This window comes from Capsicum annuum, chromosome 6 (assembly GCF_002878395.1).
Source record: "Capsicum annuum cultivar UCD-10X-F1 chromosome 6, UCD10Xv1.1, whole genome shotgun sequence".
Classification (NCBI taxonomy): domain Eukaryota; kingdom Viridiplantae; phylum Streptophyta; class Magnoliopsida; order Solanales; family Solanaceae; genus Capsicum; species Capsicum annuum.
Window position 1 is genome coordinate 6,933,652 of NC_061116.1, and position 72,089 is coordinate 7,005,740.

Sequence of the window (72,089 nt, forward strand, 5' to 3'; positions counted from 1 at the left end):
CAATAAGTATGGGAGTAGTATTTAGCACTGAGTTAGGTATAATTCCAAGGTCTTATGACCCAGAACTACGACCCACCACAGGTTTAAGTAACTATTAGGGTTCAGTCAGTGAACACTCTAGCTAGGTTCTATTCCGATGGCAAGGGTAGAACAACTTTACCAATGTGGGTAAGAGAAGTTGGACTCCATGATAGCTCACATGGTTTATGTCAGTTAGAGTACCTCCCAAAGTCCCTAATTCCTAAAGCGAATAGAAGTACAACTTTTAGAACTAAGTGTTATGGCTCACAAGATTTATATAGTATGCTTTGTTTCTCCGGATTTATGATTTTCAGCTTTTAGTTATTCAAGCCAACGTGAGTCATTTACACCTAGCATGCATTATTTTACAAGTTTATATGAACATTGATATACGGTTTTATTTATGCATTCACCCCCACATGCTCTGTACATTCCAAATGTACTGATGCACATATACATTTATGTGCTACGTTGTCTCATAATGTAGGTACCAATTGTAGCACACACATCATAATCAGACAGCTTGCGGCTTCCAGTCAGAAGAGAATGGGTTTTTTTTATTCAAGGACTCGAGTAAACTTTACTTTCAATAGTATCTTGTTTTCTTTATTCAGTCGTATTGATTTGGGATAGTTGGGGGTTATGTCCCAACTACTTATAGTCAATACTAGTAAAGGTTTTATAGACAGTTAGTAGAGTTGATGTATTGGATTCCTGTCTTTTTTTATATAATCAAAGTTGTAATTGTTTCAAGATAGTTTTGTATTATGCTCAGAAAAAAATTATCTTTTACATTATTCTTTCAGACTTATTTATTTTATTCTGTTGATCATGAGTTATGCCAGTATAAAGGTTAGCTTGGGATCACTTGTTGTCCTAAGCACCGTTTGACGACTAGGGGGTAGTCTCGGGTCATTACAAAGCCTATCAACCAAATTGATACCAAAAAAAAAAAGACAGAAATACCCCAAAGTAAGGCTTCTAGAGCAAAGTCGAACCATATAAGTAATCATAACAATGCGGAAAGAACTTATCTAAAATACAAATCATGCCCAAAACCAGATGTCAATAGTGTAAAAACTACTAATATAATCTGAGAGTCAATTACATCATAAAAATAACCACAAAGCAATTATATCTATCTTTGAGTACTAATAAAAACATAACAACTGTAGAAAGACAGAGGTTAACTTCGAATGCATGAATGTCCAACCGCTACCTAGGAAACTCCAACTATCGCTCGAGTCAAGCAAATTGAGGTGCACTCGATCTATGACCTGCACCGAAAGGGTGCATTAGGAATGAGTATGGTCCACTTGTACTCAGTAGGTATCATAGATCAACAAAGTAAAGTAGTAAATATCACATATATTGCAACATAACACCAAGATAGAACACAAGTACGTATTATATCACATATAAGAAGCTTAAGGGAGAACATGTATATACAAGATCATCAAATACAAGTGAAAGAAGATACGATAAATACATAAATGAAAAGTCAATATGGCAATACAATACGACATAACATATTAAAGTAAGTGCAACGTATATGATGATGATGATGATGCATGAGGTCGTTGCACAACCTCCGAGATTATCGCACAATCCCTGTATACACCTACGGAGGCAAGCCTTACAATGCAGAAACCATGAGGGTTCACCATCCCGTATACAGTCCACATATATCATATCTTCTTTTCAACACATCCCTCAAAAAAGTGTTATCAAGTGTTGCCAATGTTTCTTAGATATTGCCATGGTGGTACAAATGTTTCATGAATGAGTATGATATGAAGATCTAATGATCACAACCAATTACAATGAGTATTTCCACAACCGACCACATGATATATTTCCACAACCAACCACATGATATATTTCCACAATCACGCAAACGAATATCCACTTATTATCTCTATCTTGTTCATGAATTTCTACATGTCTCATATACTAATAAAGTATGAATATGATCACAATACGCCAATGGTACTATATTATGCATCTTAAATGATACAATTATTCATATTTAGTCTAGGCAATCAATATCAGATAAGACCCCACATGGTCACACATATAACATAATATCTCAATATCAAAAACTACATCACATATAGTCCCCACATGGTCACAACACATAGATAGTTATTTTTCATGATTAGTTCCTACCCTTAACATACATTTTGTATCATCATTTACTACTCAGCCCTGTTTGAAAGAGTTAAACCATAATCTACCACAAAATTCAGAACCAGTCTGCTACACTTTGAACTCACGACCATACTTTTTACGAATAATACCAAACTCTATTAGAAACATCAAATATGGAATCTACGCATCAAAATAAAACCAACGACACCCATATTGACTACTTTTAGTTCGGGATTAAAACGGACTCCTAGAATGAATTTTCGAAAAAGAAGGGAAAAATTAAAATTTTACTTCAAAAACATGTTTTCCATATTTTTAGGAATCTATAACTGAAAACCCAAGTCAAATTGAGTCAAAAATGAGGTTCAAATTAAAAAAAAATATTTTTAAGCATTACCGAATAAAATCTTTAAAATCCGGGTTAAAATCGAGAATGGAAGTTGTTTGAAGGTTAAATTGATCAAAAACTAGTAATTATAAGATAAAAACACTATTCAAGTGAAAAAGAGTAAAATTAAAATTTAAAATCAAGCCCTAAAATTTTTGGGGTTTTGAGAAATTAATCAAGAAATTATCAACAAAAGACTGAATTCTTACCTTAAATTCGTAATAAAACCAAAAAATAGATGTTAATCTAGCTTCTCAAGATCCCAAACTATTTTAGGGTTTAACTCCCAAGAGGCAAGATGAAAAATGAGTAAAATGGACCATAAACTACTATATATACATTGCAGAAAATCTGAACAAAAAAAGTAATTTATTTAAAGTCCAATTCGAACTTTGATGGAGTGTCTAGGATATATTTGGAGCCCGATATATGCAAAAGAACTAAGCAACTAAACTTACTTCGATGTGCCAAACACGTTGGAAAAGTTGGATTTTCAAAAAACATCATTTTCAAAAAGTTGACCCGAAACTTGAAATTGCATTTTTCCAAATCGAGGATCGAAATGAGATTTAAAAGTTGTAAAATCACACCAAACATCTTACCACCATAAAATCGATATTTTGGATCAGCTGGAAAAGTCAAATTTTCCATCCGAGTTTATTTCGATCAAATGTGGGCCCCATACCCATATTTCTAATTTTTCAACTTTCCATTTAATATGTCAAAATGAGCTTCGGTGTACCGGGACCCAAACCAAAGGTCTACGTAGCCTAAAATCGATATTTCAGAGCTGCTACCACAGTCCTTTTAGCCATCCATCGCATGGATCAAAAGATATTCTCATAAGTCTAAAATAAGGCTCTCGAAGCCATCAAAACCACAATATTACATAAACAGTATCAAAATATATCGGTAACTATGTCAATCACCCCCACAACCCCAGAAATACCATAATACAACTACAAAGAGGGGTAAAATAGTCAAATAAGACAAAAACATATATTTCACATATTTTATCAAAATAGTTGATCGTTATATCATCCACCACTAAAATTCTAATTCATCCTTGAACTAAAGGCAAAAGAAATGCTTGAATCAACAAAGAGCTGGGGATAAGAACTACGCATATTAGACTCAACCTCCCAAGTAGCCTCATCTACAAGTTGATGTCGTCACTGAACCTTAACCACAGGGACAACTCTAGAGCACAACCATTTTACATCCCTAGCCAAAAATGAAGACTGGATCCTCAATTAAAGACAACTGCTCATCAAACTGAAATAAATCCCAATGAATGAATTAAGACTCATCTGTAATATAATGGAAAAACATAAAAATATAGAAAAATGAATGAACAACTGATAGATCAAAGGGAAAAGCCAACTCATAAGCCACATCACCAATAGTTTGAAGAATCTCAAATGGACCAATAAACATGGGGCGAAGCTTACCCTACCTCCCAAACCTCATCACACCCTTCATGGGTGAAACTCAAAGGAAAACACGATCTCGAATGCCAAATCTCAAGGCACAAAGTCTACAATCAGCATAGCATTTCTACCTACTCTGAGCTGCTCTAAGTCTATCCTGAATGACCCGAACTCTATCAAATAACTCACAAAGTAAGTCCATACCTCGAGGTATCACCTATAAAACATGAAACTTGTCCATAGAGGAACAAAAATGCCTACCATACAATGCCTCAAAAGGAGCCATATCAATACTGGAATAGTAGATATTATTATATGCAAACTCTGCTGAAGCCAAATGTTGTTCCACTGACCACCAAAATCCATTACGCATGTGCGAAGCATATCCTCCAAAACCTGAATAGTCCTATCAAGATAACCATCAATCTGGAGGTGAAATATTAAGCTAAGATCAACCCGAGTACCCAACATAGAACCTCGATCTAAAATAATAGACACTGGCACATCAAGTAGATAAACAATCTCACAAATATATATATATAAGAGCCAACCTCTCTGCACTAAACTAGACCTGAACTAGAATAAAATAAACTGACTTCGTCAATCGATCTAGGATGACCCAAATACTATCAGAACCATGAGATGCACAAGGCAAACCAATCACAAAATTTAAGTTGATCCGTTCCCAATTCCACTCGGGAATGGGCAACCTCTGAAGCAATCCACCAGGTTTCATATGCTCGTCCTTCACCTATTGACAATGTAGGCAACGAGCCAAAAAATCCACTACATCTCGCCTCATACCACCCCATGAGTAGTGTTGTCTCAAATCACGATACATCTTAGTTACACCAGGATGGATGCAATATTTGGAACAATGGGCCTCTTCCAAGATCAACCTAATCTAATCACCCACTCTCGGCATACAAACTCGGCCCCTAATCCTTAAAACTCCATCTGAATCAATTGAGGCTTCCTTAGCTTCCCCACTCAATACCTTATATTAAATCAACCTCAATCCAACATTGTTAAACTGATGAGCTCGAATCTTCTCCATAAAAGAAGATCTAACCTTCATTAATACCAAAACATACCTAGGTGTCAAAATATCAAGCCTAACTATATGGTTAGCTAAAGACTAAACCTCTAAAGCCAAAAACCTCTCCTGGGTAAAAAGCTTCACCAAGCTACACATGCTAGTCGACATCCTGCTTAAGCCATCTGCAACTTCATTAGCCTTGCCCGACTGATAGAGAATAGGCAAGTCATAATCCTTAAGCAATTAAATCCAACAACGCAGCCTCATATTAAGATCTCATTGTGGTGAAAAAATACTGAAGGCTACGATGATCTAAGTAGATCTCACAACGAACGTCATTCAAGTAGTGCCTCCACAACTTCAAAGGAAACATACCTGCGCACAACTCTAAATCATAGGTAAGATAATTCCTCTCATGAGGCTTCAACTGATGAGATGCATGAGAAATCACGTTGCCCTTGTACATCAACACATCACCTAAACAAACACCTGAAGCATTACAAAAGATGGTAAAACTGTAAGGCCCCACAAAGTTCCCTCATAGTTTGAGCCTTACAGCGTGTTGAATAAAGTATAATTCTAGCCCTAAAATATTAAGAAGAGATTTTCCAAGTGTTTAGTATTTTAATATAGTTTAATTTTCCTAAAATAACTTCCTATAGTGTGGGAAATTGAGTTATCTTTCCAACGATACGCTTTTTGTCAAAATCTGATGTCGGAGTAGAAAGATAGGGCCTTTTCCAGAAAGTAGTGAAGTCGCCTAGGTGTGATGGAGGGTTTCGACGGACCGTCGGATGGGAGAAGGGTCATCGAACCCCACCGTAGCAAAGAGGAAGAAAATTGATTCAATATCCTAGTGCGATGGAGAGACCCAATGGGTCGTTGGGCTTCTGACGGCCGTCACACTCCACCGTCATAAGGAGACAGTGGATGAGTTATCTAGAAATATGTGACAATGAGGTCCGATGGACCATAAGGGCTCTGACGGACCGTCGCACCCACCATCACAGTCAAACAGAAACTCACTTTCTAGATGATGTCTGACAGTCAGGTCTGACGAACCATCGCACACCGTCATCGCATGTCCTGCGCAAAATTTTTAACTTATTTTAAAAAGGGAATTTTAGTCTTTTTCACTCTTTTAAACCCTCGTATATACATTCTAGATGAAGCATCTGGCTTTATTACTCATCTCTAATATAAGAAGGCTAGGTTTTCTCTCTCAAGATCAAATCTAAAATCCTTCTTGAAGAAATTCAAGAGCTCACCATAGATTCTACAAATTTAGTTGAGAATCAAGTTCTCCAATTCAAGTTTTACTAGAACCCTCTCTCTCAAGGATAAGAAGAAGAGTTTAGATAAAGCTTAACCATCCAATTTCATAATCTATGGTATGTGGGGTTTTGAACAAGGGTAACCCTTTCATCCTTGTGCTCAAAGGCTTATTTAAACCATGATTTTCTGCAATCTATGAGATTTTACATGAATTTGAATTGGGGGTTTTCACCCATTATTATTAATTACAATATTTTGATGCTTTCCATGAATTAAGAGTCTAATGGCATGATTTTCACATATTTTCTTGAGAAATTGCAGCTGGGTCTATACCCCTTGATTTTAATCCTTGAGAAGTTAATAGTTGAAATATTTGAAACATTGAAGTAAATGATCTTGTTGAGATTTTGAGATAAATTACTGAAATTTTCAGATTTCTACATGAGTTATGAATTTATATGTTATCTATTATACTTTTGATGAGCTTTAACCTGAGATTGAATTATGGGTTATTAAGTCCTACTTGAGACTTGAGATTTTATGAAATATTATGCTATAAGCACCCATGATTTAATCATTCCGAGATTATTGAGAAATGTTTTGACCTAATGGTCATTGAGTTTTGAAATCCACTCTACTACATGTAATTACAGATTTGATTATTGGGCTCTTATTGAACCATAAGATTATTCTAAAGTGGATTTTCATGAGATGAGCGAGATAATCTAAAGGGAGCAGTATTTAGCACTGAGTTGGGTAAGTTACTATGATTTCTTACCCTATAACTACGTGCCACCATAGGTTGGGCCTGAGGCTGAGATGATTATTGGACCTAAGAAAAAGATATTAGGCCCGAGGCTGAGATAAGTGATCACTTAATTGAGGTTATACTCCCTGGAAAAAATTAGGACGCTCCTCCCCAACGTGGGGTCTCTTTCTTAGGATAAAACGTTGGACTCCATGTAGATCACATAAGATAAGTTGTTTCCTTAAATACTAAAGTATTTTCCCTTGACATAAGTATTTTTCCTAAAGCTTGAGATGAGATATTTTCCTAAAGTGAATGAAAGGACTTCAAGTATGTTTCAAAGTTATGTGACTCCGAATTCCAAGTACTTGAGTTAAAAAGAGTTATGAGTTCTTGAGCATTAAAGAAGTTTTACTCTCCATGAGACATATGCATGAGTTGAAAGTATTGCTTAAAGTTTCATTTAGCCTTGAGTAATGAGAATAAGAGAAGAGTACCGATTTCAAAGCTAAAGTATAATGACTCATGAGATTTTTATTACATGTTCCATTCTACATGATTCATGAGCTTTACATTTTATACTTCTTCAAGCCATGTGAGTCAATAATTGTTGCATGCATGATTTGATTAAATATTAATGATGTTGTTTTATATAAATGGATGCACCCCCACATACTAAGTACATTCTCAAGTGTTGATCCGTATATATGTCTATGTGCTGCATTGTCTTATAATGTAGGTTCAGGTGCTCAGTCCCAGCCTCGTCAATGATTTTTGAGTACCTCTATCTATATTCCTACAGTAGTGAGTCCTCATGGTTCGAGGGCCTGTATTTAGACATTTTAGTATTTGAGAGACTATGTTATTATTTTTAGTTTATTTCAAGTCAGTTGGGGACCTGTACTAATGGCTCTCTAGTTTATGGATTAGTAGAAGATTTGTCAGACTAGTTATCAAATTGTGGTTGTGCTGAGGTTTTCGGTCATTTAGACCGAGTATTTTCTCTTTATTTTCTTTCATATGATTGACTATGCTAGTGCTTAAATTATTTCATATTGAAATGAGTATTATTAGTAGAAACTGGCTCAAAGGGGTTGGCTTGGGGCTACTTGTATCCTTAAGCACCGTGTGACATCCCGGGAGGCAATTTCGGGTCGTTACAAACTTGGTATCAGAGCCTAAGGTTTCTAAGGAGTCCTAGGGAGTCTGACAAGACACGTTGAGTAGAGTCTTGATCATCGGTGTGTAGCGTGCCACATCTATGAGCAAAAGTCTATAAGATATTCTAGGAAAAGTTGTTTCTTTCTTTCAGATTCTATCGTACCTACAGTTGCCCCTCCCCCATCTAATAATTTGTGCTCTTCTATTTTTAAAAAATGCCTCTCCATAGAGCGAATGCCCATAGAAATAATAATGAGCAACCTCCATATATTGATCCTTTGAATGAGATGGTGTCTTATGCTGAGTTTTGAGTGACCTTTCAGGCGTTAGCCTAAGCAGTCACTGCTAATGTTTAGGCCAACTAGGCCGCAGTTTCTAATCAGTAGGGAGGTGATGTATCCGCAGCTAGGATTTATGATTTTATGCGGATGAATCTGCCTAAGTTCTATGGGTCTAAGGCAGATGAGGACCCACAGTTGTACTTCGAGAAAGTGAGAAAGATCACAAAAGTGATACATATTTCTGAGGAAGAAAGTGTTGAGTTAGAATCCTACAGGCTGAAGGACATTACTTCTGATTGGGTTGTATTGTGGAAAAAGGGTAGAGGTGTCAATGCCACTGACTTGGCAGGTATTCCAAGATACATTCTTCGACAAGTTCTTTTCGTTAGAGATGAGGGAGGTAAAGATTAAGGAGCTTATAAACTTAAGGCAGGTCTCCATGACTGTTAAGGAGTACTGCTTGAAGTTCAACCAGTCGGCCAAGTATGCTCCTGATTTGATTTTTGACACCCGAGCTAGTATGAGCAAGTTTGTGGCCGGTGTTTCTAGTTTGGTTCTAAAGGAGTGTAGGACTACGATACTACATAGGGATATGGATTTGGCTAAGCTTATGATGCATGCCCAATAGATAGAGGCACATAAGATTAGAGAGAGAGAGGGTTAATAAGAGGGCTAGATCTAAGCAGTAAGAGTATAGCCAACCTAGGTTCCATAGAAGGAACCACCCTCAATTTCAATAATGTTGATCTATGCCAATGTCTTCATTAGATAGTTCTCCTACACATAGAGTCAGGCAGTAGCAAGGGGGCAGGTCTTTTATGTCTAAGTTGTAGAACAATATTGGTAACAGGCCTCGTTATCCTCCTTGTACTAAGTATGGTAGGGATCATCCCGGAGAGTGTTTCGTAGATTTGATGGGTTGTTTTGGTTATGGAAAGCAGGGCCACAGACTTAGAGATTTTTCTCATGCTAGATAGGGAAACAAAGATACCCGACCTCAGGCATAGGCTGCTAGTGCACCAGCTCCTATACCCCTTCCCACCCCTGCTCAGGGCACTTTTTCTAGCACTGTTGGTGGTCAGCACCAGAATAGGTTCTATCCCTTACCATCCCATCAGGAGCAGGAGGAGTCTCTTGATATTGTTACTGGTATACTTCATGTTTTTTTCTTTAATGTCTATATGTTCTTGGACCCCGGGTCAAGTCTCTCTTATGTGACCGCACTTGTAGCTGTGAATTTCAAGATGAGTCCCAAAAATATTTCTGAGTCCTTCCTAGTTTCTACATAAGTAGGGGAGTCTGTTGCTGCTAAACAAGTGTATAGAGATTGTCCTATTACTACTCTTCATAGGGTCATACTTGCAGATTTGATAGAGCTAGACATAGTAGATTTTGACCTTATTCTAGGTATGGATTAGCTTCATTCTTGTTATGCATCTATGGATTGTCGTACCCATGTGGTTAAGTTTCAGTTCCCTAATGAACCAATGTTTCAATGGTCCGGGAGTTCGGTATCTCCCAAGAGTCATTTTATCTCCTATCTCAAAGCCAAAAAGCTAATATCCAAAGGTTGCATCTATCATCTAGTAAGAGTCAAAGACACTAAGTCCGAGACTCCAACTATTTAGTCAGTCAATATTGTTAATGAGTTTTCTAATGTTTTTTTAGAAGATCTCCCAGGGGTACCTCCCGATGGACAGATAGAATTCAGGATTGACCTTCTTCTCGACACTTGGCCTATTTTTTTTCCACTATACCGTATGGTACCTACAGAGCTTAAGGAGTTGAAAGAGAAACTCAAAGATCTTTTAGACAAAGGTTTCATAAGGCCCAGTATTTCTCCTTGGGGAGCACCTGTTCTATTCGTGCAAAAGAAAGATGGTTCTTTGCGTATGTCCATTGACTATCGTCAGCTCAACAAGGTCACCATTAAAAATAAGTATTCGCTTTCGAGAATTGATGACTTATTTGATCAGTTGCATTGTGTAAATTATTTCTCCAAGATAGACCTTAGATCTGGCAATCATCAGCTTAATGTGAGAGAATGTAATATTCTAAAGACAGCCTTTCAAACCCGCTATGGTCACTTTGAGTTTCTAGTCATGTCTTTTGGGCTAACCAATGCCCCAGTAGCCTTCATGGACCTCATGAATCAAGTGTTCAGGCAATATCTTAATATGTTAGTTAGTATTTTCATAGATGATATCCTTGCGTACTCTCGAAATGAGAATGACCATGTGAATTACCTTAGAATTATCTTGCAAACTCTTAGAAACCACCAGTTGTTCACCAAATTCAGTAAGTGTGAATTTTAGCTAAGGTCTGTAGACTTTTTGGGTCACATCGTTTTAGCCGAGGGTATTAGAGTTGATCCCCAAAAGACAGAAGCTGTAAGAAATTTACCTAGACCTATCTCCCCATATAACATTAGAAGTTTTTAGGTCTAGCTGGCTACTACCACCTTTTTATTAAGGGTTTCTCTTCTATTGCATCTCTCATGACTCGGTTAACCTAAAAGAAAGTTAAGTTCCAGTGGTCAGATTTCTGTGTGAAAAGTTTTCAAGAGTTGAAGACTTAACTAACTTTAGCCACTATGTTAACTTTGCCAGATGGTACTGATGATTTTGTGGTGTATTGTGATGACTCTAGAGTTGGTTTGGGTTTTGTGTTTGTGCAAAGAGGTAAGGTTATAGCCTATGCCTCTAGATAGTTGAAGCCGCATAAAAAGAACTGCCCAACCCATGATCTTGAATTAGCTGTTGTGGTCTTTGCTTTGAAAATTTGGAGATATTATCTTTATGGTGTCCATGTTGATGGGTTTACTGATTATAAGATCCTGCAGTATGTGTTTACTTAGAGGGAGTTGAATCATAGGCAGAGAAAATGGTTGGAGTTGTTAAAAGACTATGATATGAGTGTGTTGTATCACCCGGGCAAGGCAAATGTAGTGGCAGATGCCCTTAGTAGATTGTCTATGGGTAGTATTGCTCATATAGTGGAAGGTAAGAAAGAGTTATCTTGCGATGTGCATTGTCTAGCTAAACTGGGTGTTAGGTTGCTTGATTCAGCTGAGAGGAGTACGTTGGTGCTGAGTAGTTCCAAATCCTCTTTAGTTTCGAAAGTGAAGAAGAAGCAAGATAGGGATCCTAGTTTGGTCAGACTGAAGGAGTCAGTTAAGGACCAAAAAGTAGAGGTTTTCACCCAAGGGGGAGATGGTGTGTTAAGATTGCAAGGTAGATTGTGTGTTTCGTGTGTTGATGATCTTAGATAGAGGATTATGGCTAAAGCTAATGGCGTGCGGTATTCTATTCATCCCGGCACTACCAAGATGTACCACGACTTACGAGAAATCTATTGGTGGAATATTATGAAGAAGGATATAGCCAAGTTTGTAAGAAAGTATGCAACGTGCCAACAGGTGAAGGTAGAGCACCAACGACCTGGTGGTTTAATTCAAGACTTTGGTATACCCACTAGGAAGTGGGAGGTGGTAAATATGGACTTTGTGACCGGGCTGCCTCTTTTGTGTTGTCATCATGATTCGATTTGGGTTATTGTAGACAAGCTGACTAAGTCCATGCATTTCCTGCCCGTGCGTATATCTTATACAGCTGAGTATTATGCTAGATTGTATATCTGAGAGTTATTCAGGCTGCACGGTGTTCCCTCATCTATCATTTTGGATAAGGGCACTCAATTTACTTTTCTATTTTGGAGGGCATTTCAGTAGGGTCTTAGTACCCAAGTTCTTTTGAGTTCCGTTTTTCATCCACAGATAGATGGTCAGGCTAAGCAGACTATTCAGGCCTTGGAAGATATGTTGACCGCATATGCTGCTGATTTCGAAGGTAATTGGGATGAGCATTTTCCATTGATAGAGTTTGCCTATAACAATAGTTACCATGCTAGCATCGGGATGGCACCATTTAAGGCCTTGTATGGTAGGAGGTGTAGATCACACATAGGTTGGTTTAAAGTGTGTGAAGCTATCGTGGTTGAACCTGATGCAGTGTTTGAAGCTATGGAGAAAGTTTAGTTGATTAAAGAGAGGTTAAAGACTTCTCAGAGTCATCAAAAGTCTTATGCCAATGTAAGGAGAAGAGATCTTGAGTTTGAGGTGGATGATTTGGTGTAGTTGAAGATTTCACCCATGAAAGAAGTGAAAAGATTTGGTAAGAAAGGAAAGCTGAGTCCCCGTTATGTTGGCCCGTATAGAGCCTTGAGCCATGTTGGTAAGGTCGCCTATGAGATTGAGTTGCCCGCAGAGTTGTCAGTTATTCTTCCTATTTTTTATGTCTCTATGCTTAAAAAACATATGGGTGATTCCGTTGTAGTACATCCTTCAGAGAATGCCGATGTTCAGAACAATCTTTCCTTCGATGAGATTCCTGTTGAGATCCTAGCTCTGTAGATTCGTAGACTAAGGAACCAAGAAGTTTCCTTGGTCAAAGTTTTATGGAGAAACCAGTCTGTTGAGGGTGCTACTTGGGAGGCAGAATCAGACATGCGATCCAAGTATCCGCACCTCTTTTCCGTGAGTTTAGATCAATCCGATGGTACTATTCTTCCTTAATTCAGCCCTTCTAATCTAAAGTTCAGCTATGTATCTATCCTTGTATGAGTTCTTGCAATAACTGGAGTATTAAAGAGTTTAGAAAGATCTTGAACCATTTAGCAATTTTTTCAGCTAAGTGTACTCTGTTTTTCTTGTATTCGTATCCTAACTAGCGCCATTCGAGGATGAATGTTCTCAAAGGGGAGATATTGTAAGGCCCCGCAAAGTTCCCCCGTAGTTTGAGCCTTAGAGCGTATCAAATGAAGTGTAATTCCGGTCCTAAAATATTGAGAAGAGACTTCCCAAGTGTTTAGTGTTTTAATCTTGTTGAATTCTCCTAAAAATGACTTCCTATAGTGTGGGAAATTGAGTTATCTTTCCAACGATACCCTTTTTTTGTCAAAATCTAATGTCGGAGTAGAAAGATAGGGCCTCTTCCAGAAAGCAGTGAAGTCGCCCAGGTGTGATGGAGGGTTCCGACGGACCGTCGAATGGGCGACGGGCCGTCGAACCCCACCGTCGCAAAGAGGCATAAATACGATTCACTGGCCTAGTGCGATGGAGAGGGCTGATAGGCCACTGGACCTCCGACGGCCGTCGTACTTCACCATCGTAGGGAGGCAGTGGATGAGTTCACTAGAAAGATGTGACGATGAGGTTCGATGGACCGTCGGGGCTATGACAGACTGTTATTCCCACCATCACAATCGAGATAGAAACTCACTTTCTGGATGATGTCGACATTCAGGACCGACAAATCATCGGGACTCCGACGGACCATTGGGACTCCAACGAACAGTTGGTACTCCAATGGACCATCACACCCTGCCTTCGCATGTCGTGCGCAGAATTTTTAACTCTTTTTAAAAAGTGCATTTCGGTCTTTTCCACTCTTTTAAACCCTCATATATATATTCTAGATAAAGCAGCTGGCTTCTTTACTCATCTCTAACATAAGAAGGCTAGGGTTTCTCTCTCAAGATCAAATCTAAAACCCTTCTCCAAGAAATTCAAGAGCTCACCATAGATTCTAAAAATTTAGTTGAGAATCAAGTTCCACAATTCAAGTGTTGCAATAACACTCTTTCTCAAGGTTAAGAAAAAGAGTTTAGAGCAAGCTTATTCATCCAATTTTGTAATCTATGGTATGTGGGATTTTGAACAAGGGTAACCTTTTAACCCTTGTGCTCAAAGGATTATGTAAACTATGATTTTCTGCAATCTATGAGATTTTACATGAATATGAATTGGGGTTTTTCACCCATTATTATTGATTACAATTTGATGCTTCCCATGAATTGACAGTCTAATGGATGATTTTCACATGTTTTCTTGAGAAATTACAGCTGCGTCAATACCCCATGATTTTAATCCTTGAGAAGTTAATAGTTGAAATGTTTGAAACATTGAAGTATATGAGCATGTTGATATTTTGAGATAAATTGCTGAAATTTCCAGATTTCTACATGAGTTATGAATCTATACGCTATCTATTATGCTTTTGATGAGTTTTAACTTGAGATTGAATTATGGGTTATTAAGCCCTACATAAGACTTGAGATTTTATGAACTATTGTGCTATAAGCACCCATGATTTGATCATTCCGATATTATTAAGAAATGTTTTGACCTAATGGTCATTGAGTTTTGAAATCCACTCTACTACATCCGATTATAGATTTGATTATTGGGTTCTTATTGAACCATGAGATCATTCTAAAGTGTATTTTCAGGAGATGAGCGAGACAATCTAAAGGGAGTAGTATTTAGCACCAAGTTGGATAAGTTACTATAGTTTCTTACCCCAAAACTACGTGCCAGCGTAGGTTGGGCCTGAGGCTGAGATGATTATTGGGCCTAAGGCCAAGATATCTGGCCCGAGGCCGAGATAAGTGATCACTGAATTGAGGTTATACTCCCTGGAAAAGAGTATGACACTCCTCCCCAATGTGGGGTCTCTTTCTTAGGAGGACAAGACATTGGACTCCATGTAGCTCTTATGATTTATGTCAGTTAAGAGAACCTCCCTTGATATGAGCTATTTCCTTAAAACTAAAGCTTTGAGATAAGTTGTTTCCTTAAAAACTAAAGTATTTTCCCTTGACATAAGTATTTTCCCTAAAGCTTGAGATGAGATATTTTCCTAAAATGAATGAAAATCCTTCAAGTATGTATCAAAGTTATGTGATTCTGAATTCCAAGTACTTGAGTTCAAAAGAGTTATGAGTTCTTGATCATTAAAGAAGTTTTACTCTCCATGAGACATATGCATGAGTTGAAAGTATTGCTTAAAGTTTCCTTTAGCCTTTAGTAATGAGAATAAGAGAAGAGTACAGATTTTAAAGCTAAAGTATAATGACTTACAAGATTTGTGTTACATGTTCCATTCTACATGATTCATGAGCTTTACATTTTATAATTTTTCAAGCCATATGAGTCAATAATTGTTGCATGCATGAATTGATTACAGAGTAATGATGTTGTTTTATATAAATGCAAGCACCCCCACATACTAAGTACATTCTCAACTATTGATCCACATATACGTCTATGTGCTACATTGTCTTATAATTTAGGTTCAAGTGCTCAGTCCTAGCCTTGTTAGTGATTTTCGAGTACCTCAATCTACATTCCTACAGTGGTGTGTCTTCATGGTTCGAGGGCTTGTATTCAGACGTTTCAGTATTTGAGAGACTATGTTATTATTTTCAGTTCATTTCTAGCCAGTTGGGGACCTATCCCAACGGCTCTCTAGTTCATGGATTCGTAGAGGCTTTGTCAGACTAGTTATCAGATTATGGTTGTGTTGAGGTTTCCGGTCATTTGGACCAAGTATTTTCTCCGTATTTCCTTTTATATGATATGCATATGCTAGTTTTTGAATTATTTCATCTTGAAATAAGTGTTATTAGTAGAAACAGGCTCAAAGGGGTTAGCTTGGGGCTACTTGTAGCCTTAAGCACCGTGTGATTTCGGTTGGTTACAAAAACCCACGCCCTTCTTGGGCAAAGTAAAGATAGGAGCTAAAGTCAACAAATCCTTGAGATTTTGAAAGCTTACCTCGCAAACATCATCCACTAAAAAGAAATCTTCTTCTAGGTCAACTTGGTCAATGGAGCTGCAATGGTAGAGAAACCCTCAATAAAATGTCGATAATAGCCTGCTTAGCCAATAAAACTTCAAATCTTTGTGTTCGAAGTAGGTCTATCCCAATCATGAACCACTGCAACCTTGGTTGGATCAACCATAATACCCTCCTTAGTCACCACATGACACCAAAAAAATATAGACTCCAACCAAAACTCGCACTCAAAAAACTTGGCATACAACTTCTCATCCCTCAATCTCTGAAGCATAATCTGCAAATGCTCCTCATGCTCAACCTCAGTCTTAGAATAAATCAAGAGAGTAATCTATAAATACAATAATAAAGGAGTCAAGATACGGTCGAAAAACCTAATTCATCAACTCCATGAACGCGGTAGGAGCATTAGTCAACCCAAAGGACATGACCAAGAACTCATAATGACCATATCGAGTCCAAAAAGTTGCCTTCAAAATATCTAAAGCTCTAATCCTCAACTGGTGATAACCGGACCTCAAATCAAACTTTAAAAACATTGTAACACCCGAAGTTGTTCAAACAAATAATCAATGCGAGAAAGAGGACACTTATTCTTAACCGTCACCTTATTCAACTAGCTATAACCAATACATGACCCATTCTTTTTCTTCACAAACAAGATAGTCGCAGCCTAAGGTGAAGTACTAGGTCGGATAAATTCCTTATCTAACAACTCTTACAACTGATCCTTCAGTTCTTTCAACTCTATTGTGGCCATCCTATAAGGAGTAACAAAAATAGGATTGGTACCCGGCTCAATATCACTAGTGAAATTAATATCTTGATCCAAAGACATACCAGGAAAGTCCATAGGGAACATATCCATAAACTCTCGGTCTACATAGACAAACTCCAAAGAAGGAGGCAAAATAAAACTGGTGTCACAGATAGGAGCCAAGTAAGATAAACATCCCCTCTTAACCAAGTTATAAGCCTGAGCATAACATATAATCCTACAGGGTCCGATGAAGTGCACCTTCCCAAACTATCCTTGGCACACCTGGCTAAGTCAAAGTCTTAGAAAAATAATCTAAGACAGTATGATAAGGAGCCAACCAATTTATACCCAAAATAACATCAAAATCGACCATATCTAACACAAATAGGTCTACCAAAGTCTAACGTCTGGAAAAAGTTACAACACAAGATCGGTACAATCGATCCTCCACTAAAGAATCACCTACCATAGTAGATACACAAATAGGCATGGAAAGAGGCTCACTAACTAAATCAAAACCCAAAGTAAAATACACAGACACATAGGAAAAAGTTGATCCGGGATTAAATAATACAGACGTAGGTCTAAAAAAAATAGGGATGGTACCTAGGCTCACAACATCAGAAGCCTCTACCTTAGGTCTGACTGATATAGCATGGCACTTCCTATGACCACCAACTGCCTAAGTGTCCCCATGACTACTAACCACTCGAGTGGTCCCATGACCACCCCCACGAGCTCCACTACCTCTGTCCCTCGCCCCTCTGTTAGATCCCTACCCCTCACAACTAAAATAGAAGTAGCCCAAATCACCCACTAGGGACAGTCCTAGGCCATATGTCTAATCTTCTCACACACATAGCAATCTGTACGACCAATCTCAATAAGAAAAGGTACAACTAGGCCTAAACGGCCACCCTGAACTATTGAACTAGAAGATCCACCACCTGAACTATGTAATATTTGCTTGTACTAGCCTACCATGGTATCCATAAAAAATTCTAAAATCTCTACCTCAATAGGTCTAACTCATGAACTCACCAAAATAACGTGCCTTCTTGGTGCCTCCCTGAGATGCACTAACAATACCCTCTGTCATCTTAGCATAATCCACCATACTTGTTAAAAGATCTCCAAGAACAACCATCAGAGACGTAGCCAACTGAAGGGAGACATCCAAATACTTTACAAGCTTTTGAATCTTTTCAGACTCGATGGAAATGCTACCATAGGAATATCTGGACTGGGCATCGAAGAATGCCTCATACTCAGCAACTGTCATGGGCACTACTTTAAATGATCAAACTCATTCCATATCTAGTCCCTCAAACTGTAAGGCATGAATCTCTCCTAAAAGACATCAACAAACTGATCCTATGACAACTCAGGAGCATCAATAGGCCTACAACCAACAAACAATATCCACCAATCTCTTAATTTATCTCTCAACTAATATGTAGTATAAGCCATACTATCCACACAAAAATAGTGAAACACAACCCAAAACACAAAGTATGAATGAATTTTGCAAGATAAGGAATAAAATATTAAAGGTTTCCTAAAGACATCCTATAGCCTCTTAAAGATAGATACCGATATCTACGTATCAATCCATGAGACTCTATTAGATATTCCATTCTTACACTATTGAGACCAATAAAACCTAGCTACTTTGATACCAATTTGTCACGACCTAAAATAGAGGGTTACGATGACACTTGTCGCAACGTACCTTGATAAGTAAGCCTATCACCCAAACTGATACAAAAAAAAGGAAAAATACAGAAATACCCCAAAGTAAGGCTTCTAGAATGAAGTCAAACTATACAAGTAATCATAACAATGCAGAAAGACTTATCCAAAATAAAAAAAGCATGCCCAAAACTAGGTGTCAATAGTGTAAGAACTACTAACACAATCTAAGAGTTAAATACATCAAAAAAATAACTAAGTAGGAATAATATCTATCTTCGAATACTAATAAAGACATAACTACTATATAAAGACAGGGGTGAACTTCGGATGCATAAATGTACAACCGCTACCATGAAAGCTCTAATAATTGCTCTAGTCAAGCAAGTTGAGGCGCACTCGATCTAGGACCTGCACCTAATGGGCGTAGTAGGCATGAGTATGGTCCACTTGTAATCAGTAGGTATCATAGACCGACCAAGTAAAGTAGTAAAAAAAAGCATGTAAAATATACACTAGGGGCATGTCACCTACAATTAGAAAATGTACCACAATGGTAGCCCACACCGCTTGCACTAATTGTACTAATATATATCACATATATCTCAATTCCACACCAAGATAGAACACAAGTACTTATTATATAACATATAAGAAGTTTAGGGGAGAACACGTATATACATGATCATCAAATACAATTAAAAAAAGATACGATAAATAAATAGATGACAAGTAAATATGGAAATACAACATAACATAACATAATAAAGTAATTGAAATGTATGATGATAATGATGATGATGCACGAGGTCATTGCACAACCTTTAGGATCCTTCCAAAGTTCACGTATACACGTATGGAGGCACACCTATCGATGTAGGACTCATGGAGTGTTTTTCAACCCGTATACAATCCACATATATCATATCTTCTTTTTAGCATATTCGTTGGGAAGGTGTTATCAAGTGTTTCTAGTGTTTCTCAGATGTTGCTATAGTGGTACCAATGTTTCATGAATGTATATGATATGAAGATGTAATGCTCACAACCAATCACAATTATTATTTCCACAACCAACCACATGATATATTTCCACAACCACGTGAGTCAATATCCATTCATTATCTCTGTCTTGTTCATAAATTTCCACATGTCTCATATGCTAATAAAGTATGAATACAATCACAGTACGCCAATGGTACCATGTTAAGAATCTCAAACGATACAATTATTCACATATATTCAAGGCTATCAATATCATATAGCACCCCACACAATCACACATATCACATAATATCTCAATTTTGACAATTGCATCACATATAGGACCCATACGGGTACAACAAATAGATAGACATTTTTTATGATAAGTTTCCACCCTTAACATGTATTTTTTATCATCATTTACTACTCAGCCAATCAGAAAGAGTTAATCCATAACCTACCTCAAAATCCAAATTTAATCCACTATACTTTGAACCCACGACCTTAATTTTTATGAATAATTTTGAACTCCATTAAAAACATCCAATATGGAATCTACGCGTCAAACAAAACCAATAACACCTATATTGACTACTTTTGGTTTGAGGTCAAAACGGACCCCCAGAATGGATATCCAAAAAAGTAGGAAAAAATTAAAACTTTACTTCAAAAACATGTTTCTCATATTTTAAGAAATCTACAAATGAAAATTCAAGTCAAAAATAAGGTTCAAATTCAAGAAAAACCATTTTAAGCTTTACCGGGTAAAATCTTTGAAATCCTGGTTAAAATCAAGAATGAAAGTTGTTTTGAAGGTTAGGTTCCAAGATCCCACACTATTTTAGGGTTAAACTCCCAAGAGGCAAGATGAACAATGAGCAAAATGGGCTATATATATATATATATATATATATTGCTGAAAATTTGCACAAAAGAGTTGTTTTCTTTAAAGTCCAATTCGGACTTCGACGAGGAGCTTGAAATTCGTTTGGAGTCCGATATATACAAATGAGTTATTCAACCATACTAAATTCGACAAACCAAATGCGTTGAAAAATTTGGACTTTTGAAAAAATATTATTTTCAAAAAGTTTACCCTCGATACCCAAAATCGTAATTTTCCAAATCGAAGGTCAAAATGAGAATTAAAAGGTGTAAAACCACACCAAATATCTTACCACCCTAAAATCTGATGCAATAGATGAACCATCTTTTGGATGAAATCCTAGCAACAATTCCAATAGGATATGTCCAAGACTTTGATTTCTTCAAACAGATCATTCACCTATTGCAATAGATGACTTTTCTGTTGGAAAAATCAAAATAATATTGACAGTTGATAACAGTTCCAATAGACCACTCATATGTTGCAATAGATGAATGATCTATTGCACGGATCAATCATCTGTTACAATAAATGAGTGATCTGTTAGAAGAAATCATAATAGTATTGAAAGTGTTTTTATTATTTTCAATAGATTACTCATCCATTGAAATAGGTTAGTGATATGTTGCAATAAATAACTCACTTGTTACAATAAATTCATGATTTTTTGGAACAATTAGTTGTCCTTATTAGATTTACTATTATCCTTATTTTAACGATGCATTAATCAATTATCCTGTGAGAATGCAGTGCGATGGTGCCACAAATTTTAAGTGATGATTTTGTTGTTAATTTATCCATGGGAATATCTTTTGATACCTTCAAAAAAATACTTTGAGACAAAAAAAGGATGTTTATTTCAGGGACAGCTGCTTTGGGCAATATCTTGATTTGCCAAAGGACAAAAATGCTCATTTCAAATGACCATAGTACATGATCTTTTGAAGCATAGGTTTATGTATGAAAATAAATATAAGATGGATGAGGTGTGGATAAATTACAGTGGCATGGCTATTTATTTTGGCTGGAAAGAGCTCACCATAGTTATTGGACTAAAATGTTATCCTCCTTCTCCTTCTCAACCTATACCTATTCTAATCCAAAAAAGCACCCCGAGCGGAAAAAAAAGACAAAGGCAAGTCAAGTGATGGTGATGACCTGTCATCACTTGTTGGTCCAAGCTTCAAAAATAAAAATTTGATAGAAGCATTGAAAGGTAAAAGACTTTCAAAGAATCACAAGAAATCATTGTTCTTGGTTTGGTTTATACATAATATTCTTTGGGCGAGAGACATTAACAACAACATAACACTTGGTTTAATAAAGCTCTTCGAGGATCTTGAGGCATTTAACAGCTATGCTTGAGGTTATGAATGCTTCAAAATGAAAATCAAATATTTGTTGACTCTGTTAATCCTAAAGATAGTCAACTTATATGGCTTTCCATGTGCTTTTATGGTAAATATTTCCTTTATAATGATTCATTTTTTATTGAATAATGTTTTTGATTTATTGGCGTTACTTATAGACTTAGGCATTTAAAGTCATTCCTTATTTGAGGCAACAAGTGAACTACTAGAAACAAGTTTCATGTCTAAGATTTCTGAGATGGTTGTCAGCCAAAACTGATAAAAAGGCAATAATTCTTGATCTCTTCACCCCCACCCCCCGAAGGAAGAATTAAGTCTAATTATAATTAAGTTTTTATTTAAATTAATGATTTTTTAAAAATGATTTAATCCTCATTCTAATATATGTACTGATTTATTTTAGATTGTGAATTCGTGGCTTGTTCCAACCAATCGAGAGTTTAAGATTTTATTTTTTCTTACTTTATGATCTGTGTAAAATATATCAGACTCTAGGGTCATTGATAGAATAAAACAAGAATTGTTTGGAGCAATAACTATCACAAGAAAAATAATTTTTGAGGGTGGGCTTATTGTTGTTGATGGTGTTAGTGGTGATGGAGTTGCTGGTGGTGGTAGTGGTGTTTCTGTTAGGGGTAATGATGCTCCACTTGTAATTTTTGAAAGAACAAACCATTTTGATTATGATCATACTGATTTTATAGATATTTCCTCTTGAAGCAAATGTTCTACATGCAAATGTCAAAACTGCTAAGCAAAACATGATAGAGCGATTAATGTTACTAATGCATTAAATACTTTTGTAAAGGAATTGACATCTAAGAAAGGTGTCATTCCATCAAATAGGATTTCATATCCATCCACTCTATTAGATATTAAGGAAGCTACAAGGAGAAGGAAAGAAGTTTACAAGGCATTATCAAGCATCAAAAAATCAAAATCGCAACTCCTCTGTCTTTGTCTCTCACTTTTAAGTAATGTACAATGGCCACAGGAGAGCAGCATGAGCTGAAGAAGGTGAATACTTATCATCTATTCTAACAAAAAAATAGACAACATATCTAATTCAACAGATGACACATCTGCTGAAAATTATCAAAAAAATATATACATCTGTTGCAACAGATGAATAACTTATTACATCAGATGCATTATATATTGAAATATATGTCTCATCTATTAGAGGAAATCAAACAGGTTTCCAACAGTTTTAATTTATCCCAATATATTACCTATATGTTGCAACAGATGGGACATCTGTTGGGAGAAAATACATCAAGACTTCCAACTATTTTAGTTTGTTCCAACAAATGGGTCATCTATTCTAACAGATGGGTCATCTGTTGGAAACTATCATTCATGTCTTTCTCCTATTTTAATTTGTCCCAACAGATGACCTATATGTTGTAACAAATAGGGCATATTTAAGGACAAATTACATCAAGGGTTCCTACTATTTTAGTTTGTTCTAACAAACGAGTCCTCTATTTCAATAGATGGGTCGTCTATTAGAAATTATCATTCAGATCTTACTCCTATTTTAATTTGTCTCAATAGATTACATATATGTTGCAATAGATAGAATATCTGTTGGGAAAAATTACATAAAGGGTTCCTACTATTTTAGTTTTTTCCAACAGATGGGCCATCGGTTTCAACCGAGGGGTCATCTATTGGAAATTGTCATACAGGTCTTCCTCCTATTTTGATTTGTCCTAACAGATGATCTATCTATTACAATAGATAGGTCATTTGTTGAGACAAATTAAAGTTGTAGGATGACCTGTTTGATTTCCTCCAACTGATGAATTATCTTTTTTCCATTTTTTGTATCTCTATAATTAGCACGGACAATTCTAGTTTCAAGATGGATGTCACAGGAAAAGCTACTACTGAACAACACACCACAGTTGATAATCCATCAATTTCTTCCAAAGAGGAAGAAAAAGTAAAGCTGTTAGTTTGAAAGAATGAAAGAATTATCCATTTGAAGGGTTCAACATCTCGAACAAGGCTCCTAAAAAACTAACAGAGTTGATCAACGACTATTCTAAATAGATTGTCGATGGGATGTTAAAGAAACTTCATGTCAACTATTGATTAATACAATTCTCATTGTAAAAAATGACATTAACACATATAAATCATACAAAAAAGACGAACAATAATAAGTGAACCTATCGGCTTGGTTTTGATATGTTCGACTTTGTTGTTCCACATCCCAAAATGAAGAATTGGTTTTATTTGATGTCACTGCCCCAAACTTGCTGGAATAATGAGGTTTAAATGTGATATATATATGTATATATAATACTATCAAGATTATATTTAATTCTGTTTGTATATTAATTTTATTATTACGTAATTTGAAATATGTAGCACATCGATGTCAACTTTTATTACCTCCAAAAGAAGGCCAAGTTGCAAACACAACAATATAGATACACGAAAGGCAACTATTTGTTCAAAGTTTACATCAATAAGGCTTACGATCTTTATCAAAAATAGTTGGAAGTTCCCCGAAATGAGAAGTGTTTAATCAACATCATCAAAGGTTTTAGCATTCCATCTGGCTTACCTTGGCACTTGGTCGATGAAGTGTGCATCACAATCAATTATGGTGATGAGTTCCATTGGGTGTTGGCTGTCATAGTTCTAAAAGATAGGTGTGTCTGTGTTTATGAATTGATGTCACAAAGAAGACGTTCTGGGCCATAATCAGAGATACAAAAACTGGATAAAATATTGCCTACTTACCTTGATATAAGTGGCTTTTTGGATAAAAAGATCCGCACTGATTTGTCAACGATTGAAGCATAAATGGGTAATTTATTTGATGTAGAATATGTTGAATGAATTTCTCAACAATCTAGCAGTAACCTGCAAGTATCATGATTTAGTTTCATGTCATAAATTTCACAACTCTTACATTAATTGCAAGATATGAATTATCTTATTTTTATAAATGTAGGGATTGTAGTCTTTTTGTTGCCGCTTAACTGAGTCTTTGAGCGATGGATTACAACTTCCAAATGATGGACTTGATATTGGATTATTCTATAAAAGATATGACACTCTTTTATGGAAATATGGATAAGCGAAGGCTCAGAAATCATACACAAGCGATATTAAACATCCACGGCGACCAAAGTCGAATTTCATAGCACTGCACGAAGAACAACTTGTCAATATTGAGTAGATCTTTATAGATTGAGTCTGTCTAATTCATAAAAAAATTACATTTCTTTTATTTTTTGATTTATTTAATTTAATGTAATTTGTTAAGACTTCGATTTATTTCATTTTATCCTTAGATTTGAACTTATTAATTGATATAAAATAGTATATTCAAATATTACAACAGACAATTGATATGTTGCAATAGATGTCACATCTGTTGAAAATTAGCACATAGGTCTTCCTATAAGTTTGAATTATTCCAACAGATAGACTATTTGTTGCAACAAATGGTTTAGCTGTTGGAACTAATTAAAACATTACTATTGCAATAGAAGAATCATTTATTACAACAGATAGTCTATTTGTTGGAATAATTCAAACAAGTAGGATTTTATTTTTATCCTTAGATTTGAACTTATTAATTGAAATAGAATACTAGATTCAAATATTGCAACAGATAATGAATCTGTTGCAACAGACGACATATCTGTTGAAAATTATCAAATAGATTTAGACATATATTGTAACATACAGGTCATCTATTAGAAATTATCAAACAGGTTATCCTACTATTTTTTATTTGTTCCAATATATGACCTATCTGTTGCAATAGACTATCTGTTGTAATAGGTTAGTCATCTATTGCATTATGCAGATGTCTATATCTATATAGTTCTTGTTAATTATTTTTTGTACTAATTCATAAGTTTTCAAATTTAATAAACCAATTCAATTTTCATCAAACATAAAAAATCGTCACAACATGTATACTTAAAATAAAAATACCATGGTTTTTCTACATCTTTTCTTAATACACAGGCTCCAACCATTTATTTAGTATCCCATATGCTCAGACCTCTTCCATCCTTCCTACAATTTTGTCATTCATTAAGGTCCTTGGATTAGAAATTTTTGTGCCTATTAGCACATATTCGATTTATGCAAGCACGTATGACCCGCATGTGGAATCAGTTGAATTTCTTTCAAGGTCCTTGTCCTTGTTTCGACCTTCAAAACTCTATTTTTCATTCAACACTTTCACTAGCAAATGATTAATCAGGACACTTTGCTTCAACAATCTGGGGAACTAGTCCAATAATGCCTACATGTTGGTAAAAACATCAGCCTTCTCGTAGACAGGTAAGTTGCAATCTTAAATTTTCATATTTTCGTCCTCGAGTAGTATCTCAAAAGCCATAAAATATTTCACGTCCAGGTTCATGAATGCAAGGATTCTCTTTACCCTGATCCAGCCCATTCCATGTGGATATGACCTTTTTTCTTTCATATATTCAATCACATCTTGATCCCATTCGAACGTAAAAACTAACAAATCAAATCGTAGGTAATCAAGAGTTCTCTCTAGTTTAGTGAGACCATCGTATCTATTCTTGAAATTATTTTAGAAGTTGAGGTCCATTATCCTATCTCCAACATCATAAGAATTTGAGTACGCTAATTACCTACCCCTCATAAGGAAAAGAATTTCATCAACATACTGTGATATAAGAAGACAATTTTTAAATAGGTTAGTAATTTTAAAAAAGAAAAACAAAGTGGAAAGATGCAACAGATGGTCCATATGTTACATAGGTTTTCTGAATATGATAACAGATTACCTATTTAATATAAATAGATGGATAATCTGTTGCAATAGTTGAACCACTTATTGCACCAGAATACCCAATTGTTACAACAGATGACACATCTATTGTGTAGCTCTCTGAACCTGTGTTAACAAATTACCCAATCTACTATAACTTATGCAGTAGTTATGTAATCTGTTAAAAAAATGACTTATAATGTAAGACATGAATTAGATTAGAAGGTTAGGTTAGGAAAAGTAACTTACCGTGTCCACATACCAATACCTCATATTTGTCATATTATTGAAGTCTTGGGGGAAAAGGTATTCATAATGAAGTCTTTTATGCAATTCCTAGATTTTATGTACTTTCTCAGAGAAGCCTTCGATTTACCATCAAGTTCCACGTATATGTGCACCTTTTTCAATGATCCCTGAACTTTATCAACTTTTGAAGGAGGAATTGCATTTTTTTATTTCCTATTTGAGTGTATATGTCTAATTATTTTTTTCTTCGTCCTAACCACCACTGTAAGAGTGTATGGATCTCTCACCTTCTTGGATGGTATGAAATCCTTCTTGGATTTTAATTCCACGATAGCATTAGTGAGAGCATCTATTTTTTCAAAGATTCAATCCTATCTGTCCATGCATTATTTGCATTTGCAATGAGAACATGAGCGTAAAGAGGGGTGAGAGTGACCACAATAAGAGGTATTTCAAATATATTTATTTTTTATTAAGCATCAACATGCTCATAATCATGACTGGTATTAACATTAACATCAATATGGTTGCCACTAACATCAACAACTCCATCAGTAACACCTCCACAAGCAGCAACCAAATTTGTCGCAGCAGGTTTGTCATGAAGAGCCTCAAAATGAGGTTGACCTTGCATAGATGCTCTTCTTATGGCTGTTACTTCAGCCAATTTCTTCTTTATTAACTCCAACGTTGGGTCTTCTATTGTATGAATGACACCCATAGTAATATAAGAATTCATCCCCAACTCCTGTTGAGTAAGCACAATTCATGGATGCACAACCTATAAATAAAAGTAGATATGTTTAAATCAAATAATATGCTAACATGGATAATTTATGCAATAGATGATATTTCTATTACAATAGATAATTCATCTGTTGTAATACTCTAACCATCTACTGCATCAGATTACTCATCCGTTGCATAAGTTGTATTAGACGGGTAATAGTTAAGTCAAGTTCAGAGAACCAAAGAAACAGATGGGTAATCTTTTGCAAAAGATATCTCATCTGTAGCAACAAATTACCCATCTATTGCATCAGTTGCTGTAAATGAGTAATTCGTCGAAAAAAATTACAATAGATATTTCATCTGTTGCAACAGATAGCCTATCTATTTTAATATCTTCCTTTGAGTCAAATTATTCCACTTGAAAGAAGACTTACTGCATCATCCAGAGGGTTAAAGAGATCAACCTCCTTAATTTTTGTATTGCACTTTGTAGCCAAACACCTAAGGATCCTTGGATGAGAAACCTCGTCTGGGTAATCTTTGACTTACTTTTAGAGGTGCGAAATGGATTAAAATTGCCCAAGCCTAAAACTATACATCAAGAAAACAAAAAAAGTCATAATAATTATTCAATTTAAATTAATGCAAGAGTAAACAAATAGTGATTAAATTTACCAAAAAATCCCATGAAAAGCCATATAAGTTGATTGTCTTTGGGGATAGTTTTATCAATAAATATTTGATAGTCAGCTTATAGTTATCATATCCCCAAGGATACTTGTTAAATTTATGAAAATTCTGAACAAGCACCAGCAAATCATCTTCAATGACTTTGTAGACGTCTCTTACCAATATAATAGAATAGGCAAGATAAACCAAGCACAACTGTTCCTTGTACTTCCTTTGTATGGTTTTATCCTTGAGATCTTCTATCAACATCGTGGCTTTGTAACCACGTCCAGAAATGTCCAACAACCTATCTATTTTTTCTTGCCTTTGTTGGTTTTGATGGGTGGTCTCTTGGACAATGTCTTGCCTTTATTTGGTGGTGGTTTGGCTGTCCTACTTGCCGTGGACTTTTTGAGGGGTGTTTCCTTGAGAAGAGGTTCTTCTGGCTCATGTCATCTCAAGCCAGTCACTATGGGAAACTCTTTCATGCCAAAACAAACCGACATGCCACAGTAGTTAATCCAGATTTCATCTTTTTTTTGCCCCCTCCTTCAAATCTTTACCATCACCCATGTACTTGATCATGCGTTTGAGAAGACCATGTACCGTGCTCATTTGGAAGCGGACATTATTGTCCTCAGGCAGGTTAAGAAAGCTTCCAAAGCAGCTGGACCTTAAAAATCCTCTAGTTTTTCCTTCTTCGTAATATTCCTAAATTCATCAAAATGTTTCCTCATAAGAGATTTAACTACAAAATCACGGGTTAAATATGCAGGGTTATCTATCAGCATCTCAAACTTGAAACCTATCAATACTAATAGTTTTGACAGGTTCATGCGGGGATTTCGATCTTAATTCACCTGCCATTGATGATGCATTACCATCATCTTTCTCATTTTCCTTGGAGATCCATATTATTCCTCATTTTCTACTTCATTCTCTTTTTTTCTATCTTCCTTACTTTTATTTTCCCCACTACCCTCGACAAAACCTTGTCTACCTCCCTCAACATCATTTTTCTCAGCTTCACCATCTTCCTTAATTTTATTTTCATACCTTTCCTCATCTTAACTTTTTCTTGAAATAGATTGTTCAGTAAGTTTATCCAGATCCATTTGTGCTCTAGCCTTTTTTGTTAGCTGATTAGAAGTTGACCCACTTTCACTTTTTTTTCAGAGACAAATTTTACCTACAAACAAGAGAAAGATAAAAAAAATATTACTATTGATGTCTACATAATTTTAAAAAAAAAAAGGTAACACAAAATTCAATAAATATTACACACTACAAAAAATATTCAACAGATGATCCATCTCTTGGAACAGATAGCCCATATGTTGCAACAGATTAACAACCTATTGTAATACATCTATTGTAACAGATGGTTAATCTATTTAAAGAGCTATTTTGTTTTATTCCAACAGCTGATACACCTATAGAATAGATGTGGAATCTGTTTGAAGACCTATTGTAATATCTTCCAATAAATGTTCCACTTTTTGCAATAAGTGGGTCATCTCTTGGAAGTTATCAAACAGGTAAAAGATCTGTTTTGATAACTTCCATCAGATTACCAATCTTTTGCAATAGATAGATCATCTGTTAGATGAAATTGAATCAGGTCTTCCGCATTTCCATCAGATGTGTAATCTGTTTGGCAATAAGGCACCCAAGACCACCAAAACTACCAAAATACCAACAATAATACCAACACCAACAATAATACCAATACCAACACCAACACCAATACCAACACCACCAACAATACCAATACCAATACCAATAATACCAACAATACCAATACCAACACTAATATCAACCCACCACCACCACTACCACCTATACCAACACCAATACCACCAACAACAACAACACCAAAAACACCATACAATATACCACAATAGTCAACAGACCACTGCGACAAAAAAAGGATTTTCTCATATGTTTCCTACATCTTTTAGCATCAAAACTCAAAATTTTTAACCCATTCTCAAAGATAATACAACTAAAATTCTTCTTTTTCATCATTAACTAAAAATCCATAATTTTTAGAAAAAATAACAAATGTAGAACTCTTCTCAAACTATGTTACCTGTGAAGAGAGAGAAAATGATGGATACAAGCAAGGAAAAAGTCAAAAATAACAACTATGGGGTCAGAAATGAGAACAAAATTGATACGTTGTGAAGAATTGACCAATCTATTGAGTAGTTATTGAGTGTATTTGTAACAACCCAGGACTACCACCTAGTCTCTACACAGTGCTTACGATCCCGAAGAACTATAAGTCAACCCATGACTGATATCTGCTATGAGCACTGAATAATAATATGGATATAATACAGAATAAAAGGATGAAATGCCATAAGATTCATAATCTAAAATACTAATGATGATTAATAACATCTGAATCTAAAATACTATCCGAAAACTAGTCTGAAAAGTCTCTAACTGAATTTGTCTGAAAGTGGAGTTGATGGGACAATCCCCCAACTAACTCCATCTACTAAACTACTATGTCTGCTGAAAATATAAAATAGTAGAATATCCTCGAGTGATGAGGACTCACTGTTAAATCTACTGCTACTGGCTGAATCTGAATATACTATGCGTGGTCGGGAACCTGAGCATTCGAACTAATGATATGAAATATCATAGCACAAAAAAGTATGCTTCAGTACGTGGGAATATACGGTATGCTAGATGAGGTAAGGCTGAATGCAAGAATTCATATGCATGAGAATGTAACTGACTGAATGAGAGTAACTGAACATGAGAGTACATGGGGAATCTGAGACTACTATAAGTACTGAGGATGCAATTTGTGCACATACATATATATTAATATAAATTATAACTGAGCATTTTTTAAGCTAAGTATTGAATTCTGATAACTAATTAACTGATACTGATTGACTTTATCGGACAGTCTTGATTCTGTAAAACTGAGCTGAGTTCTGAACTAAAAACTAAAACTAAAACTATGACAGGTAATCATCTAACCAATATATCCTAATCTAAGCTAGTATAGATCCAATCTCTAACCCTAATTGGAATGGTATCAGTACCATGCCACGGGTAAACACAAGCTAAAGGGTTACCCTCTACTGGCAGGTTCCCTAACCAAGAATGGTGGTACCCTATACTGGTAGGTAGAACACCTTATCAACCCTTAACTGACAAGTTTTAGGTCTCAACCTAATCTAGCTACATAGTTCTGGAATACAAGGATTGCTTCTAAGGGTCGCTCCCTCTACTGACAGGTGAACCCCCCTCCTTGGGTTCACTTGGTGCTGAATCCTACTCCCAACTGAAAGACACTAAACTAATTAACTAAACTAAACTGGATTAATACTGAGATCACTAATTTTTCCTAAGTTCTATGACTGATTGAGTTCTACTTAGCTCTGTAACTGATTGAGAGTAGTACTAATCATGACATGATTAGTACTATTTATAACTGACACTGGCTCTAGGTAAACAGCTAAATTGTCGGGTATTAAATACCCCAAGGACTCAATAGCATGAAAAGTAAAGCAAAGCATAATCTTGAATAACATATAAATGTTCACTTGGCCATAATTCATTGATGGAGATATTTCATCAAACACTTGTAATGCATTAACTTGTACATGAATGGGGAATACATGTTAGCATGCTATAATGGCACTATCTCATTCACATAGACAATTTATCAAACATATGGAAAGCATACTTGGTTCATTAAATCTTAAACACATAGGGTTAATATGGTTACCACAATCACCTTGCAATTTGAAGGGTATATTATGAATATCATGTAAATCAACACATACTAAGAACAATTCTTGGGAGCTTGGAATCTAAATCATGGATAACACATAATCATGGCAATTACAATGCCCAAACTTGCAAATTCATGGATTATAACATGGGGATTACTCAATTCAATATACATTCTAATCGTCTTCATGGAATTTTTCATAAATCATGGATTGAAACTCAATAAATGTCACAACATGAATATAATCCAATTTCATACATGTAAATCATAAATCATAATTCTTGAAGTATTAAAAATGGATTCTTTGACTCTATGGGTGAAAGGGACCCATAGATAAACACCTAACATACCTTAAAGCTATAATCTTGAAAGAGAATTAACATTTCCTGAATGTTCTTGGATTGGGAAACACAAATTTTTATATTTTCTTGATGGTTCTTGAACTTAAAGAACTTGAATTTCTTAGTTTCTTAAAGAAGCGTTTCAATCTTGTTCTTGGGAAATAATGTTGAAACAAACCCTAATTTTTATGTTAAGGATGAATGAGGAGTTACGTTCTTTAATTTGATGAGGGTAGGAAAAGACCCAAAATATTATTTCAGCGCTGTTTCGGACAAAATTGATGGTATAGGTGATGGACCGTCACTCAAACCATCAGTTTTGGGCCAAAAAATGGGCTTACTGCCTCAGTTGCAACATCCAGAGAGACGGTCCATCGCTGGCTTGATGGTCCATCAGCCTTCCCATCACACTTTGGCAGTCAGACAACTTTTTGGTAAAATGGGCATAACATTATACTTCGATATTGGACTTTGATGAAATTGGTATCATTGGAAAGATAATTCAATTATCTATATGTTGGTGGGTCATGATCTCAAAAATACTTTATATAATTAAAGATATGCTAGATTGAAGTGGACTACAGCAAGATTCTTCTTAAGAACTCAATCCGTAAGGAATGTTTTAATTCATCCAATAGCTAGGACGTATTTGAGGCCTTAATATACATCAAACTCGATCATAAAACTACCAAATCACTAAAATTTGAATCTCATAAGCTTGAATCATGATTCTAATTGGCTGGGATTCTCGTGGTATTATAATATCTCCCCCTTGGAAACATTCGTCCTCAAATGAGGTTGGATCATGATAGCTTAGGGGTTATAGTGCATCTCCCCCTTGTGACACTATGTCCCTCAAAAAATGTTGACTTGGCTGAGATACTAAGGAAAAGCATGAGATGATGCACGAGGCACCTATGAACTGAATCATGACTGAATATTTGGGATCTGAAATTGGGGCATAATACATGAACTAGGCTAAACTGGCAACTACTAGGATGTTCCATTTTGGGATAGGACGACTAAATAAAAAGATGGGAAACCATCCAAATTTGTCCGCCTGACTGCTAAACTGAATTGTTGGCTTTATAAAATAACTCTTACTGAAAACTTACACTCGACTAGAGCATTCCTTTGATACTCTTTCAATAGATTTCTAATGACTTTAGGGAGCAAGGAACCTGGGTATGATCTGAATAAGACATCTGAATAGGAAACCATAACATGGCTAAAATTCTATAATATGGGCACTGATAACCCTACCTACTGAAGTCTGAGCTGAACAGATTCTCCCACTAAGTTCAAGTCTACACAAATTTCCAAAATATATCTAGCCACTTATAATCAACATGACATTCAAGCCTATATTCATGACCAAAGCCTCATGTAAAACAAGCATGCAACAACCTTTCCTTAACATGAAATATTTACTCTCTACCATCTAAGTAATTGGTCATAACTAAGGAGGGTTCACTGAAAGGTTAAAACATGGGGACCTGAAGCATGAATGGACACTATACTGAACTTGGCACTCTAAAGCCTTAGGAATAGGATATCAACATCATGAGTTTAACAAGGGATCTAAATGGAGAATACATATGACATACTCTGAAATTAGTTGATCATTAGGAGCGTAACATGAGTCATGGGAACTAAGTATAGAGCTGACATGTAAGGTTTGAGTACTGACATTACTGACATCACTACTAGAATCTGAAAGGCTGACTTGGTTACTTGTTCTACCATCCCCCCTTAACTTAAGGCCATTATTCTAAATCTATGGGTCACTAATAAACCCCAATCTAAACCATCACCACCTTACTTCTAAAGTTTGAGGTAGATGCTGAGGAGTGCTGTAATACCCGTACCTTTTTCCTATCTTGAAATCATCTCAAGGATGTTAGAATTTGTTTTGAAATACGAATCTATTTTTGTACACGTGGTATTTTTTATATTTTCACTTTCTATCACGTGGGAGATTCAATAAAATTTCCATCGATACCAATTTCACCAAAATCCAGAGTCAGATGAGGAAGTTATGTCCAAAATACAGGAGGAAGAAAAATCACCTAGGTGCGACGATGCAGGCCGATGGACCGTCGGACAAGAGACGGACCGTCGACCATGACCGTCACGTCAAGGTAGTGAGCCTGCTCTCTAGATTAGTACAACGGTGAGGTACGATGGATCATCAACCCAGTGATGGACCGTCGTACCCCACTGTCACATTAAAGTAGTGAATCAGTTTTCTGGCCAAGTACGGCAGAGAGGTCCGATGGACCACCGACCCAGTGACGAACCGTCATACCTCACCTTCGTATAACTCTCTTAGTTATTTTAAGTCATTTTAACCGGGGGTATTTTGGTCATTTACCACCCACTTATATATACCCAGTTATATCCGACCTCAGCTCATTTATTCACTATTATTTCACAACAACAAAATTAGGTTTTTTCTCTCTAAGATTAATCCCAAGAACAAAATCCAAATCTTCTTCAAGAACTAAGAGATTCAAATCCCTAAAGTTCAAGAACATGAAAAAACTCAACCCATGTATGCATAGTATTCATTCATGGACTCCTTTCATCCATGAAGCCCAAGAATCCTTTTTCTAAGTTCAAGTTTATGGATTTTCCTTTATGAATTTCATGTTGGGTTGCTAGTGTTCATGCTGATAATGACTAATTGAATCTTTATCCAAGTTTATGGATTTTTCTTTATGAATTTCATGTTGGATTGCTAGTGTTCATGCTGATAATGACTAATTGAATCTTTATCCATGTTTGGTGATATATTAAACCCTTAAATGATAAAATTAGAATTGAACCATGACGTGTAATTGTTGAAAAATCTTGTTTACACATACTATGCCTATCATGTGTTTGATTAAATGCCTATGTGAAGGAAAAGTACCCAATTAGTATGATATCATGAAATCCCCATGGATGTACAAGTTTATGCATATCCTATGTTTGATGAAATGCTTCAATAAATGAATTATGGATTATGATGATAGTCATGTGTTCAAGTAAGTCAAGCTTTGTCAATTTCCTTTTATCGAGTCCTGGGGGTACTTGTACCGGAAACATTAGTTGTGTGCCTAAAGCCAATGTCATGTTTTCTTGATACTCTTAGTCAATCTATGATCCTTAGACTTCAGACAGTCTTATGACTCAGAAAATCTCCATGATCTCATGAACCCAGTCAGTTGTCAGATATCAGTAGTATTTCATCAGTCAACGAAATTCAGTAAATCAATCTATATTTAATTCAGTAAATCATGTTCATTGTCCATTCATATGGGAGTAGGAATTAGCACCGAGTGAACCCAAGGATGGGAACTAACCTGTTATATGAGGGTGTGATTCTTAGAAGCAATCTTGGCATTCCAAAACTATGTAGCCAGCATGGGTTAAGACATCATAGCCTATTATATGAGGGTAGATGAGGTGGCTTAACCTGTCATATGAGGGTTTCCACCATTCTCACTAGAGTTACCTGTTATATTAGGGTTACTCATATGTTATCCTTACCAGTGGCGCAGTATTGACTACCTTCTAATCAAGGCATAGATTGGACCCCAGTACAGCTATTATAGCGCATATGGGGCATGTCGGTTAGATGACCACTTCCTACAGTTTTAGTATCAATAAAAAAACTCAGATAGTTCTTCAGATTTTAGTACTGTCAGATACAATAAGAAACTCAGCTAGTTCCATCAGATTTAGGACTGTCAGATACAATCACTTATGTTATCAGTTATATCAGTACTAGTACGTCACGTTATTAGTATTCAAATTCAGTAATCATGTATGACAGTATTAGTGGCAGTTATTATGTCTCATGCATGTATTCTCACGCTCATGATAGTCAGTCTGTTATTATTATTATTCATGCATCTGAACCCCATGCATTTAGCCTATCTCACATGCATACCAGTACATTCAATCGTACTGACGCTTTCACGCTATGGTGTCTTATACCATAGGTTCAGATACATAAGCTCCAGAGCATCAGTAGTATTCCAGATATCAGCAGATAGAGTTAGAAGTGAGTCCTCATATTTCGAGAACATGAATATTTCTCTATTATCTCATTAATTAGTTTATTAGTTAGGGTTAGTTGGGTACATACCCCACCAACTCCTTACTCAGACAGTTTAGTCAGTTAGGGGATTCTCAGACTATTATGTTTAATTAGTTTTATTTCAGTTGTTTTGGGTATTTCATACCCCATTCAGATGTCATACTTTTTATCAGATATTATGTTACAGTTTGAACCTTATGGTCTTTCAGTTCATGTTTCCATATTATAAAGTATTTTATGCAGTATACAGGTACAAATATCAATCATAGGTGAGCTCGTGGTCCTTCAATGTCAAGAGCATCGTGTAGCATTCTGGGTACCAGATTCGGAGCATTACAAACTTGGTATCAGAGCCAGGTTCAATAGAGTCCTAGGAAGTTTGAAAGTCGCATTTAGTAGATTCTTATACATGGGTGTGTTGCGTGCCATATTTATGTATAAGAGGCTATAAGATGTTTTATGAATAGTTTCCCCTTCTTTCAGTAGTCATGTCGTGCCAATGAGCAAAATCTCTAGTTAATCTCTCAGTCTAATCTGTCTCTTCTCTTTATTTCAGAACATGCCTCCCAAGAGAAGAAATCAGTCTACCCCTCAGCCCGAAGAACCTTTGGGCGATCATGTTTCTCATGCAGAGTTCAGGACTACATTCACCACTCTTACTCAGTCAGTTGCTGCTCAGAATGAACAACTAGCTATCATTCCAGCCAACCCAGTGGCCAATTCAGCTGTAGCCAAGATTTGGGACTTCACTTGAATAAATCCTCCATCCTTTCTTGGGTCTAAGATAGATGATTAATATAGAGCATCAGAAGTCTAGTGGTCCTATGCAAGAGTTCATTATTCCTACCTGAAAGTGGGGAGAAGTGAACGTGGACTTCATGATGGGTTTACCTCGAACTCGTCATCAGCATAACTCAGTTTAGGTCATTGTAGATAGAATTACCAAATCAGCTCATTTCCTTCCAGTTCATACCTCTTATTCTGCCGAGGATTACGCCAAACTCTACATCAGGGAGTAGGTCAGATTGCACGGTGTTCCGCTATCTATTATCTCACATAGAGGTACTTAGTTCACCACTCACCTCTGGAAAGCATTTCAAAAGGGTCTTAGTACCCAAATTCATCTTAATAAAGCCTTCCATCCTCAGACAGATATTCAAGCAGAAAGAACCATTCAGACTTTAGAAGATATGCTAAGGACGTGTGCAATTGATTTTAAGGGTAGTTGGGATGACCACTTGCCTTTGATTAAGTTTGCATACAACAACATCTATCATTTTAGTATTCGGATGGCTCCATTTGAAGCTCTTTATGGTAGGAGATGTAGATATCTAATTGGTTGGTTCAACGTTAGTGAGGCCTCAGCCATAGGGCCTGACTTAGTATTCGATGCCTTAGAAAAAGTCCAGTTGATTAGAGAAAGACTTCGAGCTGCCCAGATCCGATAGAAGTCTTATGCAGATGTTTGTAGAAAGGATCTTGAGTTCGAGATTGGTGATCATGTCTATCTAAAGATCTCTCCCATGAAGCGAGTGAAGAGATTCGGCAAGAAGGAAAAGATCAGTCCCTGATATATTGGTCCCTTCAAGATTCTAAGTCGATTCAACAAGGTAGCTTATGGGCTCAAATTGCCTTCAGATCTAACCTCAGTTCATCCAGTCTTCCAGGCCTCTTTGCTCAAGAAGTTTATAGGTGATCCAGCAGTTTTAGTCCCTATTTAGAGCATAGTTGTTCAGAATAGCCTCTCTTACAAAGAGATCCCAGTCAAAATCCTAGACTATCAGACTCGTATATTAAGGAACAAAAAAGTCCCTCTAGTCAAATTTCTTTGGCGAAATCAGTCCATTGAGGGGACTACTTGGGAAGCAAAAGCAGACATGCATACCAAGTATCCTTACCTCTTCTCCGCCAACTCAGATCAAGCTCAAGGTAACAGTTCTCCTTAAGCTTACTCAGTTTCATGTTCAGTGTTCGTCACAAACTTGATATGAAGTACCATTGCATTTCAGTCATGCATTCATGTATAACTTCAGTTATATAATTATTCATCAGACATGCATTCTCACCGTGAGAAAACTTAGTTCCTCAAAACACTCAGTCATGCATTTATGAATCAATTACACATACATCAGATATGCATGTTCAGTATGTTATGTTTAGCTTATTAGTCATGTAAGTCATGAGATCATGTTCTAGTTATTCATGTTCAGTATGTACGTCAGTTTAAGTTCTTCCCCTCACTCTTAGTCTCATTCAAGGATGAATGTTCTCAAGGGAGAGATATTGTAATACCTATACCTTTTTCCTAGCTTAAAATCATCTCAAGGATGTTAGAACTTGCTTTGAAATATAAATCTATTTTTGTACACGAGGTATTTTTGAGATTTTCACTTTTTCACATAGGAAATTGAATAAGATTTCCATTGATACTAATTTTACCAAAATTTGGTGTCAGATAAGATAGTTATGTCCAAAATATAAGAGGTAGAAAACCCACCCAGGTGCGACGGAGCAGGCCGATGGACTGTCGGACAAGCAACGAACCGTCGACCACAACCGTCGTATTAAGGCAGTGAGCCTGATCTCTAGATTAGTACGACGGCGAGGTTCAATGGACCATCGAACCAGTGACAGACCGTCGCACCCCACCATCACATTGAGGCTGTAAATCAATTTTCTAGCCAAGTACGATGGAGAGGTCCAATGGACCGTCGACCAAACAACGGACCATCGCACCCCACCGTCGCATAACTCGCTCAGTTATTTTAAATTCATTTTAATAGGGGGTATTTTGGTCATTTACCACCCACTTATATATACCCAGTTATATGCTACCTCAACTCATTTATTCACTATTATTTCACAACAATAAAACTAGGGTTTTTCTCTCTAAGATTAATCCCCAGAACAAAATTCAAATCTTCTTCAAGAACTAAGAGATTCAAATCCCTCAAGTTTAATAACATCAAGAAACTCAACCCAGGTATGCATAGTATTTATTCATGGACTCTTTTCGTCCATGAAGCCCAAGAATCCATTTTCAAAGTTCAAGTTTATGGATTTTCCTTTATGAATTTCATGTTGGGTTGCTAGTGTTTATGTTGATAATGACTAATTGAATCTTTATCCATGTTTGGTGATGTATTTAATGTGGAATTGATTAGTATATGTGTAGGTCCATGTAAACCTATAATTAAACCCTTGAATGATGAAACTAGAATTGAACCAGGATGTGTAATTGTTGAAAAATGTTGTTTACACATACTATGCCTATCATGTGTTTGATTAAATGCCTATGTGAAGGAAAAGTATCCAAATAGTATGATATCATTAAATCCCCATGTATGTACAATTTTATGCATATCCCACGTTTGATGAAATGCTTCAATAAATGAATTATGGATTATGATGATAGTCATATATTCAAGTAAGTCAAGCTTTGTCAGTTTCCTTCTATCGAGTCCTAGGGGTACTTGTAACCGAAACATTAGTTGTGCGCCAAGATCCAATGTCATGTTTTCATGATACTCTCAGTCAAGCTATGATCCTTAGACTTCAGACAGTCTTATAACTCGGGAAATCTCCATGATCTCATGAACCCAGTCAGTTGTCAAATATTAGTAGTATTCCATCAGTCAACAGAATTTAGTAACTATGTCCATGTTTAGTTCAGTAAATTATGTTCATTGTCCATTCAGATAGGAGTAGGAATTTGCACCGAGTGAACCCAAGGATGGGAACTTACCTGTTATATAAAGGTATGACTCTTAGAAGCAATCCTTGTGTTCTAGAACTATATAGCCAGCATAGGTTGAGACATCATAGCCTACTATATGAGGGTAGATGAGGTCTCTTAACCTGTCATATGAGGGTTTCCACCATTCTCACTAGAGTTACCTGCTATATGAAGGTTACTCACATATTTTCCTTACCAGTGATGCGGTATTGATACCCTTCCAATCAGGGCACAGATTGGACCCCAGTTTAGCTATTTTAGCGTTAATAGGGCATGTCGATTAGATGACTACTTCCCATAATTTTAGTATCATTATCAATAAAAGAACTCAGATAGTTCTTCAGATTTCAGGACTGTCAGATACAGTATGAAACTTAGCTAGTTCCATCACATTTAGGACTGTCAGATACAGTCACTCATGTTATAAGTTATATCAGTATCATTATGTCACGTTATCAGTATTCATATTCAGTACTCATGTATCACAGTATTAGTGTCAGTTATTATGTCTCATGCATGTATTCTCATGCTTATGTTAGTCAGTCTGTTATTATTATTGTTCAAGCATATAAAACCCATGCATTTAGCCGACCTCACATACATACTAGTGCATTAAGTTGTACTGACGCATTCACGCTATGGGGTCTTATACCATAGATTCAGAGACACAAGCTCTAAAGCATCAATAGCATTCCAGATATCCGCAGACAGAGTTAGAAATAAGTCCTTATCTTTTGAGGACAACTATTTCTCTATTATCTCATTAATTAGTTTATTAGTTGGGGTTAGTTGGGGACATGTCCCATAAACTCCTTACTCAGACAGTTCAATCAGTTAGAGACTTCTCAGACTATTATGTTCAGTTAGTTTATTTCAGTTGTTTTGGGTATTTAATACCCCATTCAGATGTCATACTTTTTATCAGCTATTATGTTACAGTTTGAACCTTATGTCCTTTCATTTTATGTTTCTACATTATACAGTATTTTATATAGTATACAGGTAAAGATATCATGAATGTGTTAGCCTGTGGTCCTTCGGGGTCATGAGCACCGTGTAGCATTTTGGGTACCAGATTAGGGGCGTTACAAGGGCTCTACTAATATTTTGGGTTTGACACCGAAGTTGATGGCTATATAGGGGTTACAAAAAAAGTAATGCCTTGATATCTAACTAAGCACAAACATAAAGATGAAAGACTCATAACGTACCCGTAATGATATCAGGAGAACTCCCCTGATCATGGCTAGACTAGAGAGCATAAAATTTGTTTGGATGTTCACCACTAGTGGCACTGGAAGTGGCACCTTATTGATTCGGGCGATCTGACTGAGCTGAAGGATGACTATATTGACTCTGAGAACCTGACTGAGGACAATCTCTAACTTTGTGGCCTGGCTTTCCACACCTGAAACAAACATCACTGCGAACTCTGCACACACCCTTATAATTCTTACCACATTCTCTGTAAAGTGGGTAGTACGACCACTGATCATAGCACCTTAGGTTTTGGAGCCTGGCGTCCCATCATGACTGTCGTTCTTAAACTTTGGTACTGGCGTACTAGTTGAAGATGGAGCTGGAACTAAAAAGTTTGGATAAAACTAGGGATGGTTACCGCCCTCTGACTTAGGTTGATTAAAATTAAAGCTACTTGTTCTAGCTCTCTTACTCTTTCTTTCCTTCTCCTTAAGCTTCTGCTCCTCAATCTGTTAAGCATGAACCATAAGCCTTGATATGTCTATCTCCTTAATCAATATCGCAGTTCTATACTCCTTGACCATACTCTCAGATACCCCAGATACAAACTTGCTCATTCTGGACCTATTGTCTGCTACTACATGGGGAGCATGCCTGGCTAACCGAGTAAACTTGATAAAATACTCTCTTAAGCTTATGCTACCTTGTCTCAGATTGATGAACTCTATCACTTTGGCTTCTTTCAGCTCTAAGGGAAAGAATCTTGTTAGGAATGCAGTAGCAAACTCTTCCCACTCTATGGGCTCTGCATTTGTACCCTTGTCTACCTTTCACTGCTTAAACCACGAATGGATTGCATCTTATAGCTGATAGGTGATTAACTCAGCACTTTTACTGAAAGTCACTCCCATGATATTTGTGACTTTCTAAACCTGATTAAGGAACTCCTATGGATCTTCTTTTGACTTAGAACCCATAAAGGAAGGAGGATTCATTCGGGTAAAGTCCTGAATCCTGGTTGCAGCAGCATTGGCCACTGGGTTGGCTGGAACAACAGTTGTTTGTTTATTATGAGCTGTAACTGAATTGGATAGAGTAGTGAATGTAGCTCTAAACTCTGCGTGAGACACATGTTCATCCAGAGGATCTGCCTGAATGGGCTGAGGGCTGACTGGTTTCTGGTTCTCTTTCATTAGTCCTTTTGGGAGGCATGTTTTGTAAATAAAAGTAAGAAGCAAATTAGACTAAGAGTTTAACTTGAGCACCTGCTTACTCACACGACATGGATATTGAAAGAAGGGAAACTATTCCTAAAACATCTCATAGCCTCATGTCCATAAGTGTGGCGCGCTGCACACCCATGCACAAGACTCTACTGGATATGAATTTCAAACTTCCTAGGACACTGTTGAACCTTATGCTCTAATTCCAAGTTTTTAACAATCCGAGACTACCCCCTAGTCGCTACACGATGCTTACGACCCCGAAGGACCACAAGCTAACCCATGAATGATATATATTGTGAGCACTGAACAATAATATGGAAATAAATGCAAAATAAAAGACTAAAATACCATAAGGTTCAAAATCTAAAATACTGATAATGATTAAAAACATTCGAATCTGAGTCTGAAAAGTGTCTAACTAAATCTGTCTGAAAGTGGAGTTGATGGGACAATCCCCCAACTAACTCCATCTACTGAACTACTACAACGACTAAAAATATGAAATAGTAGAATATCCTCAAATGATGAGGACTCACTGCTAAATCTACTACTGCTGGCCCAATCTAAATCTACTATTTGTGGTCAGGAACCTGAGTGTTCGAACCTTTGATATGAAACATTATAGAACAGAAAATTATACATTAGTACGTGGGAATATATTGATATGCTAGATAAGGTAAGGCTAAATGCAAGGGTTCATATGCATGAAAATGTAACTAACTGAAGGAGAGTAACTGAATATAAATTACACTGGGAATCTGAGACTACTGTAAGTACTGATAATGCAATTTGTGCACATACATATATATATATAAACTGTAACTGAGCTTTTTTTAAGCTAAGTATTGAATTCTGACAACTAATTAATTGATACTAATTAACTGTATCTAATAGTCCTAATTCTGTAAAACTGAGCTGAGTTCTTAACTGAAGACTAAAACTGAAACTGTGGGAGGTAATCATCTAACCGACATGCCCCAATCTAAGATAATAGGGGTCCAATCTTTAACCTTAATTAAAAGGGTATCAGTACCGTACCACATGTAAAGACAAGCTGAAGGGTCACCCTCTACTGGCAGGTTCCTTAAACGTGAATGGTGGTACCTTCTACTGGCAGGTAGAGCACCTTCTCAACCCTCAACTGACAAGTTTGATGTCTCAACCTACACTGACTACGTTGTTCTAGAATGCAAGGATTTCTTCTTCTAAGGTTCACACCCTCTACTGACAGGTGAGCCCCCATCTAAAACAATTTAGATATTTTAAATAATGGCTTGATATAAATTATTTCAACTCAAATTGATCAATTGATGACTCTGGTTAGGACAACACAATAGTTGATCATGTAATTGCAACAAGATCAGTTGAAATTGTAGTTGAACTTACCAAATCATCCATAATTCTAGATAAATCAATTTACATATTTCGAATAATGGCTTGATATAAATCATTTCAACTCAAACTGATCAATTGATGACTCTGGTCAGGACGAACACAATAGTTGATCATGTAATTGCAACGAGATCAATTAAAATTGTAGTTGAACTTACCAAATCATCTTTAATTCTAGCTAAATCAATTTACATATTTCAAATAACAGATTGATATGAATAAATAGAAGACTAACCTATTGCAATAAATGACACATCTTTTGAAAAATTTCAAACAATTATAGACATCTATTAAAATAGATTTTCAACCTGTTGAAACAGATTACTTATCTATTGAAAATTATCAAATAAATATTGACATCTGTTACAATAGATGACTTATCTGTAGGAAATTATCAATTAGATATTGTCATCTATTGTGACAGACGATTGATTTGTTGGAAATTATCAAATAGATATTGACATATGTTACAACAGATGACTCATCTGTTGGGAATTTTCAAACAGATGAATACATCTTTTACAATATATGACTCATCTGTTGGGAATTTTCAAACAGATGAATACATCTTTTACAACAGATGACTCATCTATTGGAAATTTTCAAATAGATGAATACATTTGTTGCAACAGATGACTTATCTATTAGAAGATATTTTTTATTTCAAAAAATTTCTATTCAATAAAAAAAAAAAAGAAAAAATACTAAGGAGGTCAAACATCTTTTTGGATAACTCAAAAAATCTTCGCCTTGTGTTGTCATATCTTATCTTTTTAATGTCACCATCACTGTATCCTCTTTCTCCTTGAAGAGTTCACAATCATAAATTAATAAATATTTAAACTCATATCTAGAATTCTCTCCTTTAACCATAAAATAATTTATCTCTCTTCTTTCTCTTTCTCCCCTCTTTAGGGTAATCCAATCATCTTATCTTTTTTTCTCTTTTCCCTCCTTTTTTGCCAGAGGATACTTTTGGATCTCAGCCAATCTATATCTTTTCTTGCCTCAAATTGGTGTTTTGATCCCTTTTCTTTTGATATGGCAAGGTATGGTTCAATATTAGATCTATATCTTTGCTAGTTTTATCAAATTTTTCATGTTTTTTTTATGAAAACTAAAATTTTGTATATCATATTTTTATATTGGTTATTTAAATTAGTTATTTACATTTGTTGTTTTTATTTATTTATCCCTTACCATATCCTATTTAATAAGAAAATTGAAGGAAAGGAGTCTTTTAAGTCTTGAATGAACAAACCATTATTTTTTATTAAATAATCAAAAAAATTCATGAACCTTGACTTATTCCAACAGACTGTTCATTTGTTGTAACAGATTGGTCATCTATTTGAATAAATCAAAACCTGAATTGATATTTTCAAATAGATGACCATTTTTTACAACATATTGGTTATCTGTTGGGAGAACTTACAAAGCCTTATTGGCAGTATCGGTGTTGTTTGTTTGTTTTTTGTTTATTTCTTTATTTTTAACGTGTTAGTGATGGTGTTGGTGTTGCAGTAGGTGGAACATATGGTGGAATATAATAAAATAGGTCTTCCAACAGATTTTCCATCTGTTGAAACTAATGAATCAGCTGTTGGAATAACTCAAAGTAGCACTTTTAACAAACGACCCATCTGTTGCAATATATGGAGCACATATTGGAAGAAATAAAACCAGTAGCAAGACTGGTTTGATTTCTTCCAATAGATGACCCATCTGTTGCAACATATTGGTCATCTATTGCAATAAGTGGGTAATTTATTGCCACAAATGGGTCATTTGTTGGAATTCTTATTTTAATGTGTTATATTTATTGAATTTTTTGTTACCCTTTTTTTAAAATGATGCAGACATCAATTGTAATGTTCTTTTGTGTTTCTCTTATTTTTAGATAAAAGATGTCTTCCAAAAGAAAACAAAGTAAAAGTGGATCAACTTTTGCCCGACCAACATAAAAGGCTAGAGTAAAGATGGGTTCGGAAGAATAAGCTACTTGCAGATAGAACCACTTCATATATGAAATGTATGTATTACTAATCATGTTATCATGAGAACACACATAGAGTACACTGATTTTGTGAATGTTGTTTTTTACCGATTAGGCCTTGATCATTTAAACAAGATATTGTATTTTACAGTTAAGTTTGATAACTTTAAACTAATAAGGTCGAGGGACCAAGTAGATGTTCACGATACCCTATTACAGTTTAATGATGGTTTTGCTAATGTTTATGTGTCAAGTATGGAGAAGGGATCAAGTTTTGGTGGTAGTGTAAAGATTCAATAGTGATTGGACTGGTTTTAAGGGTTTAATGGACTTTTGAAAAGCCTCTGAAGCCTCACGCTACTACAAACAAGAATGAAAATCAATATAGTTATTGCCCTGGTCCAAAATTATATGGCTTGGTTGCTCGGGATGACGATTATAAAATGAAAGGTGCTTGGGAGAATATTTGCGAGAGAAAGGAGAGGTGCTTAAGACTATATGAACTCATACCTTATTATAAAGGAAACACAAGGTAGCAAGGAATGCGTAGAGAATCTGGCCGATGAAATTGACATGAAAACTGAAAAAATTGAATGAGCTGCAAAAATAAAAATGTATCCAAAATTGAAAATCCATCACTCGTTACTATTTAAAAAATGGTAAAGTGGACTGGAGCTGTGTACTTTGCTAGTTAACTACAACTAGCTAACGTAGCCTGAATGATCATCTCTAAAGAATGGAAAAGAACTCTAAGAAAGCAGCTCTGCGAGAACCGGGGGATAGAAAGATGTAAAGTCAAGAATGAAACTTGCACCAAGAACTTCTAAAGTAAAAATAAGAGAACAAGGCAGGGCAGCAATTTCTGAAGTTAAATTTGCATCCCATGCCTTCTGTTAGCGGTTCTGGTCATGTCAATTATAGTGGAAATAGAAAGGCATGGGATTTCTACCCAACGTCAAACATTTTTGTTTCCACTGCTATTGACCTAATCAGAACCACAAACAGAAGGAATGGGATGAAAGTTAAACTTCAAAAATTTTCGTCTTGGATTGATCCCTTATTTTTGCTTCAGAAGTTCTTGGTGCAAGTTTCATTCTTGACTGTACATCTTTTATCGCAAAACTGCTTCCTTGAAGTTTTGTTTTATTCTTTAGAGGTGATCATTTCGACTTCACTAACTAGTCACAGTTACATAGCAAAGTGTACAGCTCAAGTCCACTTTACCATTTTTTTTAGCAACGACTAATGGATTTTCATTTTTGGATACACTTTAATATTTGTAGCTCATTCTGATTTTACATCTTTCAAGTCAATTTCATTAGCCAAATTCACTAGAAGTTCCTTGCTTGCTACCATGTGTTTCTTATTTAATAAGGATTGAGATGATACAGTCTTCAGCAAATCCTCTTTCCCGCGCAGGTATTCTCCTACAACACATTCTGCTGTCTAATCATCTCTGAGCAACCCATCCATATAAATTTAGACCAGGGGAATTTCTAGTGGTTTTCCATTCTTGTTTTCTGCACTGGGAGACTTCAAAGGCATTCTCAAACTCTATTGCACCATTAAAACCACTCCAATCACTACTGAATCTCTACAATGCCATCAAATATTAATACTTTCTCAAAACTTGATGCATAAATATGAGCAAAACTGTTATTAAATTGTAAGAGGGTATCGACACCACCTTCTTTAACTGTTTTTAAATTGTAAGAGGGTATCGACACCACCTTCTTGGACCCTTCGGCCTTATCAATTTGCATCTATCAAACTTAACTATAAAATGCAGGATCTTGTTTAAAGGATCAATGCCTAATCGGTAAAAAATTGCATTCATAAAATTATTGTACTTTATGTGTGCTATCACGATAACATGATCAGTCTTACATAATTTCCAAGGATGAAAGTAAATCCATCCATCTGCACACACCTAATTATTCTTCTTACCTCATCAATGTCAAATAGTGTTTAATCTTCAGTTCCCATCGTGAAGTAGTGTACAAAACTACGGAGGCTCAAAAGGTAACCATCTTCAAAATATTTTCAGCAGATTATCCATTTGTTGAAATAGATGGACATTTATGGAAGAACATAATACAATTCAAGAATCTGGATTTTGTTCAACCAAAAGATGACCAATTTGTTGCAACAGATGGGTAATCTACTGTTGGAGTGTGTTCTTCCAACAGATGGCACATCTGTTTCAACAGAACTACTGGAAGAACACAATATAGTTCTTGTCACTGGTTTGTGTTCTTCCAACAGATGATCAATCTGTTTTAACAGATGGTCCATCTATTGGAAGAATTGATTAAAAATGGTTATTAATAAAAAAGCAGTTATTGAAAAGGTAAAAAGTCGAGACTTTTAATTATTTAATAAAGAAAATGATTCCTAAATAAATAATAAGAAAATAAATGATAAACACAATTTAAAATCGTAAAAAATAGTTATCTCATTTTAATAACTAATGTTAATATTAAAAATATGAACAGTCATAACTTTTCACTTTTGTTTTTAAATCTTTTTTTAATTTAAATAATCAAAAAGTGTAATACCCCGAATATTTCTAGCTCAATTCAGCCCTTAGTACGTACTTGAAGCACTTAGAACCTAAAAATAAAGCTAAGAGTTGAGGGACTTAGTCATTTTGACTTCCTTTAAACTTCGAAGATTTTTAAGTTGACCTTCCGGGGTCCGAGAAAATGATTTTTGAGTTAAATTATATTTGGGGATGTAAGTAGCATGTATCAAATAAGTTTCAAAATTTTCAGATGAGGTTTGGGCAGTTTTAGATTTTCGTTCCAGCAAGCCACCGCGATTCCACCGCAGCGCGATAGAAATATCGATGGAAGCCTCATTGTGTCGCCGTGGAGGCCAATTCAGTATTTGTCAATTTCTAGAGCATCACCGCGATTGTACCATATCGTGGTGAATCTCAGAACAACAATTGTCATAATCCAGTGAGTGCGGTAGGTATCGTGATGACCCACTCACCACGTTATGGTGAAGCCTTAATCGGCAACCCAATTACGGATTTTAAATCCCACGAATAGATTAGTCTTTTGTGCACATCCTCAAACCGTTACAATAGATGATTAAGTGTATTATTGAGCAAAATATACTCATTATTCATCAAATCCCTCCCAATTAAAACCCTAGGCTTCAACATTCAACTTCAAGAATCCCCAAATTTCTACCACTCTTTTTCCAAAATAGTACAAAATTTGAGGTTCTCAATTCAATAATTCCAAGAATCAACCTTCAAGAGCACAAATAGGATCTCAAACCAACCTTCTTCATCTAGTTCATCAATTAAGGTATGTGGAATTTTGAACAAGGATAAATCTTTCATCCTTGTGCCCAAAACTAATTTTAATAATAAATTTACATGATTTTACATGAATTTCAATTTAGGGTCCATACCCATTTATTGCTATTTGAAGTGTATGATGTTATAAGTGTTTTTGATTTTTAATGACATGTTTACTTTCATAAATTCATGCGTATGATTATATTTTCTAGATTATGAGTTGAATCATGAATATTTACATTATCAAGCATGAACATTATGATGTTTTAACATGAATTTGAAGCATGGGTTATCAAGCCCTAGTTGAATATTGCTATTTCAAGAATGATCATGCTTATTAGCATCCCATGATATTTTTATAGACATCTTTGACTAAAGACTTGATCTTTTGATCCTTAGCTAAGACATGAAATCCACTTTACAGCTTAAATTCAGCTTTGAATGAACAGATGCATAGTTAACTTTCAGTATGAAATATTATGACTTTTAAAAGTGGATTTCCTATAGAATGGTCATATAATTAAGGGAATAGTATTTATCACTGAGTGGGAAGTATGGATTTAGCGCATCCTACTTTCTTAGAACTACGAGCCAACATAAGTACAGATTATGTATTCCCATTTCTATATGGATGACAATTACAAATATGATCACTTAGCTTAGGTTATACTCTCTGGCAAGAGTATGACACCTCTCCCCAACATGAGGTTTTCCCCTTAGGGGAACAAGAAGTTGGACTCCATGATAGCTTACATGATTTATGTTAGTTAGAAAAACCTCCCTAATAGTAAAAGATCTTCATAATAGTTTTGTTTTGAAAAGTATTTTCTTTACCGTAAAGTCCCTAATAGAAAAGTTTTTACTAGAATTTTCTATAGTCTAACAGGAAAGAATGACAAATAATAGTTCAGTTTTTAGACCTAAAATGTGATGGATCACTAGTTTTATACAGTATGTTTATTGTTCATGATCTATGATTTTCAGCTTTCAATTATTCCAGCCATGTGAGTCATTTCATACAGCATGTATATTCTATGAATTTTGATAACATTAAGATATTACCTTTACTTATGCATTCGTATCCGCATGCTCAGTACATCCTCAAAGTACTGATCCACATATACATCTATATGCTACATTATTTAATAATGTAAGTTCAGGTGCTCATTCTCAGCAGCGTGAGTGATTTTGGGCATCTCTATCTACATCCCGACTGCTGGTGAGTCCTCATGGTTTAAGGGACCATTTATCCAGATTTCCAGCTTTTATAGTATTTGATTAATTACTTTCAGTTTAGTCTGATTCAGTTGGGGGTCTGTCTCAATGGCTCTCCAGTTTCTTAGTAGTAGAGGCTTGTCGAACTACTATCTATTATTTTCAGACTTTCAACACCAGTTATCAAGATAGTATATTCAGTTGATCTCAGATATTTTTTGATATAATTCAGTATTTTAGTATTTCTATTTGATTAAATTGCTTTAATATGAGACATAGGCTTAGTAGCAGGCTTGTAGGGTTAGCTTGGGACTACTCATAGTCTTGAGCACCGTGTGACGTTCTAGGACCAGGTTTCGGGGTGTTTCAAACTTGGTATCAGATCCTAAGGTTTGGAGAGTCCTAGGGAGTCAGACAGTCCATGTTACGTAGAGTCTTGATCATGGGTATGAAGTGTGCCACATTTATGATCAAGAGGCTATGGGACATTTTAGGAATTCATCTCTTTTCTTTCATAATCCATTATGATTATAGCTATCTCTATCTATTTTTAAATCATGCTCTTTCATGACAGAATATGCCTCCTCGTAGAGCTAATGCCCACAGAAATAATAACCAGCCACCCCAGCCTATTGATCCTTTGAATGAAAATGTGTCTCATGTTAAATTTTGGGCTGCCTTTCAGACATTGGCCCAAGCTATGACTACTAATATTCAAGCCAACCAATAGGCTATAGTCCCACATTAGTAAGAGGGTGATTTAGATAAGATTAAAAATATCACCCAAGTTATGTATGTTACTAAAGAGGAGAGTGTGGAATTAGCTTTTTATAGGATGAAGGATATTGCTTATGATTGGGTTGTTATGTGGAAGAAAGGCAGGGGTGAGAATACAGCTCCCATGAGTTGGTAGGTATTTCAGGATGCTTTTCTAGATAGGTTCTTTTCATGTGAGTTGCAAAGAAAAGATTGAGGAGTTCGTGAACTTGAGGCAGGGCTCAATGACAATAAAGGAGTACTGCCTTAAGTTCAACCAGTTGTCCAAGTATGCTCCTGATTTGATGGCTGACACTAGATCTAGTATTAGTAAGTTTATTATCGGAGTATCTAGATTGGTAGTAAAGGAGTGTAGGACTGTCATGCTTATTGGAGATATGGATCATGCTAGATTGGTGACTCATTCCTAATAGATTAAGGCAGAAAAGTTGAAGGAAAGAGATAGAGGTAATAAGAAGGCAGAACTAGGTAGTTTGAGTATGGTCAATCAAGATTTGCAGGAGAAAATCATTTGTTGTTTCAGAGTCGCCCGCATTTCCCAGCACCATATTCATCTAGTGCCCCCGCACCCAAAACTAAGCAAGGAAGGTAGGGTAGGAATTTGATGTCCAGATCTCATAATAGTGTGGGTGGAAGGCCTAGCTATCCTGCATGTGCTAGATATGGTAATAATCATCCTGGTGAGTGCTTGTTAGGACAGAAATATTGTTTTGATGAAGTTTATCCTGCATGTGTAGTTCATCCTGGTGAGTGCATTACATACAGAGCACTTTTTTGCTTAATGAAAATAATTCTCCGACTCTATTCCTTCTCTTATATCACTTTCTTCCTGATTTGATAATGCTTAGGTCAATATATGGAGAGCGTATTAATCTCTCCAAAATCTCTACAAGAATATCCCTAGATTCTTCACGAGGCACCGAATTAATATTCTCACTATATTTTGTTATATACCTTTCCACTAAATAATATGAAGAGGAGCACTTTGAAATTTGAGTTCCATATTGTGCATCATATTGGGCTCGAAGCACTGCCATAGCATGTGGACAGGGTATTTTGTTTAAGTCAAAAACTCTACATGTATAAGATCTTGTTTGAAGATCGACTGTGTCAGCATCACTATGACCGTCGATACTGAACCTATAGTTTGTTATATAATGAGCAAATAACCTATTCCCCAAACTGATATTTATTGATATTTGTTTTTTTGCTTCTAGAATGAATATGTTTCCTATGTTCGCGAACTGGTTACGCCTTTCATGAAATAATTCAGCATACTTCTTATTTATTTCCCTAAATATCGCCACAATGGGAAATTCTCTTTCAACACTAAATATTGAACGTAATGATTCAGCTATGTTTGACATCATAATATTATACCTATACAAGAAAATCACTTAGTATGACATCATACAGTAAGTATTACAAAATTATAATTCAAACAAGACATTAAATTCATCAGAATGTACATATTTGTCGGACAAAATATCTAGCTTCATCTCTTGAAACCGACACATTCAAGATGTTGTACTGCCTTGAGATGCATATTGATTATTTGATTGAAATGGTCAAAAAAACTCAACTCTATTATATGCTTTAGCTACTCTAAAAAAAGAGTCACCACCTTTCATTGTGAAAGTTGTTTCTAATATTTTATTCAAGATGCCTCATGCAACAACCAAAGTGAGTTGAAGTGAAGAAAACTGAACTCATCTTTTGAATACTTGAATGCCTATACAAAATTATACATAACTCTTCGGTATCATCTACACAGCTTCACATTTGTTATAAATAATATGCATACGAGTCATCACATTTCTTGTCCACTACACAAAAAGCAACGAAAAAGATGTGATTCTCGGTATCCTGTGCCACCGCCACTATCGAAACTCTGTTATACTTGCTCCTCAAGAAAATCTCATTAATAGATGACTTTTCTCAACTGTTTAAAATAAATAAACCAAGCACCATAGGATACAAAAAAGTACTTGAACCTTCCATTTTCATCACATGCAATGTCGTCTTACTTTTGGGATTTGTGGACTCAAGCATGTAACGGTAGGCATCGAGGACTGCATATCAGTGCTCATGTGTCCCCCTAACCAAGTCATTAGTAATCCCCATGTCTATATATATCTTCTAATAACTGACCATGACAGCCAATTCTGTACGAAGTTAATGGTCCATATCAGTTATAGAAGCGCCTTGGCCATTGGGGAATCTATTTTGGAAATAACTACTGAGGACCTTTGTCGTGGCGGGAGAATTATGGCCCGTAATATGCTCCGAACCACATATATGACACTTTTGATAAATATTAATGATGAATCTATCAAAACTTCTATATTTCACAGCCCTCAACCACCATTTGCAGTTTGAATAAGCACATCTAAAAAAAAGACTTTGCTCGAATTAATCACCTTCTTCAGTCTGAATTTTTTTCAAGCAAGAAATAAAAAAAGAAGTACATAGTTCTATATTATTCTTGAATGACATTCCCTCATAAAAACCAGTCTCATCATATTGACAATTTCCCGACTGTATTGATTGAGAAGAACTGGCTACCTTATTGCTCGCAACAATGGGCATAGGTGTTTGATCATAATTTGGAATATTAATGTCCAGATTATCTAATTTATCATCAAGTATGTCTTTTTGTTCTTCTTTTACATTCTAATTCTTATTCTTTCTCGATTTTCAACCACGTATATAATTAACACTAACCTAGCTGAATTACTCGGATAAGCACGCAATCGAACCTGCTCAGTTATCTTGGAAGGTAGTACTCTCTGATTTTCAAAGGAGCTATGCATGTAGCTGATGACAAGTTCTTTTGCTTGATAATTCAGTCCACAATAGCTGATGATTAAGTTCCCAAAATCATCATATGAAATATTACTTTAGACTATCATAGCTATCGTCTCTAGAATTTTACCCTCCTTCCAATGCCAAACATATCGACTGCTCTTCTCAATCCATTCATTATAACAATCCACCCCTATTGTTATTGATCCGTCCATTAGTTGTACCTAAATAAAGACATTTGTTAAAAAAGTTAATAATGACATGATAATAAAATTAATAGTAAACGTATAGTACCATAACATGAACCCAAATAGATGAGTAATTTGCTGCAATAAGTGAATAATATGTTGCAATAGAAGCTTGATTTGTTGTAATAGATGACTCATCTATTGGTATTCATGTTACGGTACTATAAAACCTGAAGTTAATTCCAACAGATGACTCATCTATTGGGATGTACTATAGAACCTTTGAAGCTGATTCCAACAGATGAGTGACCTATTGTAAAAGATCACTAGTCTGTTGCAACAAATGACACATCTATTGGAATCAGCTTCAGTTTCTATAGATTTGTAACATGAATACCAACAGATAAGTCATCTATTATAACAGATAACTCATATGTTACAATAGATGACTTCTCTGTTGCAACAGATACCTCATTTATTGCAACAGATGGCCCATCTATTTGATTAATGTTACAGCATTATAAAATCATAAATATGAATCTAACATATGAGTCTTCTATTGCAACAGATAACTCATCTGCCACAACAAATGATTTATCTATTGCAATAGATGACCCATATATTTGATTCATGTTGGAGTTCTATCCATTATTGAAAAAATAGTAGTAGCAGTGTATCCAAATGAGAAATTTAACTAAAAATCATAATTATACTTACCAAAATCATCTATGAAGTAATGCCAAACTGATGTACGAAATAAAATTTGACCTAAAATATTTATCAAGTAGCAGCAGTAGCAATAACAACAACAACAATGGTCAACAAAAGGAAGATAATGATTATAATGAAGCAGAAGATGATGAATAAAGCAGCAGCAATAATGAACAACAAAAATCGCGAAGAGAGAGAAAACAACAATAAATGACAAGAGAGAGAAACACATATTCTTTTCTTCTGTTTTTAGTTATATTAGATTTTACATTTGGACCAAAGAGTAAATTAAAAAACTTGTGGGCTATTCTCAAACTTTTCTAACTTTCTTAATCCATAATAAAGTAATTGTCATCTACACCCAATAATTATAACTTGAGTAACCTATACCACATTTTTAAACTCTTTTGTCACTTTTAACTAAATACCCCAAGTGGCATCTTGAGATTTAGCATTTTATAACAAAAATCTATTTTGTTGATTATTAATTAATTCATATTTATTTCATGTTTATTTCATATTGCGGTAAAAAACTAAATAACTTTGACTAGAAATTCATTACAAAATAAAAATTATTTTGAAAAAGATGTCTCCTCTTAAAATATATAAATAGTTAATTTAAATAATATAAAAATATTATAAAAATAAATATTTATAATTTTACCACAATTGAGTAAATAAAAGTATGCGGCTCTAGAGGAGAAAAGCGGGGATAAAAAGTTGTATAGGCTTGCCAAGGACAAGGAGCCGAGGGCTCGTGTCCTTGACCAAGTGAAGTGCATAAAAGGAGAAGATGGTACAATATTGGTTGAGGATGCCCTCATTAGGGAGAAATGGCAGTCCTATTTTCATAAACTTTTGAACGACCGGGGGGACAAAGGTTTTGTGTTGGGGGACTTGGAGAAATTTGAGAAGTGTCACGACTATGGTTATTGTAGGCGTATCAAGGTTGAGAAGGTTAAGGGACCTATTTGTAGGATGCGGGGGGGAGGGCGATAGGGCCAGATGAGATTCCAGTGGATTTTTGGAAAAGCACTAGTGGGGCAGGTTTGGAATAGTTGACAAGGTTATTTAATAGTATTTTAGGGTAGAAAGATGCCTAAATTGTGGAGGTAGAGTATGATAATTCCAGTTTATAAGAACAAGGGAGATATTCAGAGTTGCAACAACTATAAAGGTATTAAGTTGTTGAGCCATACTTTGAAGGTTTGGGAAAGGGTGGTAGAGTTGAGGCTGAGAAGGATCGTAACTATCTCTGAGAATTAGTTTGATTTCATACCAGGTTGCTCGACCACTAAGGACATATACCTTGTGAGGAGATTAGTAGAGCAGTTTTGATAGAGAAAGAAGGACTTGCATATGGTGTTTATTGCACTTGAGAAGGCATATGACAGAGTTCCCAGGGAGATTTTTTTGAGATGCTTGGATTCTAAAAAGGTGCCCATAGAGAGAACTAGGTTGATTCAGGACATATATGAGGGTGAGAATACTAGTGTGAGGACGGTAGGTGGAGATTTGGAGCACTTCCCAGTTTTGATAGGGTTACATCAGGGATCGTCCCTTAGCCTATTTTTATTTGTCTTGGTGATGTATGTTTTGATGCAAAATATTCAAGGAGAGGTGCCTTAGTGTATGTTATTTGCAGATGATATGGTACTGATTGATAAGACTCGGGGAGGAGTTAATGATAAGTTGAAAATTTGGTGACAGTTGCTTGAGTCTAAAGGATTTCGGTTAAGCAAAACTAAGATGGAGTACTTGGAGTGTAAGTTTAGTGATGTGTCACAGGAGGCTGGAGTAGTTGTGAACCTGGAATCTCAGGCCATCTAGAAGAGGGAGAGTTTCAAGTACATGGGGTCTATGATTCAGGGCAATGGTGAGATTGACGAGGATGTCACACATCATATTGGGGCAGGATGGTAAAAATGGAGGCTCGCTTCAAGAGTTATTTGTGATAAGAATATGCCTCCGAAGCTTAAAGGTAAGTTCTACAGAGTGATAGTCCGACCGGCTATGTTGTATGGAGCAGAGTGTTGGTAAGTTAAGAACTCATACAACCAAAAGTTGAAGGTAGCAGAGATAAGAATATTGTGATTGATGTGTGGACATACCAATAAAGATAAGGTGAGGAATGAGATTATTTGAAAGAAGGTGGGAGTTGCTTCGGTGGAGGACAAGATGCGAGAAGTAAGGTTATATTGGTTCGGGCATATGATGAGGAGGGGCTCTGATGCTCTATTAAGGAGGTGTGAGACACTAGATATGGATGGTTCTAGGCAGGATAAATGTAAACCAAAGAAATATTAGATGAAGGTGATTAGGAATGATAAGGAGAAGTTATAGCTTACGGAGGACATGACCCTTGATAGGAATGTGTGGAGGATGCGGATTAGGGTACAGGGTTAGGAGGTGGGAGTACGTCGATAATTGTAAGGGAACATTCTTTTGTGTCTGGAGTTTCTCGTTCGTGGTGTTGTGGTTGTAGTATTATCTTGGGGCTAGCGGTGTTAGTTTATTTTGCATACCGTACTAGTTTATATGCACTTATCTTTTGTGTTTGTTATACTATTAGTTTATTTTACATATCGTACTAGTTTATATATACTTATCTTTTGTGTTTGTTATACTGTTATCAATCCTAATTCGGGGGTCTATCAGAAATAAACTCTCTACCTCACCTGAGGTAGTGGTATGGTCTATGTACACTCTACCCTCCCCAGACCCCACTGTATGGGAATACACTGGGTATGTTGTTGTTGTTGTTGTTGTTGTTATTGAGGATACTTATCAAAATGATGTCACCACTAATATAAATAACAATATTAAATAAAAACAAGTATTTATGATATTATTATGAATTAATTCATATATTCATATCTATCTATCTATAGATATATACATTATATGAGTGTAGTCTTGCCGAAATGGTATCTTGAGAACTAACCACTTGATATTTTACAATTAAAAAATATCATTTATCATTTTACCAAGACCAAAACCAATGTGTAAACCACCACAATTAGGGTTACTCAAAACCCATTAGTTAAACCATAATCAACGACCAACCACATATGCAAACCATTACCAAAAACATGTAAAAACATAGTTTAAACCAATACCAAATCATATGCATAAAGACCCTCAACAATATTTCGAAATCCACCATTATAGATTCATAAACTAATGTTTAAAACACAATACACATGCCTTTATTTATAAATAACAATAAGGGAAGGAGTACATGCCTTATACAAGAAGATTTCGAAGAGAAACATGACTCTTGAACCCCTTTGAAGAACACATGAGAAACCCTAGCCTCCAATCTTCCAAGAGAGTGTTAATAGAGAATATTTGAAGTGTTATGATCCTTTTATAAGTGTTATAGAAGGCCATATAGGTTTATGTAACGTGATAGCTCAAGGGTTTAGAAGTAGGAAATGCCCAAATTACCCTTGACTTAAAATTAAAACTATTCACGTCTAGGGTTACGACTCACCTTACCATTCATATCCAAGGGTACGAGCGACACCCCAACTCATACCCCAACTCTTATATAACCTTTCCAAGACCTTACCTATTGGTTTCTATACGACTTAGCTTTCCTAACTCGTACATAAAGGTACGAGTAGTAATATCAATCGTATCCACCAACCATATGGCGGACAGATTACACTAGACAAGTAAAACATGCACTATACGACTTGTCATATACCACTCGTAAGCTCCCATACAACTCTTACTCATATGAGTCATACCTTGGGCAGTAGCTAAGCAATACTTACTACCTAGGGTACGATTGGACCACTTAGGCACCATTCAAATCATGACCAAGGCTACGAGTGACTCCCTTGAGTCGTACTAGGTCAAAAAGGGTCCAAACTTTTGAAATTTTCAAGGGTCCAAATCCTAGGATGTAACAAAATCCCACATAAACACACATTTCACATATTTTATCAAAAAGTTGGTCGTTACATCATCTACCACTAAAAATCTCATTTTTTCTTAAACTAAGGAAAAGAAATACATGAATCAATGAAGATATAGGGATAGAAATCATGCATATCAAACTCGACCTCCCAAGTAGCCTCATCTACAGGTCGATATCGCCACTAAACCTTAACCATAGGGATAACTCTAGAGCACAACTGTCTAACATCCCTAGCCAAAATAGAGACCAACTCCTCAACAAAGATAAATCACTTATTTAACTGAACCGACTCTGCAAGATTGACATGAGACTCATTAGGAATCTAGCGGTGAAGCATAGAAATATGAAAAATTAGATGAACAGTTGATAAATCAAAAGACAAAGCTAACTCATAGGCCACATCACTAACAGTTTGGATAATCTTAAATGGACCAACATACCTAGAGCTAAGCTTGACCATATCAGAACTCATGATAGCAGAGGCACGGAATAAAAATCACGATTACAAGATTTACACAATAGGATATAACTGCATCCAAAAAATTAAATATTGTCAAATACAATTAACCAAATTGAACAACAATCAATGCATGATATACTTGATAGGTCTTACTTGATCTTTCAGATCGTGATTGAACTTCTCCCTAATTGTATATGTAACACCCCGTACTTTTTCCTAACTTAAATTTGCTCCTAGAATATTAAGAACTAGCTTCAAAAATGAATACCATTTTATTCCTATGTAATTTTCAAGATTTTGAATTTTCATTGTATAGGAAATTGAATAATCTTTCCATCGATATAAAATTCGCCAGGGTATCATTTCAAAAATTTTACCTAGACAAGATATGCCTTATTTACAAGATGAAATCCAACACCCGAGCAAAGAGTTATGGTCATTTTAGTAAGACAGTGTACCACCTGAGCCATCAGCGCATCGCAAAGCCAGCTAAAATAGCAATTGTCAGTTTCCAGTGTTGCTCTGTGATATTAACGCATCGTTCCATAAATCCAGTTCATAATTGTCAATTTTCAGTGTACCAACGTGATTACACCGCGTTGCAGTGCACTTCCAGTTCACAAACAAAGTGGCAATGCGATACCACCATGTCGCATCACCATAAAATTTCTTAGTTTTCTTTTTCCAGTGACACGGTGCAATAGCGCCACGTCTCTCAAGGGCCCCAATTTGAAAAATTTTTACGAAAAAATAAAGTTGCGCCCAGGGTTAAAATAGTTTTTTTTTCATGATTTTATTCTGCCCAGATGTGGGATTTAAGCCCTAAAAATGTGTAAAACCCTTCATTATTCACTTTTACCCAAAATCAAATGGTAGCTCTCTTTAGAAAAAAAATTTTGTTCAATAAATCAAGAACAATCTCAAGAATCCCTCCAAAAGTCTTCAAGAATTTAGATTTTCAGGTATGTTAGATGTTCATCTATAGATCCTTACCTTCCATGGAGCCCAAGAATCCTTTTTCAAAATACAGAATCTATGATTTATGATTTCCATGTTTGAATTAGATTGAATTCATGTGCATGATGTCGTTTAAGTTTTAATCCATGATTAATGGTAGATTTATGAAATTAAATAGCATGTACAACAAATATGTGATTATCTTGATAAACCCTTGAATTTATAAAGTGATTAATGCATCTATGATATTGATTTGGTTTTCAATCCATGATTGTGATAAGATTCATGAAAAATATAACAGTATTTAGGGGGAAATTATGTGAATTGCATGTTAAATCCATGAAGTGGCAAGTTTGGGCATTGTAGTTGACATGTTTATATGTTATCCATGATTGTGTGCATGAAGTTGTGCTCCCCAAGTGTTTGATAGAATGTCCATGTGAATAAAGTGATGAAATCATGACATGTTAGTATATGAACAAGCTTATGCCCTACAAGTGTTTGATAAAATGCTTATGTGAATTGGCTAGGGAAGGCATGACATCTTATTATATGATCCCATCCATGTACAAATTAATGCATTACAAGTGTTTGATGAAATGTCTCTATGGATGAATTATGACCAAGTGAACCTTGTTATATTATTCAAGATTATGTTTGCTTTACTTTTCATGCTATTGAGTCTTGGGGGTATTTAATACCTAATAATTTAGTTGTTTACCTAGATCCAGTGTCAGTTACAGAATAGTATCAGTCATGTCATGATTAGTACTCCTCTCAGTCATTTATAGAACTCAGTAGAACTCAGTCAGTCCTAGAACTTAGGAAAAATCAGTAAACTCAGTCTCAGTCCAGTCCAGTCCGGTATGCTTAGTTTAGTGTCTTCTAGTTAGGAGTAAGATTTAGCACCAAGCGAACCCAGGGATGGGGGATTCCTGTTAGTATAGGGTTTGACCCTTAGTAGCAATCCCTGAGTTATAGAACTACATAGCCAGCATAGGTTGAGAGGACTTTCTGCTAGATAAGGGTTGACACATCTCTCATTAGTTTTTCTGCTAGTTAAGAGTTGACAAAAATATCTTCCTGCTAGTTAGGTTTAACTCACAACAGTTGTCTTTACCCGTGGTACGGTATTGATGCCCTTCTAATTAGGATTACAGATTGGACCTCTATTAGTTCATAATGGGGAATGTCGGTTAGATGATTACCTCCCATAGTTTTAGTTTCAGTCTCAGTCTTCATAATAGAAATCAATCCAGTTATACAAAATCAGGACTGTTAGATACAGTCACTCAGTTATCAATAATTCAGATTATCAGTGATCTCAGATTATCAGTACATTCAGTTATCAGTTATCAGATTCAGTTCCACTATACTAAGTTACAGTATGCACAGTATGTTCCGTAGTTACAGATCCTTCATTTATGTTAATCCAGATCTTGTATGTCATTTAGTTAGTTATTGTTCATGCATATAAACCTATGCATTCAGCCTTATCTCATTTAGCATACAAGTACATTCTCACATACTAATCGTATACTCGTTTCTTGCACTATGATATTTCATATCATAGGTTTGGACTCTCAAGTTCTTGCTCGTGCTTAGCCAGATTCAGCCAACAGTAGCAGATTTAGTAATGAGTCCTCATCTATCGAGAATATGTTTTTATTTCAGTACGTCAGCTTAGCAGTATTTTAGTAGATGGCTTTAGTTGGGGGATTGTCTCATCAACTCCACTTTTAGAAAGATTCAGTTAGAGGCTTTTCAAACTAAATTTTTCAGACAGTATTTAGTTTTACAGATGTCATAGTTTATCAGTATTTTAGATGTTTTGAACCTTATGGCATTTCAGCCTATTTTTTTGCATTAATTTCAGTATTATTGTTCAGTGCTCACAGCATATATCATTCATGGATTATCTTGTGGTCCTTCAGAGTCGTAATCACCGTGTAACGACTAGGGGTAGTCTCGGATCGTTATATATAATCCTTCATGACCGACTTTAAAATATTTTTTGAGCTATAAACCTGGTCCACCTCAATATGCTTATGATGTGGTCTGAGATCATCACATTAGCTATATCCATCTCAAATACATCTAAAGCTTCCTCTTTACCAGAAACTATTAATGCGCTATCAGTAGATGTATTTACCCCTTTACGCGAAATATAATAACGATCTCTACTTTCAATATTACATAATGATGAACTTGCAAATGTGCTGAAAGTATTCTTATCCAAAACACTTACATACAAAGGCAAACAACTCATATTCTTTATCTCTTTTTTTGAAAAATATACACCTTCAAACTAATGTCATTATGTATACGTATGTGACTTGCACTATCCGTTAATTGATATTCTATTTGGATACATTTACAGGTCAAATCTAAATTAATATGAGACTCCAGTAGTGAGTATAGTTGGTTAAATGAGGCATTTGTGCTAAAAAATGTAGTATCAGTGATTTATTCTTCATAATTTTGTTCATATCTCTATCTATCAGAGTGCTTAACAAGAACAAGTATGATTCCCATTATCAATCTCCAGAACATCAAAAATAGTACTCCCTTTGTTTCAAAAAGAATGATATACTTTGACTTGGCACGGAGTTTAAGAAAATAAAGAAGACTTTTGAATCTTATCATTTTAAATTAAAGTTGTGTCAAATGTACCAAAATGCTCTTTAATCTTGTGGTCATAAACATGTTATGTAGAAAGTTGAATTAAAGTATTGTCCAAAAAAAGAAAGGGTCATTCTTTTTCAAAAAGACTAAAAAGAAAAGTAAGTCATTCTTTTTTAAATGAGGGGAGTAACAAAAAAAATTAATAAATACTCAATATTCATTCTGTTAAATGTGTATCAGTCATAATGTACAAATACCAACATAATATACAATATAATTAAACTCACAACTTACACTATTATCATCAACAATTACATTATTAATGTCACAGATTTAATAAGAAATACAACTAGATTCACCACACATACGAATGACACTATAAATATACAAACACAAACAAAAAATATATAAATTTAGTAAAAATATACAAATCAAATTGACTGATTCAAATAAACTCATAAATTATCAATATATTCATGAAAACACAGTTACATTGTGCCGAATACATAAATACATTTCGAAAAGAATCATCAAAACTGTTAATGCCTGCCTATCAAAAATGATTTTTGATCAAACAATAACTAAGATCGAATAACATTCAAACTAGACGAATAATCGATTTCGATCAATTTTTCACAATAGACATCGAGAAGGAAAATTTTTACGCTGCAAAAAATTATTTCGCACAAAACGATTTATTATACTCAATTTGTTGAAATTCATATTCGAAGTCAAATTTGTTATTCAATATTTGTAACAGCAGTTTTTTTTGTGTGTGTGAAATTTAAAATCTCATCAATTAAAGAATCTTCAATCTAATTTTGAGATTGATTTGAGTTGTTGAACAGTAAAATCACATTTGAATTTTGATTTCAGTAGTTGAAAAGTAACGACAGAGGTTAAAAAGATCCATTTATGAAAAAGAAATCCTTAGAATTAAATGCATGGCATAATTTAAGAATCTAATTATTTCTTATTTAACTCAACTGATTTGAGTTAAAAAAGGAACTATAATTTCATTTGTATATATATTTATATAGCACACTTTGTCTAATATACAAAATACAACTTACTATTTCATGTAATTATGAAACAGTTGCTATGAAAGTCCTAATTATAGGCATAAGTTTGCTACTTATGAAATTTTTTCTTTATACAATTACTGAAAATTTTCACTTTTGAGTCCGTCAAGATACATAATTAGCTCCCGATACATTCAATGAAGATACATTTTTTTATTTGTAAAGATACATAATTAACTCCCGATACATCCTACATAAATACATAATTAGTTGAAATTTTTGTAGTTACTTTGTAAGGGTGAAAATTTGTATAAATATAATAAGTTAAAGAATACTTATTTTTTAATTCAAAAAATAATTTAACTTTAAATTTTTATTTTATTCTTATTGAGATGCATTTTAGTTACACAAATATTCATATTTTACTTTAAAATCATCATCTGATATCATTGATCGATCTTGGCGTATTATTATAATTTACAGGGAAAATTTCAGAAATAGCAACTCTGTAGCTTTAATTATAACTTTTATAGCAACAGTTTCATAATTACCAAAAATAGCAAATTGTATTTGTATTTAAGTAAAATGTTGCTATATAAATACATATACAAATATATATATATATATATATATATATATATATATGTATTACTCATAAATACATATGCATAACTGAAAAATACATATTCTTCTATTACTATGAAGTGAGTAAAATATTGCTACTTTTGCTATAAGTTGTAATTTTGAAAAAGTGTTGCTATTTATTGTAATTATAGTCTTAAGGATGTTAGTTTCTGTAATTTTTCCTAATTTATAACGTATCTCAAGAAAAAAATAATAATAATAAAATGGTAGCTTTATCCAATAGCTTTATCATTGCAAATCGTTCGATCATTTTTTTTTTAAGACAGGTCGAAATAGAATTAGAATTCTAGTTGAGTTGAGGAGATTTTTTTAACTATCGGTTTCCTGAATTAGCTATCCCTGCATGAGTTTCAAAAGAGTTTCTTTCTTGAATTTTATGCTTCCTCAGATATCATCATATAAATTTTGTATATCCTTATAATCATTGACGTTAATTGCTCGAAAAAATAATATGATCTTTGACAGTGTTTTTCAATTTTATACAATCGAATTATTAAACTTTTTAGCTACATAAACATTCATATTTTGTTTTAGAATCATTATCTGATCATCAGATTCTGATATTGATAAATCTTCGTGTATTATTATAAATAACGTATCTCCAAAAGAAAAAAAATATTTAGAGTGTAGACTAGAATAATAATTCTATCTAATTTAGCGAGATATATCTTATCTATATTCTAGGCACAATTTTAAATTCATGTTAACCAATTTTTTCTTTTTAGGTAATCTGCAATAGTAGAATGAGTTTATAGTATAGTATATTTTATAGACTGACAGTGCACAAAACTTAAACTCAAATTTCATCGCTCCCTGGTCGGCTGGTCCTATAAAGTATTCAAAAGATTATCATTATGAGTTGTTTGATCAATTTTTCTCTGATCAAGCGTCAAAATCAAATTTTATCATAGAAGTTTTTTTAATTATCGTTTTTCTGACTAAACGATTCCTATATATATTTCAAAAAGTTTTTTTCTTAAATTCTCTATGCTTAGTCAAACATCACCCTCTAATTTTGTACATCTTTATAATCATTGACCTTAATTGCTTGAAAAAATAAATGATCTTTGTTAGTATTTTTGAATTTTATACAGTTGAATTATTAGAACTTTTTAGGGTTAAAAAATGTTATTATTTATTAAGACGGCAACCCCTTGAGTTTACTTGATGTGAATTGGACTTTTCATTCTTTCATGGCGGCTTGAGGATACATACATAAATAAAAATTCTAGTCAAATAAAACAATTCGATATACTAAAACTTTCATTATATATTAAATTCAAAGAAAAATTGAATCATAAGAATTTATAGTATATAAGTTTTATTTTGTATTTGTATTTATGCAAGAGGCTATTTTCGCACATTGAAATTTGAATTCATGATCTGTTAATCACATTATAATAACTTTACCAGTTATCCCATTCAAATTAAAAGTCTTCTATATTTGAGTATATATGTCACATTTCAAATTCAATTTTTTTGTTTCATTGATAAGAATAATAATATTATTTCTTTCATCACTCATTTTCAATAGCATAATCTAATAAGTTGGCCAAGAAATATCTAATTAGTTGTCAAGTTTGCTATTATAAGATTATCTGGTGGATTTTAAGCATTTTAATATTAAGTTTACAATGTATTAATTTGCCTTAAGGTGTGCAACAACTCAATGCTCATTTATTTTCATAATATAGGTAAGTTTTTATTTTGTTCAATGTGCGTATGTTATTGCTTTTTCATGTTAATTGGTGGCATATAATGCCTGGTCGCTGAATTTGGCTATTATTTTTTGAGATTCATGTAATTTTTCATCTTTTATTCATCTATTTTCTATTAATTAATAATTTTGTAATTCTTGTAATCTCTAGATTATTGATCATTCCTTTTTACTATTCATCTATTCTTTCTATTCATTATATTGCATGGAAGATTTTTTCACCTATAAATAGTGATGGTTACTACAACAAATTTTATTTTTTGTGACGAATTATTTTGTCACTTAAAAGTCATATTTCATCATAAAAAAATATTTCGTGATGAAAAAAAAATCATCAACTTTTCGTCCCTAAATGTGGATTGCTAAAAGTATATAAAGACAAATTAATGTCTCGTCACTAAATAAAGTTATTTAACTACAAAATAAAATTTAGTCCCTAATATCATAGTATTTATGATGAACTTCTTTGTCATAAATAACATAAAATTTTGTGGCTAATAACATTATAACGTCACTAAAAGGGTGTTTATTACCAATAATCTAATTTGTAACTAATTATAAGTTTAATTAATAACGAAATTGATTGTCCTTAAAGCTAAGCATAATTTGTAGTTAAAAGATTGTTATTGCGTCACTAAAAGGTATACAGTTTGTGTACGAAAGGAAAACTTTCGTCCCTAAATATATAAACTATCGACATTTTTCTTTGTCTAGAAAAGACAACAATTTCATAGTTAAAAAAAAAAATTGATATTGAAAGTGTTGTTATTAATGACAAAACTAATTCGTCACTATATGTTATCTTAACTAGGGACAATTTTAATTGTTATAAAATATTAAATTTATTTAATCTAAAATATAAATTATATTATTAATGTGGTGGCCAATTTAGGGTAAATAATTTTTTTCATTTGATCTAATCATTTTGAAATGAATGAAAATATAGCAGCACTATTTACTTCCTGCAGATACACATTTCTATAACCAAAAGTTTTCTTTTTTTGGGTCAAATTATGTAACAAAAAGTTGTTGTCATAAAATGTATAAATATTCAACGGTTGAATTATGTGTAACAAATTATATATTTGTTTAATTGTAATTGCACTATTTAAATTTGTAATTGATAAGTTAATAGTAATTATGTGTATTTTAATTTTTAAAAGTAGCTTATGTAAATTAAAATTCACAAAAATAAAAGAGAAAAACAACAATAACAACAAACCCAGTAAATTCCCACATAGTGAGGTCTGGGGAGGATAGAATGTACGCAGTCCATACCACTACCTCCGAAGAAGTAGAGAAGTTGTTTCCGAAAGACCCTTGGCTCGAGACAAAGGACTGTATTCAAACATCACAAGCATGCAACATGAAGAAAATAACAGCGATACAACAATATCAAAAATTCATACAAAACTCTCATATACTAATTGCATCTATAATTATTATAACATAATATTAGGACACGAAGATCATTGAAAATCAACTGAAATCACTTAAACTTAAAAATTAAATTGAAGACAAATAATGATCAATCGAAAAAAACCAAAAATATGATGCTTCCTCGTGTGTGATTGCAGTGTTCTTTATTTAAAAACTTCATTCTTGAGATACTTTTTGCACCTTCACGTACTTGTATGATAAGAAAAATTTATATATCATGATTTAAGAAAAATATATCTTCAAACGTTAATCATAATACTAACATTAATTAGTGAAGCAAATAAACTAAAAAATAAGCAACTTCTATACCAAATTGGTGACAAATAAATTATCATGATGAACATCTGTAAAGAGACTAATAGAGTAAATATTGTTAGAAACTCTTGTTAGTAGAAATATTGATATGTATAGAAAAAAATATTGATGGGTCGAAATCAAATAATAGAGAGGAGAATTAATTTACCTGAAATTATGATTTTTTAATAGTCAGCAATAGCAGAATAAAAATAAATTGATAGAGAAATGAAGAAGAAAATGTCTGTGGAGAAGTTTCTTTTCATTTGGAAATTGAGACTATATGTTTTTGCATTTTAGTTGGATACTAAAATTTAGATGAGTGGGTAGTTGTTTGTGGGTTACAGAGAGGAAATAGGTGAGAGGGTATTCTATACGACAAGATTGGAGGGAAGGAAATATAATTGAAAGTGAAATTTTGTTACTTTACCTTTCCTCCAATATTTTCTTTTAATATTCCATACTTAAGACTTCTCTAATTAAATGATTTTCTACTAAAAATTTAGATTATACTTTCGTCTCATATCAATTGTCTATTTTTCTCTTTTACACATTTTTTTAAAATTAAAAATAAGATGGATATTCTCACTAATTTTTTTTTAATTCGTCTAAATACACTATTTGTTGTTGTTAGTCATTTCCCCTAAGATTAATAATGGAGAACATTTTGGAAACTTTATTTTTATACTTTATAAAGAATTAATTTTAAGGAAAAATAGAAAAAATCAATTAAATTTTGTCTTGATTTTATAAATGAACTAATGACTTAGAAATTTATTTTTAGTAATATCAACAAGTAATTTAGAACGTAAAGAGTATTTTTGTCTTTGTATTTTTAAGCTTATAAATAATTTCAATACGTTGTACCTTACAATTTTTTCTGGGCAAAATATGAAACACTCACTACTAAAAAATTAATTTTTGCGATCACAGAAAAGCAACCACATGTGGTCATTTTAATTTTTAAAAAAATAATAAAAAATGACCACATGTGTTCGCTTTTATATTTTAAATTTATAAAATAATCATTTCAAAAAAATTTATAATTCTTTATGTTAATTATTATATATTTTGAAAACTAGAAGTGACCACAAGTTGTCTAATTTTGAAAAAGCAACTACTTTTGGTCATTTTTATTAAAAAATAAATTTAAATATTATACAAAAACCGATCATTTCTAATCAATTTTTGATTAAAAAAAATTAAAAAATATTTTGTTAAAAAAAATGACCATAAGTGGTTGGTTTTGAATTAAAAAAATTAAAATAAAAACATTTTGAAAAAGCGACCACACTTTTTAAAAAAATAAAATATTTTGAAAAAGTAACCACTTGTGGTCTCTTTTATTTAAACAATTAAATTTAAAATATTTTTTAAAGAGCGGCCACTTGTAGTCTCTTTCATTTTAAAAATTAAATTAAAAATAATTTTTAAAAAGTAACCACTTGTGGTCTCTTTTTTATTTTAAAACAGAAAAAGAAAATTATTTGAAAAAACAGGCGCTTTTATTTTAAAAAATTAAATTAAAAATAATTTCTGAAAAGTGACCACATGTGGTCACTTTTATTTAAAAAATTAAATTAAAAATATTTAAAAAAAACGACCACTTGTGGTCGCTTTTTGATTTTAAAACTGAAAGGAAAATTATTTACAAAAATCGACCACTTTTGTTCGCTTTTATTTAAAAAATTAAAAATAATTTTGAAAAAGTTACCACTTGTGATCACTTTCATAAAAATAATAAAATAAAACACTATGCAAAAACAATCACTTGTGACCGTTTTTTTATTACAAAAATATATTTTAATCATTATATTTAAAATCAAATATATATTTTACTCTGTATTATTTTTTAATTACACTGACAATACATTGTCAATAATCTATATAATAATAAAAAAAATAATTAAACTTAAATTTTGTAAAAAAAATTATACTTAAAAATAAACTAAGAAATATATTAAATAAAATAAATTTCTATATTATATACTACAAGAACAGGCTTTAATATGAGGATAATTATACATATTGATTGTAGATGTTAACAAATTTCTATATTTAAAATAGAAAAGTTACAAACTTAATGATGTGATTGAAGTAATTTCAAGGACAATAAAAATAATTGTAATATTATACATGGCTATAGGCTAGTTTAAGGATCAAGTAATATGTGATGGTTAAAGGAGGAGATAGTGGTAGTGTGGTGAGAGGGGAGAGTGAGGCCAACAGTTGGTGGGAGCATAAAATAAATGAGAGTTTGAGGTATTCGGGTTTGGTAGATTAAAAAGAAAAAAAATAAAAATTTCAGCCGACCTATTGAATGATTAAGATTGAAGGTTGATATTAGAAATAGGGATAAGTCGGATTAATGGGTCAAAATTGGATCACGAATTGAAATTTCAATATTCAGCTAAATTAAATTCAATTTGGGTTAAATTAGAAAGAAGATTAAATTGAATTGAAATAAGGCAGTTGTGTAATTAATAAAATCACATATACATAATTTAACAAACAAATAATATCCATATAATTGATACTAATATCATATAAATATTATTTGTTAAATCAATTATAAACAAAGTATAAAGAGTAGTAAGAAGTCACGTTGAAATAAGATGCTATTTAACTAAAATATATATTATAACATAAGAATATATGTTAGACATAAAACATATGAATTATATACGAAACTAATATATATATATATATATATATATATATATATATATATATATATATATAATAAATAAGACACTTATAAAATTATGAAACTAGAAACAAATGATAAGATGGATGATTAATTGAGTAAATACAATAAAAAATTATATAAAGAAAATTAATTTTTTAAAAGATCTAAAATAAGTTAATTAGTCCAAAACAGGATATAGGGGGGTCAAAATTATATGTTAACCAAGACTATACCAAAGACAAATTTATAAAGACCTATCATAATACTTCAAAAAAAAATCCTTTAAAACTCGACTAACTCATTAACGCCTTATATGAATTTCTTTTTATCTGAGAAAACACGAATTGGGGATCCTTAAATTTCAATAAAATGCCTATGAATGAGAGTATAAAGTGTCGTTTGGTGTGTGTATTGTTGTGGTCCGCCAGTTGAATTGACCAGAGATGAAAAAACGACGACAATAAAAAATTAATGAGTTTTTTAGAATTTTGAAGATGGTAGACAAAAAGAGACAAAATAATAGGAATTTAATCTGGTCCGTTGGATGATTGAGACTGACAACTAAGATTAAAATCAGGATGAATCAAATTAATGAGTCAAAATTAGATCATGAATTAAAATTTCAAAATTCAGTCAAATTGAATTTAATTTTAGCTAAAATTGACGTTAATTATATAGAAATTGACTAGAATTTAAATAAAGTGGGTAGAAAATTAAATTGAATTAAAATAAGGCTTTTAGTTTATAAAATCAAATATACATTATATAACAAATAAGTAATGTTGATATAATTGATAATAGTATCATATAATATATCATTCATTAAATTAATTACAATATCTGAATATATGTTAGATATGAAATATAGAAAAAATACTCAGAAAAATACCTAAGCATTGATCGAATTTGCAGTTGAGCATACTGAACTTTGCGGGTCCTATTATCCACCTAGACTTTTTTAAAGTGGATTTAATTTTCCTCCAAAATGCTATACTCAGTTTTGACGGCTGGCAGTGTAATACACGCGTCAATCTCATTTTTACATGTGTTTTTTTAAAATAATCTTTATTTACTTTCTTCTCCTTTCTTATTCTTTTCATCAATTTACATTTATTTATTTACAATATACTAAAAGTGTAAAGACTCTTAGAAAAATATTATGACAATAATTAAATTATCTTCTATATATGCTAAATAGCTATACTTGCTCCATCAAATGTTCCACGGCCAAAGTCCCTTAATGAAACTCTATTTTTTTTAACAAAACTACTGTATCTATTTAGAGCCCGTTTGGATAGGATTAAAA